A 68,944-nucleotide genomic window follows, 5' to 3' on the forward strand; every position below is an offset into this window, starting at 1 on the left:
CATTCAGTGGTGGGAGATGCTCCTCAATGGCTTTTTTCACACCTTTCGCCCTCTTGTCACTGTGTGAATGCCAGTTGAGCTCTGCCATTTCCACAGACCTTTATCTGGATGGCACAATGTACGCTTTGCGTGGGTGTCTTTTGTCCTCTGCCGGTTGAATGGCTCTTTTTGATTTGTCCTTACAATCTCTAGTGCAAAAGAGATGGCTTTTCTGCTTTGGAGCCTTCGCCAGAGTGGAAAAAGGCAACAGCCCACCAGGTGGGTCCACCGCACCTGCAACACCTCAAATAAAAGTTCTAAAAATCTAACTTGGAGTCAAGACTAAAGTCTTAATGACTTTGAAAAATTGAATCTGAGATTGAAACTCTATATAAAGTTAACCAAATATGGATTATGGAGTGAAAGAATAGTTAACTCATTTACTTACACTCATTTTATTAGAGGCAGGCCTTTATTTCTAGATAGCGCTCCAGTGGACAGAGATCATAACATTAGCACAGAATCAGTTCAGAATCAATCACCAAAAGAACCAGTTTGGTTCAGACGCGCTCTGTGTCAGCACCTCGGTTCTCGAATTGGTTGCGTCCGATAGAAACGGTTCTCGGTTCAGTGTACTGGTGATCCAAAACCGATGCAACCGGTTCTTGCCTCGAGAATGAGAAACGCTCCGGCAGTGGGTGTGTACGTTCGTTATCTGGCTCTGCTGCATAAATATATATATATATATATATATATAGAGAGAGAGAGAGAGAGAGAGAGAGAGAGAGAGAGAGAGGTGTTGTAAAGCTGATGTAAAAATTTAAAATAGATTAATAGATTTTTTACATATAAAAGCTTGATGACAACTGGCACAGGTCCGTGGCCTGATCCACAGAGCTCTGCAGTTGAGAAACACTTGAAACTGACAAGCAATCTTATGACATCTACAGGGCTGTTTTAGCACTTGCCTTCAGCTGTGCAACACCAAGAATGTACCACACAAGCGCCTGCATGTCAGGGTACATTAGGATCTACATCTTCATCATCTTTTGAAGCAATTCTGCCTCATGAAATTCTGCCTCACAATTCACGACTGAACTCAAAGATAAAAGAGAGTCGACCTGATGGAAGCGAGTGAACAAGCTTCATTTTTCCAGACCCAATTTAAGAAGGCAATGGTCTAACATTGCAACTTCCATGCTATTGTCTGCAGGAAAAGAGGCTTTTTAAAGAGGACCAGACAACAATCTTCTCTGGCCCCAGTGAGCAGCAGAGGACAGGATCAGACTTTATATAGACTGTAATTCTTCCTACTCCTTCCATCTCTTTTTTTCTTTTTGGACCAGATTCAACGGCACAAGGTCATTGCTCTTAGGCAGCTCCAAACCTGCTTTATTGTTTCCCCAGGTCACAGGGGGTGACATGTATCACAGCTATTATTCCTCTCTAACAAATGGCTGTCTGCCGTTTTGATGTATAGCTCCCTTTTTGAGCCGCTTCCATAATACCCTTGACAGATTTTTTCTTCTCTTTTTGTGACGATCCATCTTCTTTTTTCGCTTGCTTTTCTTTTCTGTCCGCTTCATTTTAAATCTGGAAGTTTTATGATGACATCATGATGGATAATTGTTTATCTGTTTCAGAGAGCGCCCGGAATGCACATTGATCTTGCGCCCAGATAATCTGTTTTGGACATGAAAACAATCTTGTTAGACGTCTCATTATTAATAAGTGTAGAGATGCTATTTTGTGGGCATTTTCCAGTACAGTCAGTACCGCAGAGATGTGTTGGCACATTTCTGAAGACTGAAAACTTGGCTTTCACTGGGCTACCATTGGGTAAAATGTTTCATTCTTTAAAGGGCTGTTTCAACTCTGGCTAGGATTTGAGACCAAATTGCTACCGTAAGGGACATTGTGTGGCAGGTTCTTTAATGAGCTCCTTGTGATGAGGTTGAGAGCGTCGTTGTAAGATTTTCGCCGCTGCTGGAGTTTTACATAAGAATTAGGGCTTTATCGCCAGCTGCACCGCAGGTAACAGGGGTTTCACAATGCTTACGTTGTGGGACAAACATTTGGAATCCTGCGCCGTCCATGCCAAGGTTGGGCCTCTCTGATGAAGCGCTCGGACGAGTTTGTTTAGCTCCCCGCGGCTAGCTTTCAGCTCATTACAGAAAGCCCAAAACCGTACCTCAGCCTGTGAAATATTTATGCAGGCTGTTGCATGGTTGTGCTTCACCGTGTGTGTGTGGGTTTTAATTAAACGGAACCAGTCACCCTTAGATGGGCCACTAGGATGGGCAGATCTACTAAAATGCTACAGACATACTTAGGGCACAGCTAACAATAGAGGAATACCACTGGCCTAGGGCGTGCGTTGCATCCTAGAAAAGCTCGAGATTAGGTTAGTGTACGACATATGGATGTTTAAATGTAAATACACTTGAACAACATCAGTCTTCAACTTCACCAGTCGAGGACCTCCATCTCAAAATATTTAAATATGCAAATGAGATTTAAGCACTTGTCGTAAGTTTTGAGAGCCGCCATCATTTACTCCATCCAGAGCGCTGCGTTTCCTCATTAGAAGCCATAGAACACCAATGTGTGGAGCTAACTATATAAATAAATGTAAAAGGAGCAACAAATGATTAAATATTTATTGCCACAATAATTGGCAAACATCTGAGACACTCAGCCTTGGAGAAGCACAAAATTTTACATTTCTAAACTATCATCGGGTGAATTTTCTTAAGTCACTGCACCTGGTTGACAAGTAAGAAGTAATAGAAATTCACATAGAACAGCTGTATTACCTGAGCTGAGAGCAAATCAGCAAAATGTGCTTATGTTGTATTCAGATTTGAATTACTTCGAATTGAATACAATAACTGAATTTCAATACAATAACAATTTATTTCCTGATGTAGCAAACAAGATGCAGAATTGCAAATTTGCAACTAAGGAAGACAAATGTACTGTAATTTTTCACTAGATAAAGCCAAGGCAAATTGCAAGTGTTGGTCAAAAAAAAAAAACATTTTGGAATGTTTTAAAATCAGTTTAAAGGTTTCTAGGTCTTATGAATAGAAAGAATGATAGATATATTGGGTTTCAATTGAATTTATATTTACACTCACAAATTTTGCACCGCTCTCAGTGCAATATGCATAGGTATAAAATACCAAACTTACTAGTTCCTTTGCCAAGATTATTGAAAAACATGACTTATACTATAGCCCATGCTCATATCCACATATTTAAAAACACTGAAATTCACCATATAGGATATAACATTTGTTTAGGGCAGGATGACCCTAAAGATGTTTGAAACTTCCACAGACTTTATCACCATTCGCTCCCTTCACTCCCGCTTTACAGTCCTCTAAGAATCTTTAATTCCATCTCCAGACAAAATATGAATACTATTATAAGATCTTCAGTGACACTTCCATCTAAATTATTGCTGTTAATTATTATTATTTTTTTATGATTTTTTATTTTATTTTTTTTATTTTTATATAGCAAGCCACGTAGCTGAAGGATCACTTTCAAGTGTGGATGATGAGTTTAAACGGTGTGTACCCGAAAGGGTCTGGTTTGAACCCAGGCTTCATTAAAATTCTCCTGACATCTGTCATGCTGCTCAGGGGCTGGACAGAGGGAAGGAGGCCAAAAAAGTGGCACTCTATTTCAAGTATGACTTTATTTACTCTATTAATACGTTTAACAAAATAATAACAAATCCACAAAAAAAAGCTAAATACACCAGATATTCAAAGCTAAATCAAGATAAAATTATTATACAGATCCTAAATTTGATTTGAAGTCAAAAGGATGCAAATTTTAACTTCGAATCCGAATGTAAGAAAGCTGAATTCAAATGGACTGAAAAACATACATATACATATATATATATATATATATATATATATATATATATATATATATATATACATATATATATATATATACACTCAGGTGTGTGTCAATCAAGTGTGTTTAAGCAAATTCACCCAAGGTTAACACTCTACACCACAATTCCAAACCCATAAAGGAGGGTAAATGGAGATCAGGAGTCAAGCGTTCACAAGCCTGCTAAATTATCTGCGGAAATCAACACAGTTCTCATTAATTACACAACAGGCCGTTCGTAATTTTCTCACTCCCTCTCCGCCACCTCCCCTGCCATGTGGCGTGATGAAGAGGCCCTCAGGATAAAGGTAGGATGTGTCTTTGCCTCTGACATTGCTGCCAAACAAGCTCTGATAATGTAGGAGAATGACACACATTCACCTTCAGCTCTTCTGATCTCGACGATGGGAGTGAGAGTCACACACATACACGAATGCAGGGATATTTGTTGCTTTCACCTTCATCCCAATAATTTTTAACGGTTAAAGGAAAACGATGCACCATGCACATAATTGTCTCGTGACCACCTGCCGATGCCCTCTCATTTCCCCACACTGCCTGTGACATTCCCATTGATGCTGCTTTATGCCTAAGGGAGTATGACACTTCATCCTTCTCATCTGAGAACTCTTTGTTAGACTTTCCCGCTCGAGAGAGAGAGAGAGAGAGAGAGGTACACTGGCAGGAAGTATGCAAATGCTAAGGAAGATTTATAGTGTAATCTCTGACTCTAAAGATTGATCTAACATTACCGCTGCAGCAATATAAAGTTGGCTTTTGTCTCGTTCTCCAGTGGAATACGTTGAAATAAGCCCGGAGACTATCCATTATTTCCCAGCAGAGGTGGATTACTCTTGGCCAGCCTCTGTTTGACATTTACAATATGCATTTTATTATTGGAACTGATCTGTGAATTAACGCTGGTATTGCAAGCCCTGCGCAAACCTTCACAATCGAGATGAGCATCCGCCCTTTCTGCATCTCCTCTGACCTTTCTGCACTGCATTATTTAACACACACAAAACCGGCACACCGGCACACAATGCTGGCAAATGGATTTGACAGTGACATATGGCACTGATTGGCTACCGTGCATAATTGACGACCTTAAAAATCACACAGCTCTGGTCCCAGCCCGGCCTCTCCTCTTGCATGGTTCTCACCCTGCTGAAAAGACCAGCATATCTGTTCACCGGCATATGTTGAGTTTTGGATGCCGTTACCCATGCTTCTTAAATAGGTGAACCGAGTGGTTGTCACTGTTTTTGTAATTCCCTCCTTAATACAAAGCAGAAAAAGGTTTAATAATAAAACAAATACTTTATATTTATTAATTTATCTGATACAAATGACACATGAATAGCCTACAATATTAGCAATTGTCAAAATTTATTTATTTATTTATTCTGCATTGTCTTAACTTTTAAGATAATTAACAAACAAATAATTACTAGTTTAAACTACTTTAAACTAAAACTAAATAAACTTTTCCTTACAGTAAGTCAACCTACACTATTCTTTTATCGTATACTTTAACTTTTTTATACAATTTATACAATTGTTTTTACTTTTGTCTAATTAAAAAAAACTAAATTAACTTTTTTTATTAGTAGACCTTTTATTGCTTCAACTGCATTTTTAATTATATGTGCGCACACATACACACATGCATATTTGCTTGTAACAATTCTAATATATATATATATATATACAAACACACATCTATCTATCTGTCTGTCTGTCTATCGTTATATATAATATTAATCAAAACTCTTCTAAGTGTTAGCTTTAAAATATTCCAAAATTAATGAATGAACAAAAAGTGATTGCAAGAGCAAATGGAAAGGAATACTTAAACTAAAATGAACTGATTTGACTTAATGATTTGAACCAATTAACTGACATGGCTTCTTAGGTCAATCAGTATCATGAGAAAAACCATGTTGGTTCTGACCACATTTTTCTGGTCCATCAGTAAATAAGTAGTCCAAATCCTTCAATCAGAGACTGCATATTGGAGATCAGTTTAATCTAAATTAAATTAGTACTCTGAGATTCTTCCAGTAGAGGTGGGAAAATGAGGAAAGGAGAGATTCGAAAGGGCCCATGTGGTCTAAAGCAGCAGTTTTGGCGATAAGATTTCACTTTTTAGTGCTGTAAGAAAAGCAATCAAATTCAAGGCAAGGCAGCACATTTAATGTTCACAATGAAAAAAGTGTCAAACGTTTCAGAAGTTGTTCAACCACTAAAACCGCATTTGAACTATCAACCAAAGATATCAGATATTTTTGCATGTGTATAAACAGCAAAATAAAAAAAAATAAAAAAGATCTTTCACATCTGATACAGCCTGTCATTCCAATAGGGATCCAATATGTAATCTAATATATCTCGCCATATGACATCTAAACACTTTTCCTCATAATTTGATCTTTGTGAGGCCTGTAATGAAATCATAAGGTTTATAAATGCGTTTAAAACATATAGATTCAATGAAAGAGATTACTAGTATACATATGTTTATGATGTATAGTTAGAAAATATTTCCACCACAGAATAATAAATTAGGTAATTGCAACTTTTTCTCTCACAATTCTGACTTTTTTTCTTACTGTTTTGAATTGCAAGATATAGACTCAGAATTGCGAGATGTTAACTCTCAGTTGCAAGACTGCAACTCTCAACTCTGAAAGAGTCCTATTTGTGAGATATAAACTCATTATTTGGAGAATAAAAGTCCTATTTGTGAGACATAAATTCGCAATTCTGAGAAGAAAGAAGTAAATGTTAACGTGGAATTTTTTTTTTGATGCGTTTCAAAATATTGGATTTGTGTAAAGTCTTGCAGCGTAGATGCAGAAATATTAGTTCCCAATGCAAATTCCCACCACTCAGGCAATTTGGTAATGAATTGTGAGCATAAAGTACAAGAAACTAATGTGATTGTTTACCTAATAAGCTTTCAAATGAATCCAGCACGCAAGCTGATGCAACAGAAGGCAAACTCTGCAGCTCAAATAGTCTCCTTATACCCTGTAATTCCAGTGCTCTTCACAGAAACTTTTGCTCCGCCTACAGCCATGATTAGTTTTCTGGGCTAACCAGCATGATCATAGTCCAGTCAGTTCCTCTCAAACATAACTCGTGCTCAAACATCAGGCTGATGTCATCAAAAGCAACATCTCAAGCAGAGAATACTCTATGAACATTTCGATCCATTGTAGCACATCAATTTTGAAATTCGAGTCCAGAAAAACAGAACACTGTTGAAATTTAATTTCCCAGCATGAAATGCTGTTCAAACGCTGAATGCTGTAATCCTGCAGTGGTGCAGTGTAAAATGAATATACGTAACTACCGGTAATACTTCTGGATATTCCCTTGACTCCTTCCTTGGTCCAGCACCATACAAAAAAATTTATAATAATAAATCATATGTATAAATTGTATAGCTTACTCTGTTTCTAAAACAGTTTTCATTTTTGGCTGATGTTACATTCAACACTTCAATGAATTATTTCATATATATATATATATATATATATATATATATATATTTGTGTGTGTACCCGTATATATATATATATATGTGTATGTATATACATGTATGTGTGTGTGTGTGTCTTGAATTGAAATCAGTATACTTTAAACAACAAGCTGTTAATGCGATTCATAGAATTAATGAATGCGCACAATTTACTGTGTATTTACAGATGTATCCGGGCAGTGGCTTTAATTTGAGTAATGAATGGATGAGGGCAGAAAGAGAAGAGGTGAATATAGAGATCAATGTTCTGCTTGGTATTCATTGCCCTCAGGACCTCAGCTCTCTGTCCTCGCCTGTGAAACCCCTCTGATAGTTATCCACAAAGTGTCACAGAGGACAAAAAAGAAGACATTTAATGATTAACAAGAGTATACACGAACAGCAAAGAAAATAAATGATAGCGGTGAAAAGGAGGACAATGAGTCGACATTAACAATCAGGTCCGCGGGTGACTAACGAGCGAGCCCCACAACATTTTAATTAGCAGCCTACTGGACGGCAGAGTGATTAATGAACACAATTTTATTTAAGCTTTGCTCTGAATTAATACCAAATTGACATTTAATGAAAATTACTTACCACCATCAGAATTAAAGTTGTTTTCAGCCTGGAAAACAACACCCTGCAAGGTAAACCACCTCACCACCATTAAAACGGGTAAAGAAATATACTAATGTGTGTTAACCATGACAAACGTTTCTGGCTGGTTCTTAATCACGTTAACTAGCTTTTTGTTATTACACCTATTTTTTTCTCCCTGCTAATGCATATGCATGAATTTTTTTTTTCTTTCTATTTTTTTTCTTTTAAGTATGTAAATGCCTAGTAAATACCCTGAATGAGAAAAAATCTGCATAATTTTGATTGACATTGCACACACTCTGTTGCACGTGGTTCATAGAGTAATCAAACATTGCAATTTCAGGGAGATAGAACAGACTAGATATTCAGATGGTATTTAGATATTCATGTCCTGCTTTTCGGTTTCATCTTGCGCTTATTATTCATACTAGAGACCGTTTGAAGATAAAACACTTGATTTGTCTCGGTGGGGGTCGTTGGAATCCCGCAGAACATGTGGGGTCTAGATATACCTCAACACACCTGGGCCACCTGTTGCTTCCACTGCAGTCTCAGGCAATTTTCCCTGCCGTTCTGAGTGTCCATGTGAAGTGATGCCTTATGTCCCATGCTTATAATGAATCAGTCCTAGCATATTATGAGAGTAAAGGCAGGCTAGAGGAAGCCCATGCTCTGGGGTTTTCTTCTAATCAGTAGCTTGATTACTCTTCCCAACTGTCCTTTATTATGATCATTTCAGTTTAAGCTGCTGTGTGCAATTTTTCTATGCTAAAATACTTTCTTCCATGCCACTCTAATATATAGAGACAACTATAAGTAAGCCATCCGTAGGTTGATTTCCCTGAAGAAAATCTAACACTGTTGCACTGTAGCTCTTACAAAACACTGCAGTTTGTTTGAGTGTCAACAAATCCAGCAACAAATTAACAAATGTCAACTTATGCACCTGATGCTTATGCAACTGATGCCTTTTATTTTATTCTCTGGTTCAACAACTGTCTAAAACATATATTGAAAATAAAATAAAATATATTCCAGGCTGCTTTTAAAAATATATATATTTTTATATTATACTTATATTATAAAAATGTTTTTGTTTGAAAAAATATAGTATAAAATATAGTATATGAAGCTTTTGTGTCTAATATAAAAGTTTACATGCATAATAAATTAATATATAACATATATAATAGTGTAATAAAATAGTATAGTACAATAGTATAGTATAGTATAGTATAGTATAGTATAGTATAGTGTGTGTGTGTGTGTGTGTGTGTGTGTGTGTGTGTGTGTGTGTGTGTGTGTAAAAGTAGCCTATTATAACAGAACAACATAAACGTTTTTTAAATCTAACTTTTACCTGGAACATAGGAAATAAATTATTTTAGCTGCCCTGAACAACCAATAAAATGCATGCACAGGATTGTGGGATATCATAGGTAGCAAATGATAAATCTATGCTGCCTTCAAACATCTCATTATGTAACTATTCAAATCTGACTTACATTGCTGTCTTCCTCCCTCTGAATCCTGTCTGATAAGGAGGTTCTTACCATTTCAGATAAATTCTCATTGTAAAATTTCTCCGAACTGTCCTGTCAGTGGTGCATTCAAAAAGCGTGAATATTTTAGTGTGGATTTAACCACTCTGTTTATGACCGTATTAGACCCATTACACACTGACGACAACACCAGGAGCAGCACTTAGCCCTCACATGTGCTTATCACCCCTCTCTCTGTAATCAATAGTGATCTGTGGGGCAGAATGGATGGAGGGAGAGGGCATCAGGAGATGGAAGCAACAAATAACCAGTGTTTATTCAGCTGCTGTTGTGTATGTGAGAGTGTGTGCATGTGATAAAGCCTCTCGAGATGCCCGTTGATGACTATGAGTGACCACAGGGTCATCCACACGCTCAGCTAAAGGATTGAAGGATTGTAAATGCTTATCATATTTGCTCTGGCGAACTCTATTTGTGAGACTGACTGACAATATTGCACATCAAGTACTGGCTAGCTCATTATTTGGTCTCACGCATTTTAGAAAAAATAAGACATAACATATAGGGGGAAATACATATATTACACAATAACATAAAGGGGGGAATATACATACAAGAAACTTCTTTCAAAAACATTAAAAATAGAAATGTTTCCAAACTTTTGGTCTTTAAATGTACATACACAATTTTATATATTCTCTTATATATTAGTTTCACATAAATATAGTGTATATTTTTTTATTATACTTTTGTTCAGTAAAGAAGCATTAAATCATAAGTGATAGTAAAGACATAACATTACTAAAGATTTCTATATATTATAAATGTTGTTTTGAAGTTTTTTTTTTTTTAAATGATCTTGAAAAAAAAGTATCACTATTTCCACAAAAATATTAAACAGCACAACAGTGTTCAACATTAATAATATAAAATGTTTCTTGAGCACCAAATTAGAGGATCACACTGTAAAAAGTTTAACTATTATTTACTCAATTTTATTGGTGAAACATTTTTACACTCAAAAAAATTGAGTAAATTTTAAAGCTGTGAAATCAATGAAATATACTGTATGAATTGAGTAAATGCAAGTAAAAAAATTAAGTAAATCTGAGTAACTGCATCTGGTACATTAAAAAATAAAATTGAGTAGAAATAATTGAACATTTAAAAACAATATTTGAGTAATATTAACTGTTTTTATTAACGAGTAATATTAACTTTTTATTTTCTCTAAACCTTTGTAAAATAGTACTCCACACAACCACCAGTATACATGACATTGGCCTTTACTGTCAATGAGTACAGCAATACAGCACATTTTACACTGTATACAATATTGCTTACATTTAAACTCATTTAACAAACATTTTATAAGTAAAAATTAAATATTTAAAAATTCAGGTAGCCTAATTCAAGTGTAATCAAATCAACCCAATATCCACCGGATCAGCGCTGGTCCTCGTGCCGGAGACGGACTCGCCTCTGCGGGTGAACTTTGAACTTCATACCACCATCCTGCGTTTCACTCACAGCCGATAAATACTGTGAGTGACTGACATAACCTGCCAATAAACAAACAGTGACAGTTCGGAGGACATTTTATCATCCAAATGATAATAATTATATTTATTATCATTAGGAATGAAGTCATGTGTTTATGCAAAGCGTTTCAATCATGCAAAAAGACAGGCGCGACTCTCGTTTAGGTGTCGAATTACGCCTCTGTATGTTGTTTTGCATTAAATATGATTTAAAGCACAGTAAAGATTTTATAGATAAAATAAAACATACACAAACCTGAATTTCACAGAGGAAATGCACCAAATCTGCGACGCTGAGAAGAGAGCTGTTGTCTGGAGACTGGAGAGTTCAAACTGCCCGCGCTCACTGACTTAACCAACCGTCGAGTTGTCGTCACGTCAGAGGGTGGGGGAGGGGTGCATTGTTTTAATTGAGTAAACTTACTCAAATTTTAAGAGTGTGTTAAATATATTAATAATATTGATTTGAATTAAGTAATATTTTTGTTTCTTGAAACAGATCAGTTTAATTCAACATTCTCAAATATTTTGATAGAAATTTCATAAATATATTAAGTATATTATAAAGAAATAATTGGTTAGTCAAATACTAAATAATTTTATTGAAAACAACTTAAATATATCTGTAAATTTTAGATAAAATGAACTGTTGGATTTTCTCAATTATTTTGGTATGTTTAACTCAAGCAATCAAGTACACGATATTCAGAGTTTTTATTAAGTTAATAAAGTAAAAAATTTCTGTAATATTTACTAAGCCACAGAATTATTTTTTACAGTGCATGTGGCACTGAATTGTAATGAGCCAGAGACGTTCGGATCCAAATGCAAATCTTGTGCAGTGGCGCTGGGCTGGCGGCCCTCTTGTGCAGAAGCTCAGGTACAGGGACCACCGAACGGATAGGAGCTGGATACCTTTGAGAAGTGACCTCCTCAACTGTAAAGGGAGAGCCACAAAACTGCAACACAAAGTCAATAAACTGTCCCAGGGTCCAGCTAGGGTCTTCTTCTGGTAAACTTAAGCTTATCTTAGCGTCAAGACCACTCCAGAAACAGTCCTTTACCAGATCCTCATCCCCAGGCAAAAGGTGACTATACTGAATGAATTCCTCCACAAAGAGCTCAATTGGTCGGCCATCTTGAAAAATGGAGCAAAGCACACTTACAGGGTTGAATGAACTTTTAGCTGGTTCCATACTTGGTCTGGTGTTCAATAAAGCTGCTGGATCCTGGTTAGTCGAAGTCTTCTGTAATGATGAGTCAGAGATGTTCGGATCCAAATGCAGCGCTTTATTAAAGAATGGTCAAACAGGCAGTAATCAGGAATGGAGTCAGGTGTGTCAGGGATAACCAGAGTCGAAACCAGAAACAAGCAGAGATCGGGGCAGGCAGCACAGAATCAGAGTCGGAGTAATCAGTCCAAAGATCAAACGCGGGAATGACAAACACAGGGAGAAACGCTCTGAAATGTTACACAGGCTGAACAAGACTTCGCAGTGAGTGAGAGTGACTGTGCTGCTTTTATGTGTGTGTAAATGAGGTGCAGGTGTGGCAAGGAAATTGGCTGATGAATGAGGTGCAGGTGTGGCAAGGTGATTGTGATGCAGTGACTCATGGGGAATGTAGTTCGGGTGTGGTGCAACAGTATGAGAGGTGCTAGTGTCCAAGTGACATCTGGTGGTTGATGGGTGGAATGGTCCTGAGTGGAGTGCCCTCTACTGAAGTTCATGGGCACTCCATCTAATGATCCATCCGACTCCATCTTTTTTTTTTTTTTTTTTTTTTGCTATGGCACGTGATCGGCTTGAAGCACGTTACCTGCTTGCTACCATTTATTTTTACTGGTTTTAATTCCAGTGTTTCCAAAAGTATGAATGAGCTCTACCATTACAAAATGTTACAGTTGGGTAATTTCACCAACCCCATTTAGGCTCCACATTATTCTTTTTATTCCTTAATAAAAACACAAACAAAGGCTTTAATTAATTCATAGTGAAGAGATGGAAAAAAGAGGCCAGCTGGGATGTTACCTACTCCCATAAAATATCCAGAGACCTGATGATTCAATGTTAGCATGTTGAATGTAGCTCTCTGCCTGCCTGTCAAACCGAAGCGCCTTCTTTTGAACCCCAATCTCTCAAATTGTATTAATCATGGGTGTCTTTCCTTCTTTTCACCGTTCATCATAGAAAGCATCACCAGTTTCACTTTTATTTGTGACAAAGCCATGCTAAGTTTTTTGCAATATGCCATTTAACAGTGAATCAAGCCACTATATGCAAAAATTCCCCCATCAGTAGTGGCCCTGGGGAGAGATGTTCCATGGAATAACAAATTAGCCATTGTAATAAGAGAACTCAATAATACCACAGACTAATTGCATACGACAGGCAATGCCCATTAATTCCCTCACTGTAGAATCTTTAGCTTCATTGATCGTGTCCTCCATCTGTTTAAATAAATGTGAATGGAAGCGGAGAAGCAATGGTGGCTAGGCATTAGCCTGTCCCTCGTCGCTAACCTGAGGCTAGTGTGGCCGCATACAAATCAACAGAAATGAGATAAAATGCTGTGTAACTGCCTGTGTTGAATTTGTGCTTTTACAGAGAGTAACTGCTGAATTATGCAATCCATGTCTGATCAATATGGGCAGTGTTTAAATGTGTTAATCATGGCTTGCGTATATGTACATCCATAAAATCTGATCCTTAATTAGAATCTGTGCCACTAACACAAGAGGAAAAAAAAAGTCAGAGTATAAAAAGAAATGCAACAGCCTCAGAGTAAATTAAGATCTTTTGTGGTGTTATACTGCCTGCCTTCAGACAACACCCTAACCAGTGATGTACCAAAAATCCTAACCACTGAACATCATACAGGTAAGTGACTGATTTGGAACACTCTACATAGGCAGCAACACTTCATGGCACATAAATAGGCTCAGTGATACAGCATTGCGTTAGCAGCGCAAAAGGTTGTGGGTTCAATTCCCAGGGAACACACACACTGGTAAAAAAAAATAAAAATAAATATAGCCTGAATGCACTGTAAATCGCTTTGGATAAAAGCATCTGCTAAATGCATAAATGTAAATATCAACAGAGTTTGATGATAGCATGTTGCTAATGCTAAAGGCATACAAATCACAGAAAGATTTAGTATAGAATAATATCAGTATTGAAATGTAATTAATAAGTAAATGATATTGAGATATCTACATGCAGCAACTCTTAATGACAGACAAATAGAGACACACCTGGCAATTGATTTCACAAGACATTGATGACAGCATATTGCTATACGCTAATGCCACAGAACTCTAATAGGCAATTTAGAGAAATACTGAGTAGAATAATTCAGATTTAATTGCACTAACTATTTTCCAATTGATACTTATCGGTAATAAAGGAAATATAATTATTAAGTGAATGATTCTGAGTGTACTTCATTGTCAAAAGCTCTACACTAATCACTAAAGAAGCTCCACATTAGAGATGACACAACTAATTTCAGTATAGTTTTATTGTTCATTAGAAACAAATTTCAGCTTTCGGCAGACAACAACTCTATGTGCCACAAATAATGTGCCATAAGAAAGTTTACAATTCAACAAATTCTGATGATAGCATGTTGCTATGCTAATGCCACAATACTCAAATAGGGATACAAATACACAACACGGAAACATATATAAGTATAACGTCTAACTTAGTACTTACTAAAATATAAGTTAAAATATACAACATTTTTGTTTGTTTATTTATTTATTAGTAGATATGTTTTTGGATATGTTGGAATTGTTTAAATTTTTTGTTTATTGAGGCGTGTTTTGTATGTCACTTTAACATTAATACAAATATATATTATTATTCTTTTTTTTTTATCAAATTAATTAATGACATTTAGTTAAGAACATTTATATTCAGCATTTCTCTGCTCTGGATAGCCCTGACCAAAATGAAATCTCATTGACCCAAAATCCTACTTAATACAGCTGTACATTAAACATCACATATCTTCTGACTGGCTGTGATTGTGTCACATCACATAAGAGTTTCACTTTCAGTGTAAGAGACAAATTGCTTGTCGCCTGAACAGTTGCATCATGCCTGGTTAGGACACGGTGCAAGTCTGCTGCATTTTGTTTACATAAGTGAGAAAGAGAGAGAGGGAGAGAAAGCAACACCTCTGACAGTAATTTATTTGGAGTGAGATCTGCCAGCGGCAGTAACGCCCCCCTCTGCATGCCTGGCATCTGTGCTGCCACCCAAAATGTCAGCACACAGAAGCGGGCACTCACGGGTCATTAGGGAAAGCTGTCACAGCCCACTGTCACCCTGTCTCTGCAGAGGGAAAGAGACAGAGAGAGCCACACTTGTTAGAGTGAGCGGCGTCCAAACACAGCCTCCTTCACCTCAACTATTCGTAATGGAAACAAACTCAGGGGAAGCTGCACCCACCAGACATACACCTGTCATAAAACATAAGGAGGTGAGCTCAAAGACAAACTGTTGCAAGGTTTTTTCTTCCCTACGGAGATCAGTGCAGATAATGTATACGTTTTATGATGATCTAGACAGGTAAGTGTAGTAAGGAAGAAACTAGATGGTGTGTTTTGCCTTAGCAGCCTTTTTGCATTCATTTAAGTACATTTATAATTAATATTTTCATGGTTCGTTCCTCAAGAAAATCTTTTATATTTCTGAATGAATCACAATTAATCATTACTATTGCAATCAAAATTCATTTTGCATTGTTCAACATCTTTATTCGTTGGCACAGTACTGTAAATGATGGGATTTTGGATAAAATAGTTTAATAATGAAACTATTTTTAATCTATCCTTTTCATTATTGTATTAATTAAAGATGTTAATAAATGAACATTTATTTTGCATCACCCCGCTAGCTTGGATTTACTTATTCAGTATCGCATTGCATTTTGGAATTATCTTCTTCAATTGGCCACATAACATTTTGGGTAAAATAATTTTCAGATCATTTTACTGACTCAGTCCTCTGAGTCACGTTCAGCAAAATGAACAAATCTTTTTTTTGAGTCATTTAGTTTATTTTATTGTTGATCACAGTACAAACTATTCAAAACTATAAAGCTATAAGAAACAGAAAAGATTAATTCATTACTTACCCGGGTCTTTAGCCTATGATTAGCTCACCTCACCTCTTATTCTTAAGTCTCTTTCCAGCTCAAACTGCATTTGTTAAGCTATGGGGCTGTCACATGATGAAAGAACGACTCAAAAAACCCAAAGACCCGAAAGAGGTGAACTTATTTCAGTACAGAACCCATAGAATGTTGCGCATGCACGAATGAACTAATCACTCCCCAAGACGACTCGTTCCGAGTCACATTAAAGATTCGTTCAAAATGAACGAATTGTTCAAGAACGACCCATCACTACTGTTAGGATTCAGTCTTCTTTAATTTGGCAAAAAGAAGGTACCTATAAGGAAGGGTAATGCTCACCTTTTGGAACAGGCTTCACATTGTGTGTATGCTTGTGATACTTTAAAATGTTGTATAAAGAGACTCTCTGGTTTTTGAACAGAGCTCATGTGTTTTTGCATGTGAAAGTGCAGATAAACATATACAGTACCTGCTGAATAGGTAGAAGGAACATCTGCAGAAAGCAAGCAAGAGAGAAAGACAGAACGCTATGGTGCCTGGTCTCCGACATGCGTGCTGACGGCCGATTTGTCGCTTCAAACGCAGAGGGCTGACCTGGGGGCGGAGACACACACAGCGCACAGTAAGACAGCAACTGAGTCTGAAAAGCTGTGACACTTCAAAGAGAAACTCACACACGCACGCACATACACCCACAAACAAGCTGTCATCTCCTGAGAAAAGATACACACCACGCAGACCTGTTTACTGTGTGTGAGAGAGGGAGATGAGCGTGCTATGCTTAGGGTGCAACGGAAATCAAACTCCATAAAATAAGCCAGATGAAACAGGAATTTATCTGTGGCCTAAAAACACCATCTTAAAAATTGCACATTCACAATGACTGCAAACCTGTTCATGCTTCAGTTTCAATTTACACTTCACTAAGCTACACCAACACAGTTCTTCCCAATTATATAGTGTACAACAAAACAGTTTGTGAGTAGCATAATATGTTAGAATTCATATTCATTAAACAGAAAAATACACAGATGAACAACTATTCTGGCAACATTCTTTCCCATAAGGCCACTGGAGAGGTGTACAACTGATGGTGGCAGGCCCCATGACAGTGACAAAATGGTGACAGATTACATTCCTACAGTACTACACACCATTTTACTATACAGAACATATTAACGGTAGTGAAGTAAAAAATGAAAAGAATTGAAAGACTACTTAGTATGTGATTTTGGATGCAGCCGTGCATTTTTTTAATTTTTCATTCAGTGCGGTTTGATCATACTAGAGATGTTTGCAAATTCTGTTATAATGGTACTCTGTGTGGTCGTCACCTGTGTAATAAAACGCACAACATATTAAAGTGTCTTTGGTGTTTCCATGTTTTCTACAAAAGAAAACGGCAATCGAGGGGTTATGACGTCACTGGCAAGTCCTTACTATATAACTAGTTAAAATTGCTTATTTCTCTAGATTTTAAACATTCTTCTAAACATTTGGGATAATGTAAGTACTGTACACAAGTCAGCAAAATATATAACAATGTTCTAGTGGTTTTTGGATATTCTAATAAAAAAAAAAATCTTACATATTGTGCCCTTAAGGACATTCATAATCAACATTTATCTTGCTTTGTTCAACATCTCAGATTGATTTGTTCACCACTGTATTGCGTTTTTGGATTATCTTCTTCATATAAAATTTTGGGTAAAATTGAACAAACTATTTTGAAAATAATTACAATAAATCACGTATTTTGCTATTGGGAATTTATTTATTAACTGTCATAGTGCATTGTGAGACTCTCTTTAATTTGGAATAAATAAGTAAATAAATAAATTAAAGGGCAAAAGTTGCATTATATGAAACATTGTTGTACTATAGATCAGTAGTTTTAGTACATAGTATGTTTGGCCTTTCAATGTTTTAATGTTATTTTTTTGTCTTTTTGACATTTTTTGGATAGAGATAGTTCATAATTGAGATCAGAAAAGATTAGAAGTCCAATCAGAACTTGAGTCACCCACATGAACGCCACAGCTAAACGCGTCATAGAATGTACAGTATAGTAACTGCTAGGCCATAGCTCCTACAAGAAATCAGTAATAAATATTTAACGGCTCTATTGAGCATCACATGTAACATTTAGACATGCTTCTTTGCATTTGACCCTGCTCTGTGTGTGTGTGTTCTGGTATATATGGTTTATGAGGATGCAAATGTGTATACTACAACGTAAACATGGTTGCCTGTGTCCCCAACCAAAAGGCTTAAAAAACATACTAAATGGTGTTTTATTAAAATAAAAAATTGTCAGTAGTTTTCTTTGAGAGTCAGGTTTAGGTGTAGGGTGATAGAAAATACAGTTTGTACAGTATAAAAACCTTTACACCAATGGGGAGTTCCTGTAAACCACATACATATGTAAGAATTTGTGTGTGTATGTGTGTATGTTCAGCGTTACCTCTGGGCTTACCTGTGACTCACTCTACTGCTGTAATCACACTGTTCGCTGCCCGCTGTCCGCTTTCTAAACTTGATTTCCAGATTGTGTGTTTGTGTGTGTGTGTGTGTGTGTGTGTGTTTCCTGGACTAATGTCAGCTGATTGATGGAGTTTCTTTGGGTTTAATTACACTGTAGGTAACTGACTATGCCTGTGCACTTCACTGAAGCAGAAAACTCAACTTGGTTAGTCCAGAAATTGGATTTCCGAAAAAAAAAACAATAACATCAAATGGGAGGTTCTCTAGACAATATCAGTGTCTTTTCTCTCCCCATAGTTCCGCAATGAAAACAGACTTGTAACATAATTACTATGATATAATGATCAATTCCCACCATAGAACAAAAGATGTGCTCAACTGAAAGGACAGAATCTATATTGTTGAGACAATAATTGTGATGTGTTCATCTTCCACATGATAAGAGAATGATGATAACAAGTTATCTACCCTTCCTCTATAGATTTAGATATCGATGACACCCAGACTCTATAAAACGACAAACAATGCATGTAAATGTATCGACTGACCAATACACCCTCTAAGTAGGTGTCAGTCATTACTTTGAGCAAAATAACCAGGACTGGAATTAAAAAAAAAAAAGAAAGTATGAAATTTAGTGAGCTTAACAACCGAGAAAGACTTGGAGAGTAAGATATATGTGAAGGTCAGTTCTGTGGAGAGGTTTAATAAAACAGGGCAAATTCTGCAGGGAATAAACGTTCAATTGAAGCACACATCTGCTGGACTGCAGGAGTTCTCTCATTTGTCAGCTTTCCTAAATCAATTTAATTTTCTTTGCCTATTTCCTCAGGTGAAAATTGCAGTGCTTTACGTACACAGTGTCCACAACATAAAGAGTTGTCAAAGATCAGCCTTTAACACAGCAGGCCTTTTTGCATATCTATCGCTGTAGGGGCCGGTGCTATGCTGGTTAAACTGGTATAATATACTGCATGGTAGGGAAAGAGCATTCAAATCAGTTTACTTTAAACCAATACACATAAAAGACGAACTAGAAGGAGCAAAGACAGTAACTAACTCTTAAACCCACCCTCTTAGTGCAGTTGCTAATTCTCTCAAGCTTTGCTCTGTTTTATTTTGTAACCAGTAAACCAGAGAGAAAATGTCCAGATTATCTCAGAAGTTATTGAATTATATGTGGTTCAAGGCCATCATCTTGGAAGAAAAGCAGGAACCTTGTCCCGAACCCTATAACATGAAAGGCCCAATAAATGCTTCTTAACACTCTCAAATGATGAGTTTATTCATTTTATTTATAGATAAATACATTTTAAAAAATATTTCGTTATGTATAAACCATGGTTTAAAAGTCTGTGAACACACTGAAAACGTTTACATTTGGTATTCAAAATGTAAAATTTGAAAAAAAAAGAAAGAAAAACAAATGTGAATTAAAGAAACTATAAACAAAAGTTATAATGTAAACTGGATCAGGTTTGACAGAAACATATGTTCTTGCAGCTTGAGTTTGTGTACTCCAGTTTTCATGCTGACAATATAATTTCTACCGAAAGGAAACCTATTACATTGGAAAAGTGCAAAATAGAAACAGTTATGTAAGATTTTGGATCCCACCATATATTGATGCTTGCCAAAATCGAGAATACTGTTATTGAGAAAATATCTGCTTGTATCACCCACCCCATGTCTCTCATTAGCTGTAGACAGTAAGTGGTGTTTAGTTCTTGTTCTGGGTGGGGTTTGTTGCAGATGTGTCTCTGTGGCAGAGCTGGACTTTCTGGAGTGCTGAGCCGTGCCAGTCTGCTGGCGTACGGTCCAATGCGGGGGAGCTGATGAGCTCTGCAGAAAGGAAACAGGCTTTTCCAGACAGCAGTACTATGGTGATCAGCTCAACTCCCACAGACCTTGTCCAGCTACAGCATTAGTCCGACCCGCCACCCTGTCATTATCTTATCTCTGCCTCTCTGCCATGCCATCCCTGACCCACCCGCTGTCTCTGGATTCTCTCTCGCACTTTCTTTGCTTGCCAAATCCATCATTCTGTATTCAGTTCTTCCTTCTTCCTTCTCTGCTTATAAAAATACTATGGCAGTACCACGCTGCATTTGTTGCCATGAAAACATTATTACCATATTCATATCTCAGAATAGTTATATCTGAATTGTGCCTCATTCAGAACTGAATTAGGAATGCCTTTTAATTCCTGTTCAGTTCCTGAATTATTATATAAAATGTTAACATCTTAAAAAACCTCCAACATATTATTGTTTCATTTAAATATTTTCAATATAAATAATTAAGCCAGAATGTAATAATCTAATTTAATCAGTATGTATCAATATTAAACATATTTTAAAACATATATTTATATAAAAATACATATATTTATTATTATTATTTATATTATTTTGGCAAAAAAAACAAAAATTTTTTTTCAAAATAATCATTTTTCATGTATCGTCTATACACACATATACAATTGATGATGCCTATTTATTTGTCAGAATAATCAAAATTATCAAATAGATTACAATTAAATTAAAATATATATCTATTGGGTGATTTTCTTTGAATTACAAATCAGTGACGTTCCAATTCAAATTCTCAGGAACTGAAAGGAGCCAGCTGTAACATTCAAATATTATCTATCTACGAAAAACATGGTAATAGTACTTTTCGTCAATCTTTTTTTCCCTTATCTTTCTCACGTTCACTTTCTTTATGGATCTACATTTCCTTGGGTCAGCAATAGAGACTATAAATGAATTCTGAAGCTGTGTCCAGCTGACTGGCTTTGCTGTGCACTGAGAGGTGTTGGGAAGGGGGGAGCTGCCAATACAAGTGACAGCCCTTAATGCTCACCCTGCCTGGTGTGCTTCATTATGTCCTAGCCGCTGGATCCAGACTTTCCACAGCACTCCAGCACTTCTCTCTTCTCTCACTTCTCTTCTCTCTCGCTCTCTCTCGTCACCTCCGTCCTCCCCCTGCCACCCGTGTCGAGACAGCCCCTGGCGCTGATGCATTTACCTCATTCGGTGGGTTTTACCCTGAGCAAAGACAGTCAGGCTGGATTTCTCAAGCTCCAATCAAACCCACGTTTCGTTGACAGCCCCCCCCCCCCACCCCTCAGCCAGTGGCATGTTTGGGGAGGTAAACTACTTGATGGAATTTAAAAGTATAAATGTGGATGTGAATTATCACACCTCTGCTAGGCTTGGGCTGCCACTTCAGCTGGCTTGTGATTTTCTGTGTCCCGGGGTGGGAGTGAGCAATGGGGTGTCCATTATTGATGACATCCATCAGGATGAAGGGGCATCTAGAGGGGGTTGGGGTGGGCAGGAGGGGCCTTCTGCCATATGACCGTACTGCCTGTTGTAGAAGAGCAGATTCATATGGCTCGTTTAGCACCAAGTAAATGCCCTTTGCACCAATCATCAATGAAAAGTGAACTCAAGTTGCAATGGATATACATATCAAATATTATTTGAAAACAACTTCAAAGAAATGGCAGTTGTTCTACAATTCTAAATGTTTAAGCAGCATTAAACCACATGATTGCTGATCAACGGTGGACTTTTTATTGGTGTGCTAGACGTAGTGGGCTACGGTTCATTGTGAGAACGTTCATTTAACCGGTTGGCGGAGTCATTAACAGTAGGCTGAAACTAGTGTGGCCTTAAAGTCTGTTTGAATGAGAGAATAGAATCCTTCTAGGCAACAAACACACACACACACACACACACACATATATATACACATAGGTGGCAGCCAGGGAACAAATGATGGAATGATAGATAGAGCGATAGATAGAACGATAGATAGATAGAACAATAGATAGATAGAACACTGTAGAATTACAGAACAATAGATAGATATAGATAAACAAGTGATATACAGAATGACACACTAGACAAAATAAAGATAGACAACGTAATATTAATGACATATTGTAAAATATGACTAGTAATTTTACATATTTTATTTATTTACTTTTATTTTCTATTATATTGTTGTCACTATTTTGAATACAGTATATGTTTGCTGAGCATGTTATCAGTCTATTGTGCACTGATTAATCAATGTATTTCAAATTGTGAATGATCAATGCTCGACATTTGTGATCACTTTCTCTTGGCCCCTCCTGCATCTTTTGGGAATCACGCTGAGTACACAGCACATACTCTCAATGATGTTTGATTTATCTTCATTTACACGACTGACAGCTGCTCATCCTTTTCAACTGTTACGCACACACAAGCACATCATGCGCGTCACAGCACGAGCAGAGACATAGCAGCATGATGCAAGAACACACACAAACACATACACACGCGCGCACACACTGACAGCGAATGATCATGTATAATTTTTATAAGTGAGTTGATGATCAACTAAAGCATTGTTTTCAGACTGAGCGGCAGGAGTCGGGTGGCGGCGGATATATGTTCACTGTCTCCAGGGTGATGGAGTGAGAGGGAGAGAGAGGGAGAGAGAGAGAGAGAGAGAGAGAGAGAGAGAGAGAGAGAGAGATTAGGGTGGTGAGGGTGTCAAGAAATCAATGGCAACACACTGAAAGATGCGGGCTGGAGGGTAATTATTGGTCATTCTGTGTCTTCAGCACAGGATAGCAGAAATTGTGACAGATAATTAGGAGGTGGTGACTTCAGAGTAAGAAAAGCACGTTCCCCACCGGCTACACGCTCAATGGACCGGATAAATAAATCAATGACATAAACAAAGCAGACATGCATGGAGTGCATATGCAGCGTTGAAATGTGGCCCGCACAGAATTGCAGGTGTGCTGAAAGTAAGGTCTTCTCTAATTTACATAGGAATACATGAAAAAAAAAACAGAGTTGTAGAGAGGCATGTATCCAACTGATCTTCACAATACACTTAGTTGGTCTTAGTTGATCTTAGGGAGATTTTATATATATATATATATATATATATATATATATATATTTTTTATGATGCTACATTTCATATAACTTCTACCTTATTTATTCTCAGGTTAGGTAAAGCAAGTCAGATCTGTCCCATCTCGTAAGCTTTTGAATTTTCATACTTACAAAATAGATCACAGAAAACTGTTCTGCTCAAGTCTAGAATTTTATGGCAGGCGAGCTTCTTAGTTATAATTTGTTATCATTTGTATATTTTTATTGTATATAGGGTAAATACTTTACAAACAATGCACTGATATAAAAATAGAAATAACAATTAAAGCACATAATTTGAAAGCTCCGAGGCATCAATGGCAATCAATTCCTCTTTGCACTTCAGTATCTTATAGACAGCAGGTGGATTCCAAAGTCTTGTGACGTCATGAGGTCTGGAAATTCCCTAAGAAGCTTCTTATAAAAAGCCTTCCACTTTCACATATTTCTCCTCTGGGACTTTCTTCTTTGATGCCTCCAGCGCTGGGTCTTCAACACTTGTATTATTATACGGTATTATACGCATTATACGGTAACGTCCTTTTTTAGCTCCTACTAATATAAGTTTCATCTCTAGCTATACTCTGATTAATATATGCTATAAACATTTTCTTAATAAGTGCTTAAAACAATAACCTTAAAAGTTAAAGTTGTAGTGCAGGTTTTTACTGTGATTTGTGATTTTAATTGGTGTGAAGAAGCACAAAGAAGGTAATGCCAAGAAATAATTGTTATATATTTATTTGTTTGTCGGCAAAAATGGCTGATTTGTTCTCATGTTAGCTGGCTAATATTAGCATTGCACAGCAACATTGTTACTATAGCTTTAATGGATGCTAATAACAAAAGTTGGCATGAAATAAAAATTCACCCTGCCCATTTTTTAAAGCATGTTATTGATCTTATTTTGAACAATTCATCCGGGCATGTCTTGCTCACATATATATTATATATACCTTTAATCAAAATTCAAGAACTCTTACCTTGATTTTCCATTGAAATTACAGAATTTTCTCTTTTGAAGTGTGCCGTATTTCCTTTATATTCTTTTGTACAGCACAATACAAAAGAAAAGGTCTGCCACTACCTCAGTTTCATTGTTACTAATCATAAGTACGCTTTTACTATTAGTAAAACAATTACACATCTTCAGTGTCCTTTTTCACAGTTAGGAAAAACAGGAGTTCCTTTTCAGGAACTCGAGCTGCGTCGAAACGCTTTTGGGGAACGTCCCTGACGAGACCGACTCTGAATATCGTGTGCAATCAGTCCATCGGAAAGGCGTGACGTCACAGGCAGGGTGACGTAGCGACCAGGAAGCTATAAAAGCACGTGCCGTGCAGCTGGCTTCAGCTTTCGAATCTGTCAGCAAGCGCTCTGTGTGTGCATGTCAAAAGTCTGTCCTGTTGGTCCTATTTATTGTTGTCTGTCCCTTAGCTTAAAAAGATCGCTAAAACAGCTCAATATGCCTAAGCAAAAGCAAAAGACCAAACATTTGAAGGGCGATTCCAAGCCACGATACAGATTGTGTGTTCCTCCATGCCCTTGCTACATTACGAGCGGGGATACACACAGGCTGTGCGTGGCTTGCCTGGGATCGAAGCACGCTGAGTCGGCTCTCGAGGGGGCCGACTGCCCGCATTGCGAACGTTTGCCAATGCGGACGCTTCGATCCCGGAGGGCTCTATTCGAGGAGGGAGCCTTCACCAGCGTTCCTCGCGGTGCTGGCCCCGCTTCTGCCGAGGCAGAGCGGCTGCTGCACTCGTGGGGTTCGCAGGTGGATCTGTCAGAAGGAATGGAGACGGGCCAGTCCTTATCTCCTTCCTCATCTGCGAGATCCGGCGCCCAAACCCTGGGTTCGGAAGCACGCTCGTCGGTTTCTTCCCCCCAGGGTGAGGGATCAGCTCTTCACCTCTCGTCCTCCGAGGAGGTCGATGTGGAGACTGTTGCTGGGGATTCGCCACCCCTGTCGCCCCAGTATGAGGAGCTTTTGGAGGTGGTCACGCGTACAGTAGATAAATTAAAAATCGACTGGCCTGCTGAGAAACAGACTGAGCCGCAGAGAAGCAAATTAGACGAACGCTTTCTGCGGCCGAAGCAACCACCTCCACGTCGGAGCCTTCCGTATTTTCCCGATCTCCATGATGAGTTATCGAGATCGTGGAATCACCCGTATTCGACCCGCCTCTTTGGCCCTGATTCACTATATTATGGCAACGTGATGGGGCTGGGAGAGCGTGGTTATAGAGCGATGCCACGGGTCGAACAGATGCTCGCGGGCTATCTGTCACCCGGTTCGGCCTCGTCTCTAAAGGCTCCGACATTGCCCACTAAGCCGCTTCGAGTTACATCATCGCTAGTGGGCAAAGGTTATGTGGCAGCAGGTCAGGCTGGGGCGTGCCTTCATACTATGGCAGTCCTGCAAGCTTATCAGGCTGACCTGCTGAGAGATGTCGATGAGGGGGAGGGGATTAAGTCTGAAGATATTGAAGAACTCAGAAAGACCGCTGATCTCTCCCTCCGCGCCAAGGAGACCGCTCGCGCAATTGGGCGGTCTATGGCAGCCTTAGTGGCCGCGGAGAGGCATTTGTGGCTGACCCTGTCAGAAATTAAAGAACGAGACAGGGTCTGCCTCCTGGACGCCCCGCTTCAAGCCTCGGGCCTGTTCGGCGACACAGTTAATACTGTCGTCGACAGGTTCCAGGAGGCACACAAGCAGGCGGCGGCGTTCCAGAGTTTCCTCCCTCGTCGCTCTCATGGTGCATCTGGGCGGGAGATGACCACGCCACATACCGGCTCCTCACACTGGGAAGCGCAAAAGCAGAGCGTCGCCACTCGTGCTCCCCCACGTCGGGACCGAGGGCAACGACGCTCTGAGTCGGGGGCTTCTAGGGCAAAAACCGATTTAAGATCTGTCATCGAAGCCCGGAAGTCCTCGACGAAAAGATCCTGACGCCAATATCCAGAGGGTAGCCCCTGCTGGGGTAGAGCGCGGTTCACCTCATTATACGGTGCCCGTCTCACCTCAGTACCCTCAGGAGGTCGGTCTGCCAACCCTGCCAGAGCTTCAGGGCGCAGCGGCCTCCAGCGAGCGCCACCCCCAGTTACTTCCGCCCGTGAGCGTAGCGGAGCTGGGATGCTCGCCGCCCCTTCGGGGGCCTCTTACACCAGAGGTCAGTCTCGAGAGACTGATTCCCTTAGTAGATTATTTAGCAGCGTGGAAGCTACTGCCAAATGTATCTCAATGGGTCCTGCGTACAATGGAAAGAGGCTATTGCATTCAGTTCGGTCATCCACCACCGAAGTTCAACGGGGTTACACCGACTGTGGTCGGCCCCCAGCAGGCTCTGGTTATGGAACAAGAAGTGAATACCCTATTAAGGAAGGAGGCCATCGAGGTGGTCCCTCCTCTAGACAGGGAATCCGGATTTTACAGCCGGTATTTCATAGTTCCAAAGAAGGATGGGGGGTTGCGTCCGATCTTAGACTTACGTCTCCTGAACCGCTCAGTTATGTCACTGAAGTTCAAGATGCTCACTGTCAACCAGGTTGTAGCTCAAATCAGATCCGAGGACTGGTTTGTCACAATAGATCTCAAAGACGCATACTTCCACATATCCATCCTTCCACAACACAGGAAGTTTCTGAAGTTCGCTTTCGGGGGCAAAGCTTATTAATATCGAGTACTTCCCTTTGGCCTCGCACTCTCACCCCGCACGTTCACGAAATGTATGGATGCAGCTCTGGTATCCCTCCGTATGCAGGGCATCCGCATTCTAAATTATATCGACGATTGGTTGATCCTAGCTCAATCAGAGCAGATGGCGGCTCGACATCGAGATGTCGTTCTCGCACACATGGGGGAGCTGGGTTTGAGACTAAACGCCAAGAAGAGTGTACTTTCTCCAGTTCAGAGAACCACCTATCTAGGCGTAGTGTGGAATTCGACCACGATGCAGGCACACTTGTCTCCTGCTCGGATCGAGTCGATCCTCACATCAGTTGAGAGAGTCAAAGAAGGCCAGTCACTCACTGTCAAACAATTCCAGAGATTGTTAGGGCTGATGGCAGCTGCGTCCAACGTGATACCTTTTGGCCTGCTGTACATGAGACCCCTACAGTGGTGGCTCAAGTCCAAGGGCTTTTCCCCGAGGGGAAATCCACTTCGAGTTATCAAGGTCACGCGGCGGTGCCTTCGTGCCTTAGACATGTGGAGGAAACCTTGGTTCTTGAATCAGGGCCCGGTGCTGGGAGTTCCTTGTCGCCGTGTAACGCTAGCGACAGATGCGTCCCTCACCGGTTGGGGTGCGGTCATGAGCGGCCACCCTGCCCGCGGTCTGTGGAGTGGTCGGCATCTAACATGGCACATCAATTGCCTAGAGATACTAGCGGTCTATCGAGCATTGTAATATTTCCTCCCAGACCTGAGAGGTCACCATGTGTTGGTGCGCACCGACAACACATCAGTGGTCTCTTATATCAATCACCAGGGGGGTCTGCGTTCGCGCCCCTTGTACAAGCTGGCACACCAGATCCTTCTGTGGTCCCAGGGCAAACTCCTCTCGATCAGAGCAGTGTATATTCCTGGGAGATTGAATGTGGGAGCAGACATACTGTCGAGACAGGGGCCGAGGCCCAGGGAATGGATGCTTCACCCCGAGGTGGTGAAGCAGATATGGAGAGTATTTGGCACAGCCCAGGTGGACCTCTTTGCGACTCAGGAGACATCGCAATGTCCCCTCTGGTTCTCTCTAGTTCATCCAGCTCCTCTGGGACTGGACGCTATGGTACAGACCTGGCCGAGGCTTCGTCTGTACGCTTTTCCCCCTATCGCTCTGCTCCCGGGAGTTCTGGCGAGAGTACGCCGGGACGGGGCCCGTCTACTACTAGTAGCCCCGTTCTGGCCGGGCCGAGTATGGTTCTCAGATCTAGTCTCGCTCCTCGACGGCTCTCCGTGGGAGATACCGATCAGGACAGACCTACTCTCACAGGCGCAGGGCACGATAATTCACCCTCGCCCGGAGTTGTGGAAGCTGTGGGTGTGGCCCCTGAGGGGGCACAGCTGTTAGCAGCTGGTCTCTCAACCGAGGTTGTTGAGACCCTACTCCAATCCAGAGCTCCCTCTACGAGGAAACTGTACACCCTGAAGTGGAAGCTCTTCACTTCATGGTACAGAGACCGCCAGCTTGACCCAGCAGACTGCCCAGTTGGTACAGTTCTGGAGTTTTTACAAGCCAGGCTCTCTGCGGGGTTATCCCACTCCACCTTAAAGGTTTACGTGGCGGCCATAGCTGCTTTCCATGTCCCTTTCAATGGTCAGTCAGTGGGTAGACACCCCCTAGTTACACGTTTCCTCCGCGGTGCGCTGAGGCTGAGACCTCCAGTACGATCCCGTGTTCCCCCCTGGGATTTGGTTGTGGTTCTAGAGGCTCTTTGTAAAGCTCCATTCGAGCCAATACAAGATATCTCAGATAGACATCTGAAACTTAAAACTGCCCTGTTACTGGCAATCACCTCACTAAAGAGAGTTGGAGATCTTCAGGCCCTTTCGGTGGCCCCTACTTAGACTTTGCCCCTGGTATGGCCAAAGCATTCTTATACCCTCGAGCGGGTTACGTTCCGAAGGTTCCCTCTGTTACACCACAACCTATCGTACTGCAGGCCTTCTGTCCTCCTCCATTTCGGGAGCCAGACCAAGAGAAGCTAAACTGTATGTGTCCAGTGCGAGCACTGGACGTATACGTCCACAGAGCTGCCCTGTGGAGAAAATCAGACCAATTGCTTGTTTGCTACGGTCCTTCTAACAAGGGTTCTCCTGCCACCAAGCAGACCCTTAGTCGTTGGATAGTCGAGGCTATCAACGTCTCCTATGAGTCCTCTGGTCTTCCCCCTCCTTTGGGGGCCAAGGCTCACTCTACTCGGGGTATGGCGGCCTCCAAGGCCTTCTCAGCAGGTGTGTCCCTCTTGGACATCTGCAACGCTGCGGGGTGGTCCACGCCCTCCACATTTGTCCGATTTTACCATCTTGACATGCGAGCCACGCCGGGCTCTTCTGTTCTCTCGTCTTAGCTGTGCTCTTTTGACTACACACTAGGCAGGGATTTGGAAGTCTGGCAGCGTGGGCACATCGTTCCCCAAAAGCGTTTCGACGCAGCTCGAGTTCCTGAAAAGGAACGTCTCAAGGTTACGTATGTAACCCTAGTTCCTTGAAGGAACCAGACGCTGCGTCGCAGAGCCATACTCCCGGCACCCCTGCCGGCGCTTGCTTCCCTACTCGAAGCTGAAGCCAGCTGCACGGCACGTGCTTTTATAGCTTCCTGGTCGCTACGTCACCCCGCCCGTGACGTCAGGCCTTTCCGATGGACTGATTGCACACGATATTCAGAGTCAGTCTCGTCAGGGACTTTCCCCAAAAGCATTTCGACGCAGCGTCTCGTTCCTTCAAGGAACTAGGGTTACATACGTAACCTTGAGACGTTTTTTCATAGTGGATCTAAAGGAAAAGCACAGAATAATTTAACCAGATAATTTAAGATAAAAGAGTTCAATCTAACTAGCACAGCTTGAGAGATACTGTGTTAGTACTGTAGCCCTTCATCCTCTGTCTCTGTCTTTTGCTCCCGTCCAACCTCTGATTCAGTCTCCCTCCTTTCCACCACCCTACCTTTAAATAATTTTGCTGTTGGCTTTTTCTATTTGCCTGGAATTATCAAGGAACAGTGTGGTTCTCTCCTGGGGGTCTGTTAGTGCAGCGCTGTAATAGTTTCTCTCTCTAATACGTGTGTGACTAGGCAGCTATGGACTCTAAAATATAATACAAATCTTTATCTAAAACCACTCAGGTACCCGTCTCGCGCCGGCTGCCCTGCTAGCTGCTAAACTCTCCTGCTCCATCATGCTAACGCTCCATGTCCAGTAATCTCTCTGCTTTTTATCTCTGAGTGTGAGGGGAGGCGGTTAGCTCGGTGCCCAGCATCCATCTTTTATTGACTTGGAGGCCACTTCAAATCAATTTGTCTCTCTCAGACTGTCTCGCTTAATCACTTGAAAGAGAAGTGGCATGTGTAAATATGAGAGACAGAGCGCTTCAGACATACCAAAGACCATTCAGCACTATTCCCAACACAATAGTCATGCAAACTACATTATTAAAAGGAAAACGTGCCCCGGTCAGATTCAGTTCTCTTGTGTAAAAATGTTGTTCAGGATTCAGAGGAAAGATCCGCATGTTGGGAAATGCGGTATGACCTCTATAAGATCTACCGCGACATCCTCCTTCACAGAGAGCAGAATTTACGAAGATGCACAGAGTGTCAATGATTATGTAAATCTGTCCAAGCAAGGGTATGCTGGTCTCGAGAGTGAAGCTAACCTGACTACAGTGTAGATCAAGTCTGTAAGGTAGAAAATATATGAGTTAAATATATATTGTTAACAGATCCACAGTATCCTATAGAGATGGAAAGTATCGAGAATACTTGTTCCTGTTTTCCTTTTGTTCTCTCTCTCTCTCTCTCTCTCTCTCTCTCTTTCTCTCTCTCTCTGATCTACTCTATTTTGCTTTACTCCCTGCTAGGAGACATGGACTTTCCAGGTTAAGGTGTTCATCAGTGTCCCCAAAAGTTTAGCGGAGATTGTCGACCAGCCTTTATGATTGTAGTTTCACCAGAATGGTCTTCCTGGTTGACCTTAGCAGCTAGCTGGTAATCTAGTCAACCACCTAAACAAGTGTAATGGAAGATAATAACTAGGCTTTACCAGTTAGAAATAATGTAACCCACCTACTGTGCTCACTTGAAGGGGTCATATGACGTTACTTAAAAGAACATTATTTTGTGTATTTGGTGTAATGCATATACATACACACACACACACACACACACACACACACATATATATATATATATATAATATGCATGTCATTGCATGTTATTGTAACTGTTTTCACTAAGAAAGTGGTTTATTAATCACAAAAATGGTGCTATGCAATGCTAATGATAGCAATCCTAAGGACTAAGTAGCAACATTGGAAAAAAAATTGTTGCTGGCCATGAAAAAGAATCATATCTGTCATACTTTATTACTGAATTATAAAACACATTTCTTCCTCATGTGTTTTTTTTATTATTATTTGCAGACCTCATAACTTGAACTAACAATTTTGAATCTATCCTTAAATATCGATTGTGGATATTTTAGGTCTGTCATGCACAAGTTATAATACTCTGGCAATGCCATTTACTGACAAATAATGACAGTGCCATTTACTGCGGTTTCAAAAGGCATGTATAAATATGCCTTTTGAAAACCGCAGTAAATGGCATTGAGTTATCTAAAATGAATAAAAAAAATGTGGTCATTAAAAAGAAGCTGAAATTATAAATAAATATATATTAGACAAATACTTTGAAAAAAATATGAAAATGTGTATGAAATGCTAATGTTAACACCAAGCATGAAATAAAAACAAATGATACAGAATTGTTTACTATATTTAACTAATATTATTAAAATATTTATATACTTAGGCACAATATTACTTAAGCTAAAACTAAAATGCAAACTGAAAATAAAATTGTATATAAATAACACTAAAATAAAACAACAGACAAATTAAATTTTACAAACAAAAAATCTTTTCGCAGGACAAAACATAAAACATAAGGGGCACGGGACAGCCTGGTGTTGAAAATCCTAACCAAAAATTAATGGGTGATTATTCCCGCCTGAAGATCACAGTAATACAATTGAGCACAATGCAATCAGCCTGTCTTTCTGCTGACATTGGAGACAAGCCCAACCTTTCCCCAACAGTTTTTATCCTGAATGCGCAAATCATCTTGACTTGTTTGGACTGCTATTTCATAGAAGATATCAAATTAGCCCAGTGGAATTTGACTTGGAAATGAAAGGGAAAGGAATAAATAACAACAGGAGTGATATTTCTTACGAGGTTTTTCTGATTGTTCCAATTTTGCATCAGGGAATGTGCAATGGGCGCTGGCTAACTCGTCAGCCTCCTATTCATGTTTGAAATGTGCTTTGCCTCATCTTCCCATTAGCAGGGGGTGTGGGCGGAGGAGAAGTCCTTCATTTTAACTTTGAAGATAATTAAACACATAATGGATATCACTGTCACCGAGAAACTCCATAGCTCGTTTATCGGAAGCAGTATTTTGTATGCTAGCCAAATTAAAAGGCTAGAAATGTGCTTGTTACTAATTCATTCGGCCATTTAAAGGATGGGGAGTGATGCGCTAGAGCGGGTGAGCCAATCTGTTAGGCAAAAAGTGCTGCATTTCTTCCCTGATTTATGAGCTCTTTTCTCTTTTTCCTTTCTGAATGGGCAAAGCAATTCCCTCTGTGCTTCGACTTGACGGAAAAAATCAGAGGTGCGTGTCTTATTCACTCTTGCTGTCTCTTTTTTCTTATATTAATGTAGGAGAGCTTCAGCTTCATAAAAGTTATCACTTACCATCTTGGTGATGCGATAATGAAAAAAAAATGGTGCTAAAGCTAGTGATATTTACACATTCTTCATATTTAGTTTAATTTGTACTATATAGAATTCAAAACATCTGCGAAATCCTCCCTCTGACGCTTCTCTGTACGGCATTTATGCTTCAATAATAAATTATGGTGTCCATTTTATAGCTTTTACCAGAACAGCATTTAGCCTGCTTCAGGTTGCGCATTAGCATGCCCCGTTTTTATTTACAAGTCAAATTTCTTTGCTGATTTGTTTTATGTGCTTCTGAACTTGACAGGACGGGCCTCCGGCATGGTAATGATCTCCATCATGGACTAGTAAAACTTTACTATCCCCATAACATGCCTTTCATCGGGAGTAAGATAGTGTTAAGCGCAGTGGTCTTAACAATGGAGTAAAAGCTTCACATTTGTCTGTTGATGTATGGCTTGCCTCCAACTCCTTTTTACTAGTACTCTAATTTAATGTGTTTTTTTTTTCAAATACCTAATACATAAGTACATATACAGAGGGCAAATAAATAAATGGACACTTAAGCCATTTTAAATGCATGACTCTTATTCATCTGAATAAATACTATATAACAAACCACAGATACAGTATAATGTATAAAATAATTTTACAACAATAGATAACCTTAACCCTAGATCTACTAAAAATTGCAAATTACAAATAAAAACTGAAGAATTGCAAAATGATAATGAAAATTAGACATATTTAACTGTCCAAAAGTGCCCAAATACCTAATAATAATAAAAAAAATAAAATAAAATAAAATAAAATAAAATAGAGAATGCTTCTTCATTCAAGGAACTGTTAAATTAAGTCTCTGGATAGGTGGTGCCACACCATCAACTACGAAATGGCCATTACATTGTCAAATGCCAGTGCATTATGCAGTTAGAGCAATGATGTTCTTATCATCACATATCAAAGAGAGCAATATGTCGTACTGCTAATGTCAGTCACTCCACTTGCCAATTACATGGTATGGTGGTTCACATGTGTGACTAATATAAATGCATAGTTCTTTGTAGAAGGATTTAAACACACAGATCACTCTCTTACACACAGAGCACAATTGTGTGCAGGTGTATCAATAACTGCTATTATGATGCTGCCTGTAATTATTCATAATTATCGTGACAAATTGTTATGCATGCATTTTTGCAGACTCCCTCTCCTTGTTGTCCTCTTAATTGCACATTGTTATTTGCCCTTGACTTCTTTCATAACTTCTGTGGTGGGGTGAAGATTGCCAGATGCCTTATTAGATCCATATGAAATCATCCACTCATACACACACACACACAACTTTTTTCACACTTTCAGTTATTTGGACTTGTACATTTTATTTATTCAGGTCATCAGAAAGCCTATCATATATATGCAGTACACATGCTGAGTATTACCTGTTAAATTCGTCCACACTTTTATGAGATTTTAACTTAACTGATGATTTATTGAGACATTTAATAATGTTATCAGGAGATAACAAGCAATGACATGTATATGAAACCCCTGTAAATGGGCGGTTAAGAAACAGACTTCTTCTATGTCCTTTATATGGAAGGGATTTAACATTTCTAATGGTGAGAAGCTTAGCATATCTAATTAATCAGTGTTTCAGCTCCTCGTCTCACAGAAACAGATCCTATATGGCCTTTTAGGCAAAAGGAGCAACATAATGGAAATGTAATCACATCAATCAACTTATTTTCTCTTTTCATTTCGACCCCGTTTTAACGGGATTTAAACCTTAATTTAAAAAAATTTCTAAATTTCTTATCCCTGACGCCCTTTACTACATTTTAACTCTCCAGTCACTGTAAAAGGTGAAAAAAGTGCATTACCTTAAAAACTCAGTTAAGACATCTGATGAGCAAAGAAATAGAAAGACAGGGTGGGATGAAGGGCTCATCCCTTTAAAATTGAAGTCCAGTGAACTCTATTCATCTTTTAAATCACTGCTGTGAACCATTATTTACTATTTGCTGTTGATGGTTAGAAACTGGTATTTAGAAATGGTCAACTTTACAGGAATAAATTTTGACAATTTTTTAAATATAGTTCTTGGTTACTGGAAATAAAACACAAATAAATTATTACAAACCTGATTCCAAAAAAGTTGAGACACTGTAAAATTTGTGAGTAAGAAAGGAATGTAATAATTTACAAATCTCATAAACTTATATTTTATTCACAATAGAATACAGAGAACATATCAGATGTTGAAAGTGAGACATTTTGAAATCTCATGCCAAATATTGGCTCATTTTGGATTTCATTCTACACATTCCAAAAAAGTTGGGAGAGGTAGCAATAAGAGGCCGGAAAAGTTAAATGTAAAATTAAGAAACAGCTAGAGGACCAATTTGCAACTTATTAGTTCAATTGGCAACATGACTGGTTATAAAAAGAGCCTCTCAGAGTGGCAGTAACTCAGAAGTCAAGATGGGCAGAGGATCACCAATTCCCCCAATGCTGCAGCGAAAAATAGTGGAGCAATATCAGAAAGGAGTTTCTCAGAAAAAAATTGCAAAGATTTTGAAGTTATCATTATCTACAGTGCATAATATCATCCAAAGATTCAGAGAATCTGGAACAATCTCTGTGTGTAGGGGTCAAGGCCGGAAAAACATAATGGATGCCCGTGATCTTTGGGCCCTTAGACAGCACTGCATAACATACAGGAATGCTACTGTTATGGAAATCACAACATAAGCTCAGGAATACTTCCAGAAAACATTGTTGGTGAACACAATCCGCCGTTGCCGGCTAATACTCTACAGGTCCAAAAAGAAGCCATAGCTAAACATGATCCAAAAGTGCAGGCGTTTTCTCTGGGTCAAGGCTCATTTAAAATGGACTGTGGCAAAGTGGAAAAGTGTTTTGTGGTCAGACGAATCAAAATTTTAATTTCTTTTTGGAAAACTGGGACGCCATGTCTTCCGGACTAAAGAGGACAAGGACAACCCAAGTTGTTATCAGCGCTCAGTTCAGAAACCTGCATCTCTGATGGTATGGGGTTGCATGAGTACGTGTGGCATGGGCAGCTTACACATCTGGAAAGGCACCATCAATGCTGAAAGGTATATCCAAGTTCTACTGTAGAACAACATATGCTCCCATCTTCCCTCTCTTTCAGGGAAGACCTTGCATTTTCTAACATGACAATGTCAGACCACATACTGCATCAATTACAACATCATGGCTGCGTCGAAGGAGGATCCGGGTACTGAAATAGCCAGCCTGCAGTCCAAATCTTTTACCCGTAGAAAACATTTGACGTGTCATAAAGAGGAAGATGCGACAAAGAAGACCTAAGACAGTTGAGCCTATATTAGACAAGAATGGTACAACATTCCTATTCCTAAACTTCAAAATCGTCCCAGTACTTTAGTACTGTACATTTAGTTCTGGAACTAAAGTGGTACTAAAGGCCCTATTGGTGACCATAAGAAATGTTTCTTAAGCAGAAAATTTGCATATTAGTATGATTTCTGAAGGATCATGTGACACTACTGAAAATTCTGTATAAATCGCATTGTAAAAATTTTAATAGACAAGAGTAATTTCAGTTAATAATAATAATTCACAATATTACGGTTTTCACTGTATTACTCAAATAAATAACCATAAACTTATTTCAGAAACTTTAAAATAGCCCAAATGTTTGAACAATATATTTACACACACACAATTCTGTCCTATTACTGTACATTATACAAATCTTAGCCACGCGCTACCTGTTGTTATATTTGTTTGTTTCGCTTGCGTTGATTTGGTTCGAATGCTGCAGCCGTAAGCGACACAAGCCTGCTGATCCATTCATCGACATGGAACATCCGAAAGGTAAATATTATTTCAGTAGTGTCATTTTTAATGTGGAAGAAAAGTTCTTAATTATGTTCTGCACGGATAAACCTATCAACTTCCCACAAAGCTTTCCTCGTCCTTTCCCTCCTGTCTGGCCATTTCTCTCTCCCTCTCTTTGCAGTCCCTCTCCTCTGCCCCTCCACGCCTGGAGGAGCAGGGAGATGCGAGCCTCAACATGTCTGACTGATTACTGTAATTCATACACTTTAATTAGCTGCACAAACCATTAGCCACAATTAGACTATTACAGAATGCTTTGTGGCAGAAGCAAGCCTGAGGAATACGTTTATCTGCTGGAGGGAGAAGATGGAGAGAGATACAATGGGGAGAGAAAGGAAGAGAGGGGGAGGACAAGCTTCCAGTGGAAATCACACAAGCATTAAAATATTAGACCGAGTACTGATGCATGGGTGCTAGCGAACTCAAAAGAGCTAATAATTTGAATGCCACCTTAAATGCAAACATTAAGGAGTTTGTAAAGTGAGCCTTTTTGTTATAGACAGTGGCTGTGTTCCAAAAAGCTAGCATGCTGCCTTGTTGTCTAGTAGAAAGACTATTGGTAAGGCAGCATTAGGCAACTTGGTGCAGCATAAACACAGAGGCCCTCACAGAGACTCAAATAAAAAATGCATTTCAATAGAGTGTGCTATTAGCATGTTGCTAAACTACTGCTGTTTAGATAACATTTAACATCAAAAAGTGCTGCCAAAAAAAATTTCAAAGTTAGTGTACATGCCCGTATCTATATATCAGTCTATCAGTTTATGTTTTGTGAAATTAAAAGTTGAAAGTGTGTAAGAAACAAATCCATCAAGGCGTTTTAACTTTAAACTGTCACTTGTGGCAAAATAAATCTCCATATCCATAATATTGCTTCTGCCATGAAAAAAAATCCTTCTTGTGTTGTCCTCTCATATCAAAAATCCACCCACATATTTGTTTAGAACCGGTTTGGACCATTTCACTTGTAAATTGTGCTTGTATATTTCTCAGACAAGATTACTTTTTCACTGCAGAAATCAACATTGTGGATAGAAGACTCATATTTTAGCTCAAAGCAATGGTTTGAAGATTAAATGTGCCTTAACCCTTGTGGATTGTTGAAAATTCACTACCCTATCGAGTTGTTCGGGATGAAAACATCCACTCAATTAAACTGCTGTAAAAATGTATCAGATTCATATTTTTTTTTTCAATTTTTCTTGCATAAATCTGTTAATCAACCTCAGTCCTGATCAAAACTACCAAATGTTTTTAAAAAATCCAAGATTTTAACTCTTTAATTGCCAAGTTCATAAATGATGTCACTGATTTGGGGGGAAAAAACACACAAAATGACTTATTTTCAATATAAAAGTAATTGTAGCTGGATTTTTTTTATTTTTTACTTTTTATAACAGTCTTGGGAATGTCAAAGTTTAGTAGCAACATTGGCTTTGATGCATTTTTAGTTTTTGTGCAACATTAAATTTACTTTTTTTCTCCCTAATTAGTTGTTGGTGGCTGTTTTTGCCCCATTGACTTCCATTATAACAACATTTTTTAATTGCAAAGCCATGACACCATGTAATAATGCATTCTTGATTGTTTGTGGTTTTCCCTTTTGGGAAGAGGTAAAATTTGTTAATTTTACAGTTGATCACTAGTTGGGACCATTAACCCTTTAGATAGGCCTGTGCAAAAAAAGGCTTAGTTTCTGGCTTGTATATGGAGTTATATGGAGTATAACAGCAAATTATAGTGTTTGTGTGTGTGTGTGTGAGATTCTTGATTGTTGGTGGTTTTCCCTGTTGGGAAGAGGTAACATTTGTTTTTTTACAGTTGATCACTAGGTGGGACCATTAACCCTTTAGATAGGCCTGTGCAAAAAAAAGCTTAGTTTCTGACTTGTATATGAAGCTATATGGAGTATAACAGCATATTATATTGAGTGTGTATGTGTGTGTGAGAAAGAGAGAGAGAGTGTGTGTGAGAGAGACCTTTGCGCACTTACCTTAATGTATTTCAGAAAATCACAATGTACACCTCAGCTCTTAGAACTACATGGAGTAAACAAAAGTGTATTTATGCACCTGCTGCCTTTTAATGGTGGTGAAAGTATATTCGGTTGTTAAGTGATGACGTAAGAAGCGCTGTTTCCGGGTCCAGGCCTCAACTCGCTTCACTTGAATATGACCTCAGCAGCCGTTTATGAGCACTGTTTATTCATATTGATAATTTAAGTTAAATGCTTTCAAACTTACGATATACACTACAGTCTCCGTGCTCACAGCGTCCCAAACACAAATAATTTTTAGATGTTTTTTTTATATTTATATTTTCATTGTCTGGCTATCTGGTACTTCGGTAAGGAGTTAAAGGTTAATATTATAACTTTTTCGCAAGTATTCTATCACATTGTGAGTATATATTAGCACCTTTTGTTGTTTTCTCGTGGTAACTGATAGAGCATTTGGACACGGGAGCGCTGCTACGTGACGTCAGACTTAACAAGCGAATAGACTAAACAAAAGCAAAGTACGTGGATTTAAACACTTGCATGCCATCGTGCTGGATATTTAATGGTGAGAAGAGCAGCAAGCAACACGAGAAAGGGCTTGACTTGTACCAAAGTTTTAGAAATTATTATGTAGCGTGACCCCTCCAGCGAGCTGCAGCTTATTTGAAGTTGGTATTGCATTTTGGTTCATAATACATTATGTTCATAAATTTGATGCAAAGTAGATTTTTTTTTACAGGATTTTAAGGTTTTAAACTGGCTTTACCATCAAGAAAAGAGGAGCATTTCACTTATAGGCCATCTGTACTTTTCACCATCAAAAGGAAGCAGGTGCATAAACACACTTCTTTTTTTATTGTTTACTCCATGTAGTTCTGAGAGCATGAGGTGCATATTTTGATATTTTCAAATACTGTACATCAAGGTAAGTGCACAAAGGTCTCTCTCACACCCTCTCTTTCTCTCTCTCTCTCTATCACACACACACACACACACACACTATAATTTGCTATTATACTCCATATAACTCCATACAAGCCAGAAACTAAGCCTTTTTTTGCACAGGCCTATCTAAAGGGTTAATGGTCCCACCAAGTGATCAACTGTAAAAAATAACAAATGTTACCTCTTCCCAACAGGGAAAACCACTAACAATCAAGAATCTCACACACACACAAACACTATAATTTGCTGTTATACTCCATATAACTCCATATACAAGCCAGAAACCAAGCCTTTTTTTGCACAGGGCTATTTAAAGGGTTAATGGTGATCAACTGTAAAAATACATTTTTTTACCTCTTCCCAAAAGTGAAAACCACAAACAATCAAGAATGCATGAGTATATGGTGTCATGGCTTTGCAATCAAAAAATGTCGTTATAATGGAAGTCAATGGGGCAAAAACAGCCACCAACAGCAAATTAGGGAGAAAAAAATTGAAATCTAATGCTGCACAAAAACTAACAATGCATCAAAGCCAATCTTGTTACTAATCTTTGACATGCCCAAGACTGTGATAAAAGGTAAAAAAAAATCCAGTCCACAATCACTTTTTATATTGAAAATATGTAATTTTGTGTGTTTTTTTTCCCAAATCAGTGACATCATTTATGAACTTGGTAATTAAAAAGTTAAAATCTTGGAATATTTTTTTTTAATTTGGTAGTTTTGATCAGGACTGAGGTTGATTAATAGATTTATGCAAAAAATAATTTATTTTAATTTATTAAAAAAATATTTATCTGATACATTTTTACAGCAGTTTAATTTAGTGGATGTTTTCATCCACGAACATCCCGAAAGGGTAGTGAATTTGCCCACAGAGTACCATTGAGTTTTTGAAAAATCTCAAAGCATTTTCCCAAAATATGGGTCAAAATAAGATGTCACCAAAAATCATTCCATTAGCTCAAACACAGAGAAAGTTGTGGCCAAAATAAGACTCAACTTTACCCCCTAGTGGACGAAAACGTCCCCAACAACGCATAAGGGTTAATGATGGATTTGTTTCTTAAAAACACACAGCTTTTCCTTCACAAACCATTGGTGAACTGGAATCATGTGGATCAATTGTGGATTAGTGTGATATTTTTATCAGCTGTTTGAACTCTCATTCTGACTGCCCCCATTCACTGTAGAGGATCCAATGGTGAGCAAGATATGTAATGCCAAATATCTGTTTTGATAAAGGAACTCAGCTACTCCTTAAATGGCCTGAGGGTGAGTTCATTTTCATTTTAGGGCGAGGACATTTCATTTTTGGCTAAACTGGGAATACTTTAGAAGAAACTAGTTTTCACAATAGCTTGTTCAATTTATACTGCCTGTCCCTTAACTCTGGAAGAAAAAAAAACTGAATTAAATTTATGTGCAGTATTAAAAAAATTCCCCTTGGTTCGCTCAAGATCTTTTCCTCTACCACTATCTCTGTGTCAGTGATGACGTTCTGTTATCCATCATGACCTATTTATGGCTCTGAGCTCATACATGAGAGGTTGTTTACAGTAGGGATAATGTTGGACCATGAAGGCTTTTATTCAGAAAGATATGAGGGGGAAGGGTTGAAGCGCTGGGCATTGCACCAGTGTCACTAATAAGCTTTGCCAAGCAGGAGAGAGGAACATTGAACGGACACAGCACTGCATTCAGAAATCTGAACCTGAGGCACATGCCCTAGTGCTCTTATAAATTTTAAAAACCGATCGAGACCTTTAAAGGGCAGGGCTTTGCCTGCTGTGGAGAGAAGCTTTTTCTCTGTTTCAGGCTTGTCAGATCTAGTGAACTCAGTCATCAAAAGTGCCACCATACGTCGCCTCCCCATGAAACTGTGAGTTTTCCCATATCCCAGTGGTCTTGCAGGTAAAAGAGTTACAGTAGGTGACCTTACTATTAGGAGAAAAGTCCAAGTAAGGTTATCCTTAATCACAGACTGTCAATTAAAGCCCCTAACTGTTATTTTGCTAACAGTCAGGCCATTTTTTTATATAAATTCTCTTTTAGCAAGACATTTTCACAGATGTTTTATCCGAAGTGAGTTACACTTTTGACAGAGGCAATTATTAATGAAAAGTTTGACTCACTTTCACTAATGTGCTCGTCGAAAATACCAGAATAAAAGAAGTACCTTATACACTACTTTTTACAAGCTCGGGGTCAGTACGATTTTTTTTTTTCTTTAAGAAATGAATACTTTTTTTCAGCAAGAATGTATAAATTTAGCAAAAGTGACTGCAAATACATTTATAAAGTTACAAATGATTTCCATTTCAAATATTCTGTTGTTGTGAACTTTCTTTTCATCAATAAATCCTGATTTTTCAAAGAAGTATTAATTTTCAACATTGATAATAATGAGAAATGTTCAAGCCCCAAATCAACATATTAAAATTATATTTGAAGGATCATGTGACACTGAAGACTGGAGTAATGGGTGCTGAAAATAATATTAGTAGTAGTATCAGTAGTAGTAGTAATATTTGAAAATATAATAAAAATTATTATTATTATTTATTATTATTATTTATATTCAAACAGAAGACAATTGTGATATTTCACAATATTTCTGTTTATTTCCTATGAACCTATATTGCTATTCCTATAGAAATATATTATATAGAAATAGATAGGTATTGTACAGATTGTTAGATCTCTCTAAAAACTTTGTATTTGTCTTGGTAAATAAAAATATTTGTGAATTAAAAAAATTCAATTCATTACACATTTTACTTCCTTACATTCAAACATGAACTGCAGTTTCACTTGTAGTAGCATTCATCTGTTTTCTAGTTCAATTCAAATTCAGAAATGAAAACATAAAATTATTTCTCCATTCAGTTCTGAATGCCATAACTTTAATACACCACATCTGCCTCGTGTTATTCACAAATAGCTCACACATGTATTTTCTATTATAATAAAAAAATATTTGAGATGGGATACTGACAGAACTTGACAAAACATTGTATAAAACTCTGATCCAGCTCAAACTTACTATACTTAATCTTTCATAACACAATGTGTGTGATGCCTACATACAAAAAGAGTATGATCTGAAACAGAAGTCTCAAGGAGGGTAGATTAAATATTTCAGCAAGACAGTTTTGGCCCTGGACTGAGTGATTTCAGTTTGTCATTACAGGCAGCACAATCTGTTGGTTGATAGTGTCTGTAACCATTAGCATCACAATGGGCTAGATGAGCTCCAGCCTTCACCTTTAGTGAAAACCCTGTCAGGCTGAACCGCAAAGCTGCGTGTGCTTCCTGAGGACCGTGTGCAATGTTACCGCAGGTTTGCTTGGCGGTTTTAGCTAAATGCTGACCCAGCAAGAGCTCCGGGAGATGCATCACATGTCCGGGTCTTTGTCAGCCAACCTTTTACCCTCGACACATCTACAAGGAGTGGAAGGAGGGGTCAGATTCTCCAATGCTCCATCAAACAAGCACTTCATTCCATCCACCCTGAAGGAAAGAGGTTTAATAACACAGCTAAAGGGTTGAAGCCCGCTATACAACGCAGCAGATTACATGAACGTAAAGATGCTGACGGACCAAAGAGCTGACACAGAGCCTGAGAAGATAAGTAATGTTATCTGTAAGTAAAGAGAAGTAAAGGATGCCAGGGAAAAGAAAAGAAGGGAATTACAAAAAATGCTTCTTGAGTAGTTTTGTAATCTGGTAGAAAAAGAAAACTTTGTAGCACCAGTTCTGGTTGTAGTAAGTTAACATACACAGAAGTGCTCCTGAAAACGGCTCTAAGCTAATGATCATTTGCACTCAGATGTGTAGAGGTCTATCCACAATAAAGATGTTTATTTGCACCCTGACTCCCTCCCCTTTTTGATCTTGAGTGATGCTAGGAGCCTCTGTATGCTGTAATGTGAAGTCATTTCTTTCTGAATGGCTGGTTGTTAGAGATCTTCTACGTTCAAAGCAGAGGCATCTGCAGCAGTTCTTTCTGGAACAACTTCAGTTGCTGAATGTGACTCCATCTTGCCCTGTTCTCAGTTGGCTACATTGCAATTGTCTGGTTCACTAGAGCCTGTCGCTGTGGACAGACACTCATGTGCATCTGGCTGATCTCCCCTACTGAAGCCAGCAGATCCTGCCCTCGGTTTATCTAAACTTATGAGACCATCCGCAGCTCCAGGGCAAAGCCTGGGCCTAGCACCCTAATCTGAGGCTTCTGGCTCGTTAATGCAGATGCCAAGGAAAGAAATGACCTACATTTGTCCAAATTAATTTAGATGCAGCACAAGGGTTTTTGTAGCTGCAAGACTGTAGATAGAGGTTCTTGCACAGTGGGTGCAAGAACCAGGGGCATACAAAACACTTTTTAAAAGGGAAGTTAACCATGTACCCTGTCTATCAAACAGTGGGACATGTTTTTCTGTGTTTATATGTTGTTTATACATGTTTCAACTATTATGCAAAGCTCATTGTCAGGGCTTTTAAAATAAAGGCTATTTAAAATATAAATTATTATTATTGATGATAAGATTTCATCCTAAGCAATATTAATGATATTAATATTAAAAGATGAATAATTTAAATTAATTAATTGACTGTTTACTACATTTGAAACTAACAAACATATTATTCTTGCTAACTTGTTTACGGTTTCAACTGTGGTCTCTTGCACTTAATCTTACCCTTAATCCCTTAATCATACATATTAATTGTGTTATTTATACATAAAAAGGATATATATACATAAATGCAAATCATTTAAAATAAGTACATTTACAATTAAATATTAAATAATTGCTTATAAATAAACAAATTATATATAGTATTAGATGTACTCTTCAAGGGAGTAAAATAATAATAATAATAAATCACAAGATAATGTGGCTCAAAACCATCATATTATTGGTTCATTTAAAGACTGCTTTATTGTTTCCAATTATGGCTACATTGTATCATACAAGTTAAAAGGTGCATTCTAAATAGTGTACTTATGCACTATTCTATGATGCTGTGTAGTCTAAATTGTGTGAGTAGTAGTGTGTTCACACTGAAAATTCCAAAAAGAAAAAGCGCACTTTAGATACCCGGATGATGCACTTACATAACAGAACAAATGAAGTGTGGTATGTGGGACCCTTCATGGACTCAACTGTCGCAGTTTTAATTATACAGTACGTGTTTGGAGGGGGATGGGCTGTCACACTCCAATTTTTAATGACAAAATAACCTTATATATAATTCATACACTACATGGTTGAGTACATACATTGTCTACAAGTGCATAGTGTACAGTGCATCATTTGGGATGCAGCTAATATTTCTTAGCTGAAAGTTTTCTCCCACTGCTCACAGTTTCACAAGTTTTTTCACAAGTTATTCAATTTTGTACCAACTAACATTATTCTGCTTCAGAATCCTCTCTGAAATTAAGTTGTTCATACAGTATGTGCTCGTTGTGAAGCGCATCGTGGTCAGCTCAACATTTGTTTGAGAGTCATAATTTGCAATGTTTACACTCTTTATCCACCCACCTACTGTCCCAGGAGGGTTGAGAACAAAAGTCAGGCATTTCATTAATTATATTTTAGCTCTGGGCACGGTCTCAAAATTCTCTGAGGAAATACCTTAATGGAACAACAGTGTGCCACCTGTATAATTTGATATTCAGCTCCAAACCTACAGCAAAGGCCCAGAAAGAACCGCGGTTTCCTACTTCCCGAGAGTGGCCCACAGGTGGCCTCAGGCAAGGACCGGCCACACATCCTCTCTGACCCCCTCTGGAGGTGACCTTGCAACATAACCTGCTGTGTAAAAAAAGCTTTATGGGACGCCAAGAGAGTGTATATCAGGGCTTCAAAAAGCCGCCCGGGGAATCATTTTTTTAAAAGCTGAGGTTTAGAGGGCTCTTTGAAACACAGAGATGGTGGAAAAGGTCTGCATTTTGCCTCGCAGCTAACAAGCCACCGCAGATTTAATGATGCTGTCACCTTAAAGAAAGTCAGCATTAAAAGAGGAACCACTCTGTGGGACTTCAGACTTAAGAGTATGAAAAAAAGGGCAGAGAAACATGCTTTAGACCTGAAAACAAAAAAATAATAACAAAACAAAAATCTGATGTCTTCCCAGCATGGCTATCACTTCCTTTATGAGCACTGAAGAAAACATTAACTTAGGAGCATCTTTTCTTTTTATTCTTTTCTAGACTGCACTTCGGCGGTCATTGAGAAGGGCAGATGTTACTAAGGGGAGGATAATTGGTCGTGAGCTGTCTGAAATGTGTAATTAGACAAGATGAGATACTCCCAATTTTTTCATCCCTCTCTTTCTCTCTTTTATCACCCCTCCATTTCCAGTTGGCAGCCTGAGCGCCTTAGTGTCAGCTTTGATCTCTGTTAAGGTTCTCTGAGCCCTTTCAGATAGGATCAGTTTGCTGTTACACACATCACTCTTGGCTCTCTCCCCTGGCTACTCGCTTGTTTGTGACAGGCGTACGTGCATACAAATAATTGTGGATCTCAGCTTCGCTGGATAAAAATAAGATGCACAGATGTGAAGTGCATCCTCCCTTCAATAAGAATAGAGCGAGCAGCTTACAAGAGAAAACTTTCACTGCACATATCGGAGATTTAGTCACATGGATAGAATTCGGATTCCCAGTGCTTCACAAACTAGTCATGAAGTCAACATGTCAGCCAAGCACACATACCCTTGCTATAAAAGCCTATAGTATTAAAAGTAATGAAAAGGTGAAAACGAGAAAAATTGTTGAAATGCGACTTAGGTACAGACTTCTTTCAAACACATTAAAAATATTACCCCAAACATCGCTGACATCACTATGTTGTAATGCAGTAATTACTGTAATAGTTCAGATATTCAGAAAACTCTTTTGTTTCCCATGATAATGAAAGTGCAATTTGAAAATAAATAAATGAATAAATAAAACCCACCCCACATACTATTTGGCTATATAACTTAGCCTGTCAAACATACTTGGCCTCGTGTTGATCCAAACATGTTTGACTTGATTTTTTCCTGAGGAATGCAAAAGAAGATATTTTGAAGAGCCTAAAGGGGTCTGAACAAGAATGGAAAACACAGACATTTTCTTTAATATATTATCATGTGTTCCACAGAAGAAGATTTGGTAAAACATGACGATGAGCAAACTGAGACCGAAATAACATTTTTGGGTGAACTTTTCTTTTAAACTCAAAACATAACATATGCTGGCCTTTTCAGCAGGTTTGAAAAAAAAATCTATGGTAATTTACTTTTTGGGAAAAGAATCAGAGTAGGGCAGATCCACATGAACATGTTGCCAATTTCCATTAAAGGCTGGCCTGAAGCAAGTTAGGACTTCCCTTGGTATCAGAAGTCACTGAGAAAATGATCTAAAAGGTCTAGTCAGATTTTAAACAGTTATGTAAAAGCACTGAGATGTTTTCAGGAAGCCATATATGGAGGACAGGACTAATGCCAAGGATTTTCTGGTTGGATGATGCCGGACTCAATGACAACTCTTTAAAACATTTCTTCTGTGTTTGTATGCACTCTATGAGGCATTTGTTGCAAACATGTGGTTTACAAATGCTATTTAAAGTCTAATGCTGATGGAATCCCAGCTTCTTCACTGTTTAACAAGCTTCTATTCACCTCGTGAATGTCTGAGAGAGAATGGCACCCAATAATGCAGTATACGCATGATTGGTGCCAAACGATGTTAAATGTTATGTAGCTTTGAAGAGTGTGGCCCTCCAGCATGGGTTCACATCAGCAAACACATTTTCCAACCGCCCAAAGTTGTCTGCTCTCTCTCCTTCATGGACACACTACTCCTGTCATTGCTCCCCACTTTTGCTCTCTCTCTCCCTCTCTCTCCCCCTGCGGCCTGCATCTCTACCTCTTCCCTTCCTCCATCTGTTTTCATGCTCAGCACAGTCAGGCCATGAGCTAGAACAAATCTATCTGCAAAACCAGACTATCAACTATTGAACAAACAGGCTATAATCTATTGCTTGACAGGTTTGATGCCAATATTAAAATGCATTCTCATTACTAGAAACATCAGATGAAAGGAGAGGTGAGAGGTCGGATGATTACAAGTCTTTGTGGTGCCAAGCGGTGAACTGAAACAAGGAGCTAGCTGTCAATCAAGCTTGTTTGCCATGCATTCTGGTCAGTTCATCATCTGCAGCCTTGACCTTATGCAAACCTGGAAGATGAAATCTATACATCTTGATGTGGAACAACTTATTGAGATGCAGAGAGCAAATGCGGTCTATCTAAAGAATGGCATCATTCAGCCTTATGCATATACATATCCATGCATTTTGAACATGAACAGAAAAAAAAAACTTTGTAAAAAATTAAGAAAAAAATAAAACAAAAAAGGTTGAATAAAAGTTGTATTTTTTTATTGCAAGTAAATATTATAAAGACAAAGATTCTCAATCTTTAATCAAAACGTTATGACCCTGATCTCAGAAACGTTTCGCTTTTTTTCTGATGTATGAAACGCTACACATCAGGGAAAATTATTAACCAAAAATAGTATAGCCATCCAATAGCAAACCAATAATGACCAACAGCCATCATTAATTATTTTTAAATTATTCTGATTTATTTAGAACTTTTTGTTTTAAAGCTTCGGCAGAAAATGTTGAGCCTTACAGTGAATCTCTCCACTATCAGAATAGGTTATGGGTTGATGCAAGGGTATTACTACTTAATTTTGGCCACATGCTGACAGTTTAGACCTGTAAAGATGTGTACAGGGTTTATAGTGTATGAACTACAAACCAGTTCAATCAAAGCATTTCACAATAAAATCCTCAGACCAAGTTATTTGGTCAACGGAGAGCTAGAAAAATTAAAGAAGTGTTACAGCAACAGTGTCCTCATAACTTGCCATGACATGGTATTACAAAAGACTACAGCAGAATGTTTCACTGTTTACGTAAAACCAAAGGTCCTATATTCTGAACTGTTTAACAACGTGTCTAAAATAATATTTCAAGTTATTTGGAATCAAATATATGGAGAGAATCCATGGCATGCTTTCAGTTTCCAGAGAAAATAATTTTAATATGTTCTTGTCAATTCATAAAAGAGTTAGACAGTGTTTACAACAATACACTGAGAATGGAAGCTTAGAAGACAATTAAAGAGTGTAAACAAAACCATGGAGAGCCAAAACTATCTTCGAAGCACTGTTTACATGATCTGACTTCTTCAAACCTCATCCAGTGCCTCTTCCCAAGGGCAAGCCTTCAAGGGTATAGCTCAAGAAGGTGTTATGCTCAACATGATGACTAGGGGCTGTTCTGTTTGAATGGAAGTCAATGGACTAGAGGAGATGCCTCAATGCACAAAATAAACTGTTTGTGCATGGAAACAGCTCATCACTTAATACACTGAATGCTTGGCTGCTAATCTTAAACATGGAAGGCATTACATATTTTCTTTGGAATGAGCTATATATAGAGCTTGCATAAAAATAAATAAATACATAAAAAACAGGATTTACTAAAGCACTACCCACTTATCTCCTGATGTAAAACTCTGACGGCTAATGTTAAGGTCGCTATTTGATTAGCTTAGAAAGTACACATTACTAACGGTTAACTAAAGGTTTACATCTCTTCCGTTGATTAGAATATCTATGTGTATCTACCAAAAACGCATAACCACACTTTTCTGTACCTCAAAAAGTGATTCTCAATGGGCTTTGCTGGCTTAGGATACTGTATATATTTTAACTGGATATTAAGTACTACAATTGTTCTTAATGATAATAATGATAATATTACAAATAATTTAAAAATAGAATAAATTCTACTATGATAACCAAACCAGCCTCTAAATGTGTGATTGTGATCAGTCTTTGATGTCATCAACAAAATATGGGAAGAGTTTTCTCTATGCATGATTATTAGTAAATAATAAAAGGCAGCTAACCATATATGTTGTTTGGGTTGCCAGATGAGAACCACTGATTTAATAAACTTTACATCACACATAAATATTATTTACTAAATAATTCATGTGAAAAAAAACACTTCATATTCCAACACTTATAATTCTGTCAGTTAGGGAACACTACTGCAATGAAATCTAAATGAAGTTGAGCTGCTCAACTCTACGTAAAACACGTTTGATGTTCTCAACTGATTATTCAGACTAACTGTTTATTTTAGCAATTCCTAGCAAGGTGAAGGATGGCTGAAACTCTATTTTGGCCAGCAGTCCGTAAAAAGCTATTGCGTCTGTTCTACTTGACCTGCCATCCGTGACGTGATACAAAGTGACTGATTGCCCCCTGATGCTGTGCCAACAGAGTCAGACATTTCAGATTTTCTCCTTTTACTGTTAAGTCAGTAGGGGAAAGGGAAGCTCAGAGGAGAGACAAAGCCACTGATGAACGGATTGACATTTCCTAATGTGATATTTGAGTCCAACCACACATACACAGACTTCCAGAGGGATATACAACAGTCACCACACTGACCGTCCATCTCGACTGCTACAGGTTAAGAGAGATAGATTCACCTCGGGTCAGATGGGAATGCATGTGCATCATGAACAACAGGCTCACGGACTGGAAAGGAAGAAAATGACTTTTCAACAGCAGTACCTCATTCATCTACTCTTGAATCTTTTCCATTCCGCGTTCCACCCCATCTTTCCACTCACAGCATCATGAATTGGCACCCTTCACCTCCTCCGTCTGATTCGCCTGAAAACACAAGATGCAAACAAGCTGTGAAAACCGGCGCATATTCTGTATGCCTTTTCGCTTACACTTGGTAAACACTTCTGTGTGTCCACGGAAATTAGAATAGATTTGAAAGGGCACAGTGATCCAGTTCTTTAAGCCCGGGACTACCTTTTGATATCGGACATACCGAGCATGCATACAAAATCATTGAAACTGCCGCAATGAGCAGGAAACAAGGAGTATCGGCCAAACAAGGTTTCACTTCCAATCATGCTTTGGCCTTTTAAAGCACCCTGTGGATCAATTCTTGCTTTCAATCCAAAGAGCCTATATTAAATAATTCATGTAAGATCAAATAGACATTTCAGGGAAAAAATAGTCAATCCCTTCACTCAAACAGGGTTTTGTGTCAGGATTTAAAATCACAGTATTTGATAGAATCTGTGTACAGTTAGCAAGTTAGCTTTAGCAGTTGCTGGTGTTATAACTGTTGTGACCTGAACATACTACACTACAAACTTAAACTACGTATGCATTATGTACTCTTTACGTACACTTCTTATTGTTGAAATCTTCAGTGTGAACACTCTACTCATATTTTTCATACTACAAAATGGCATAGAATAAATGTTGCGAAGTAAGCAAATCAATATACAGCTGAGTGTCTAACAGCCATCTTTTTGATAGTATCACGATGCTAACATAACTTTCTCTAATTATATTAACTTTTAACATAACATTTAATTACATACAACATTCTACAACATGATGTAACTACCCAGTCACAGTGGTTTCTTTAAAAAAATGTTGCAGATCTGTATATTGTGGAAACATGCTTGAGGGCAAATTCTCTCTAAATTGCTCACACTTCAAAATCGTTTGATCACCAAGGTCAGGCTGAAATCTTTACCTAAAATGTGTCAGATTAATCAGTCGACAGGAGAATTGGAAAAACAACAAGAAAAAAACAGCACCAGATTGGAAATTTGAGAAGACAAATAGCATCTGAACGATGCCATGCATTATTGTGTCATCTACATAGTCATCTAATGGCTGTTTCACATTAATAAAGCGGAGAACGTTATACTGTAACAGATGGTGAGACTACATCAGCGTCTCAGGAGCTATTTATTAAATGTGTTATTAATTATTTTCAACATGATGAGCTTTGTGGCTCCTTCTGGCCTGGGTGAAAGCAGGAGTGTGCCATTTGCTTTTATTCCAGTAAGATGGCTGCCCACCTTTGCTAGATGGAAGAAAGCCATCATCTAACTACATCCTATTTTTTAAAATAACTAACAATTAAACTCACCTTATTTAATAAACCCAAGCAGGCTATGAATATGTCTGTGATTAATCGCTATGCTTGACAAACCCGACACCTCACTTCGCAGTAAAGCTAACAATCTGTGATAGAACTCTTGCTTTCCAGCTGAGCCTTTTGCTGTGGTCTCAAGGCTATCACCCTTCATCCCATCCCAGTGGGACGCAGGTGCGAGCTTATAGAGGAGGACACGGCACGCACACCCACCTTTCCCCCAAGCCTCCTCTTCACTCCCTGCAGGCACTCTGTAGGCCTGGGATGCCAGCTGGAGGTGACAGTTTTCTCACCTGCCACAGGCAGCCCGCCACCTGCCAACACTCACCCCGTTACCATACACAGGTGGCGGAGGACAGCAGAGTCATGACTCCATGTTGCCCAGCCTGTCTCCACTCCTCCTGCCCTCCTCCCATAACCCCCACCCCTCTAGGTTCATGCTCCAGCACCCTCACTGCAAAACTATATCTCCTGCTAACACCTTGCACACTATCTCAGTCTCATTTGGTGATTTATAGAGGCCAGGCCTTTTTGCCTTTCAGCCTAGGCGTGGCACGTGTTGCCCCTGGGACAAATGAACACGATATTCATTTTTTTATTCGGTCAAAATGAGAGAGAAAAATGCGCTTCTTGATTTAACATGCCGGAGTAATGTCCATTATCTGCTGTGCTTGTAAAGGTACAGCAGTGTCCCAAAAACAAATTAAGAGGAAATGGTTCCAGCGCCTATGTGCATATCTATTAGCATGGTGGTACAATGCAAAATGTTACTGTCATGGTCTTATTCGTGTGAAAAAAGAAGGTCCTGTCCATTACTACTGTAAAATAGTTGTGGGCCTATATCTGAATGTTTTACAATACCATGTAAATAATAAATCAGGTACAAATTGTGCTGCCAAGTAACTTTGAATTAATTATCTCCCCCTATGTAGACATAAAAAATAAAATAAAAAGGTATACTAGGATGATTGAACAAATGAATAAATATATAGCTGCACAATGCCCATATAAATAGTGTGTGCTGGCATCATCCTATCACCCATGCTGGGATTTATTAATGGATTTATTGAGCAGGGAATGCCAGCTTTTCATACATTTATTGTGTTTGATGGAAACATCTGAAACGAGGTGACAACAAAAAGCAGTAAGCAGAGCTGGATAGCTAAGTGTGTGTCAGGGATGATTTTACAAGAACTCTTCTTTACAGTTGCAACCTAAATGCCTTTCATCACAGAGCTTTGAAATGTGAATTCAATAACCCACACTGATGGAATACAGTACTTAAAGTGAATGCTTTGATTTCCTGTTAATCCAATGAGACTATGACTACTGTACTATTTGAATTCAGTTCCAATATGCCATCTGTGTACAGTAGATGCTGACCCTGCTATCAGTTTGCTTTTAACAGATAAAGCTACAGACAACTAGAATCTTTTGCAGTGCATCGTGAAGCTGTAATATTTTTAAACAGGATTTGTGTTTTGTGTCCCCCCTCAATTCCCAATTTGTCAGTACGTTCTGACGTGACATTGAATGTGACCCACTGAAAGGGAATGAACTTACTATCCTAAGATGGTTCTAATGGTCGACAATAACCACTTTAGGCTTGTTTTATCAATTTTAATTTCAGAAGCATTATCAGATGTTAATATACAAATATGGCACTTTTATAGAATGCGATGCTTTCATCCACAGATATTACAGCAATGAATGTGTGCCAGGCTGTGACCTTAATAGATACAGATTTAGCATTTGCTTCTCTATCCCTCCCATAAATACAACACAATTTCTTGTGTTCATTTCCTTACTCCATACAGCAGCTCTTTCAAGTAAACACTGGTTTTGAAATATTCATGAATTACTAACAGATGTCTCTTGGCCTGGTTTACTGAGCATACTATGCTAAATAAGTAAATACAATATAAGCTGATTTACTCTGAGAGTTTCAACTCAAAGCAGTAGATCTCATTTGGTAGGCTAGTTCTGCTTCAAGCAGACCTCTTAGGGCTATCAGAAAACTTTTCCCTGTTTCTTTTTCCTCCATACAGGACTAATGCTAGCCTCCAGCCTGCTAATGTGCTGCTAGGGAGCAGTGAAGCACTTCCAAGCTCTCGACTATCCATGCCGTGCAACCATGCATATCAAAATCTGGCCTCCCAAATCAGCCAAGATTTCTGTTATTCCGAATGCCTCAGGGCCTCCAGTAATGTGCTTTGTGCACAAAATCATCTGCATCTGTTTATGGATACATCACATGCCTCTTGAATAATACCCATGGATTTTGATTGTTTTTTTATAATTATTTTTCTCTTATAGGCAGATTTGCAATATTACACAATCACTTCCCCACCTAAAACCCTGCCGTTCTGGTCATTACTATTTCTATTGATGGAAGTTTTGTCAATTTAGTACCTGGCATATCTAGCAGCATGGCGGCTGTTGTTGTGCAGCTCAAATGCCGGGCTCCAAGCCAAACTTTCCTCAAACATGACAGCTCATCCCCCAATGAGGACAGACTTACTGCTGCCATTCCACTTCTATTACCAGGAGAGTCACACTGCAGACATGGATGAAGATATGAAAACCATTTTACGGCAGATCGGGGCTAAACATGTGTGCCGTGGCCCACTGGCTGCCACGTTGCTCTTAAACCCGCAACCGAGCAAAGCATTCATGCATGTCAAGTCAGCAGTAATAGATGCTTGCAGTCTCAAAGGAACATGTCCTCATAGCTAAAAATAAATAAATAAATACAATTTGTGTGCACTGACTGGCAGATGCAGCCAACCAACTTCATTCTCAGACTACCAATGAAATGCTTTATTTTGTTCTCTTTTTAACTAATAAAAAATGTATCAATACCAAATATATTATTAGCAAATTATCTAAATGATACCACACACACACACAATTTTAAGCAGGGCTGTGAATCAAATAAAATTTTAAAACAAATCATCACAATGATTTACTATGTTAAATGTGAAACGGAGGATGAAGCGTACATAATTAGAATGAACAGAGTGCTAACCACAGGAAGCGGAAAAAAAAGAATGCTGCAATAAATATGCTATTTTCAAATTTTCAACAAAACTCTCAAATAGGTCGTAAAAGGTCTCAAATAGATCAAATAAAGGTATCATTTTTCCAAGCCCTAATTCTATTTTATTAGTATTATTATTTCAGAGTTTGTTTGTTTTTGTTTTTTACTTAAAAAAAGATTTTGACACCTGAATTTATAAAATAAATACCTAAATAAATCAATAAATACATTAACACCATTCATTTCCAGTTCCTCTACTGAACAGCAAAGATATGAAGCTGGTTGCCATCTTGATGTGGAACATTCTAGTGACCTCTGTGCTCCAAGCAAAAAGAAAAAGGACAGATGAAAAAAGTAAAAAAATGGTAAGGTTCTGAGAGAAGACTTTGAGAAAAAAAGTTAGAGACAAGGTCTGACTGAAAATGAAGCTTCGCATAAGAGAGGGAGTATGACAAATGGTGGAGGGCGTGAGAGAGAGAGAGAGGAGGAGGAGGACAAAGCGAGGAGGTCAGGAAGCAAAGAAACGAAGAAAATGAAAGGGAGATGGGCCAAGAAGACTGAGGGAAGGATAGTGAGTGCTAACGGCAAAAGGAAAAGTCAGACAAAGAGGCCGAGAGGGGTTTTGAGAAAACAGCGTGAGGCAAAGCAAGTAGAACTGGAGGGTCTTGTTGGGTAGTTCTCCCTCCCTGAAACACAGTCCTTCCCTGTTAACCCCCACACTCTTCTGCTTCACAGGTAATTAAATGGATTTCCTGTCTTGTACTCAGTGAGAGAACATGACCCAGCACTCTGCGAGAGCGTGTCGAAAGTCACTCCAGGGCTGCTTTTTGCGCCATCTGCATCCTTGTGTTCGAGCAAGGCCCTAAGCAAACAAGAGCTGTGCTGGGACTCGGAGGGCAGGGACGCATGCCTCAACACACTGGAGCCAAACAGGGAAGGAGCCACTGAGCTCTGGCCTTTATGGAAACTACCTGCCCTACTTCTGGGGAAGGACGGGAAGGAGGTCTGGTCTCAGGGTCTGCTGGTGAGACAGGGTTCTTTTTGGGTAGTTCTTGAGCAAAGAAGCGATCATCTGTGCCAAGTCTTAGACCAGTGCAATCCCATTTTTAAACAAATGACTCTTATTAACTGTTTCTTTACATGAATCATTGAAAAGACTCATGAATTCAGGAGTTGAGACCTGTTCACACTAAGGATGTTAACTATAATGATAAAGATTAGGGTTTATGCGTTATGGGTTTATATTGAACAGAACGTTATTGTCCATTGGTGTGGATGTTAATATAGCTTTTGAGATGAATGAGAATATTTCATGTGCTTGCAATTTCACAGTCCTAACAAGCTTACCATCAAGTAGCAATCTCAATCACTGCTCAGGTTCCTGTATTTATTAAGGGCCAGTTCCAAATGAGAGCCACTATATTGAAGAAAATGCAGATCAGTGGCTGATTGGCCTATGCTGAGAGAGGGGCTGTGTTGCCAGATTGTGGGTAAATAGACTTTGGAGGCTGCTGCAACACACACTTGGAATTTCTATGGGGGAACAAAATGTATGCAAATTAGGACCTTGACCCGAATCAAATCCCGACCTGTTCGTTAATTGCAAATTACAGACTGTGGCACCCCAATCAGTGGCCTTTTATCGTAAGATTCTTGACTCATTCTTCGCATACATTGGAAAATAAAAGAGAGGAACGTTCTGCCATCAAGCATGGAATTTGTTATTCATGATGGTGGTGATTAGAAAGGGTTTGGCCCTGGCTGGTGGTCTGAAATGTTGAAGCAGGGGTGGCAGAGATGTATGATACTGGCACCAACTGCAGAATAAAGATTTATGGAAAAAAATGAGAATTACAAAAGCATGAAGCGTCTAGTCAGGGATTACAGCAAGTGTATGGAGTGGGATTTGCTATCATCATCAGTCCAATAGGGGTCAAGGTTTGGCTGATTAGCATGGCCCAGTTAGCCTTTGCTAACTACACCATCTGGACCAAAAAGCATCTTTCCCCATTGGCAGTCAATCAAAACTAGCTGTGAAGCATTTTTGCAAGCAACATACAATTTATATTTCATTCTATTATAGAAGATGTTTTTCAGTGGCTTGGAGAATTTTTAAAATAATTAAAATGCACTCATACCACAGTTCAAAGGGATGCAAAAATATAAAAATTCTAGCTGAATGAACAGGAATTAAATCAGAATCAAAATGAGAGCCAGTGAATTGGAATCAATAAGAAAAGAATATTGAACACATAGTTCCTCAAATAGTTTTTACATTTATTCATGCTCATGTCATTTCAAACGTTTTTCCAAATTTTGATAGTCTTCAAAACACAAATTAAAATATTTTTTAAACGTGAGAGTTTCTATCCATCCATAGTAGCGAGAGGTTTCGGTCTTGACAACCAATACTTAGATCCAAAAATGTGTCAGGTGTCATAAAATAAATCCATATAATTCGGTTAAACTCAAGTCTTGTAAAAGATACAATCACTTTTTTTTAACTCTATTAAAAAACACAGATACATAAAGTGCATTGCATATGGTAAACGAGGAGGTTGAGCATGAGTAAATCATGACAGATTTTTCATTTTTGGGTGATATATCCCCTTAATTAAGAAAGAAAGAAAGAAAGAAAGAACCAATATGGTACTGATATTTGTGCATCCCTAACAGCTCAGCAAAGTCACATAAGTGACATGTTTGTGTGTGTTCTTGTGGTGCCATCAGCACTGGCATGACATTATTTTCCTTTGGTTAGAATGATTAGTCACATTTACATGAACAAAAATGGCATACTTCAAATCCCATACTTCCAGGACGTCCTTCTCCATATGAAAGGGAACATTAACAGATAGCTTTCTCCAGATACAACAGACATCCTTGATCCATCCCTGTCACTCTTCCACCAGCAACCTGATGTCACATTAAAGCATTAAAATCAGGAGAACACCACAATCTACTCTGTCACAAATATTACATGACAGGCTGCGAAGAGTCAGTTTGTTCAAATGCAAAATGTCTTGACACTGCTTATATATCCATCACTGCTTTATCAAGTGCCTGTAGGCCTTAACGAGGCACATTTTGATATTTTTGCCTTTGATACCACAGCTGTTTCTGCTTTTATGCATGTTCTAAACATTGTCTTTGTCACACCTCCCCCTTTCTCTCTTTCTCACTGCCTCTTTCAAATCTAACAGGATGTTTCTTAAATTATTTTCTTTTGAGGTTTCACATTAGAGAATGTTCCCTGTGGCACTGTTTTCCACAGACACTAAGAAAGCTTTCTTAAAATGGTGCACGAGTACACAGCTTCTAAGTTGTGCACCCAGCTAGCACCCAAGCACAAATTCCTAGTTGCACACACCTACACCCAGCTACTCGTACACAAACACACTATTGAGCTGTGAATGAAGTGATATTGTAACCTTAACCTATACAGCACTTCCCCTCTGTGAGTTCAGCCAATGAATTATCCTCTCAAGTAAATCCTGTTTAGAGGATAATCCTTTTCCCATCATCTGGACAGACACTTTCAGTAATGAAATGCCCTGAGGGTGTCCCTGTCACTCGCCTCTTTGCCCCACTCTGTCACATCTCCCATCAGAAGAAGGTGGAGATCTCCACACACTTTCAGACACACTTTCAGACACATATTACAGACACAGTGGCCCCACAGCCTTTTCTTATTGTATACTTTCACCATCTACTAACCCTACATCCTCCTTACTCATGGAGAAGAACAGGCCTTTCGATTTAAAGGGCAAGTACACCCCCCAAAATAAAATAAAAAATCTGCTGAAATGTCATCAATTATTAAACCCTGTGGCCCTGAAACTTTCAAAAAAAAAAAAAAAAAAAAAGCACTTTATCATAAAAAAATTAATAAATAAGGTGAACAGTGTCATACACACACTAAAATAATAAAACAAACATTAATACTTTTGTGTTACCAAAATTTAAGGTGTAACATAAAACCATAATTTGCATAAATAATAAGAAAAACACTAAGATAAAACGGGAATTCTATCAATGTCAGTTTACGCTGTAAATTATAAGATGCCTTATATGACTTAAGATGACTTGTCACTATGAACCAATTAACAAGTTTTTCTTTTAACATTCAAATTAATTACATTTAGCTTTAAAGTAATGCATATGACTTTTATATTATATTCTAAATATTATGAAGCCATTCAACAGCTTTGTGTGCTCAAAACCCCACCTAATTTTTTTTTTTTTTTTGGCTAAATATGTTTTACTCTTATACAGTCTATGGTTTCACTCTAAAATGTAACAATCTGAAAGTAATATTGGCTGTGAATGCTATCTTTAAAAAAGAAAAGTTAATTTTAAGAACAATTCACTGAAAGGTTATTTTTGGAATCCAAAATGGTTCTTTACTGGCATCGCTGTGAAAACCCACTTTTGGAACCATTCTTTCTTAAAGTGTAGATGCCCAACTGAATGCTTGGTTTGTGCAATCTGCTCTAGCGCCCAGTGTGACAGACTCAAATATATCATTGTGACAGTGTACTCAGGAAATGTGATCTGGAGAAGAGAGAGTAAATATTTCTCCAAATGTCTCGCCACAATGAAACAAGCTGTACTCTGACAATGGCAGAGTGACATTACGAGGCTTGCTGCAGGCAAAAGTGCCAAGTGGAGGCCTCTCTGTGTCTGTTTGTGGACTGGGGTGGCCACAGGGTGTCGGATCTGAGATTTGATGGCGTGATAAAAAGCCCAGGGTGAAGGCTGCTGCCACTTCAATCTTCCATAACATCATCTGGCCAATCGCTTTCCCGCTGCACTGAAAGCCTTTAAAGGCTTTACACAGCCTCAGATTTTCACTCCCACTGAGAGATCACTACATGCTCTTTTGTTCTAACATTATGTGTCTATATAACAATGTGCATATCTAGATCTACCTCTATAGATCTATCTCTATAGATAAATCTAAAATTGTACTTACTGTATATCTCTATATCTATTGTATTAAACCATGCATCATATTTTAGAAATATTTTTCATTGCTATAGTTCATGTTATCATAAGTAGTCAACTAACATTAACAAATGAAACCTCATTGTAAATTGTCGTCTATATTTGCTTCTATGAGGAGGTCTCAGAAATATTTAGCCACATTAAAAAAAAAGTTTTATATTTCTTTAATAATAAATACTACTTTTATGAATGTCTTGAATGTATAAAAATATTTATTTTATAATTTCTTTAAATATTTTGTTATAGAATGCAAAGATATGCATTCGATTGTATGTGTGTGGCGTAAGTATATGTATATATATATATATATATATATATATATATATGTATATATATATATATATATATATATATATATATATATATATACATATATACATATACATATACATATACATATACATATACATATATATATATACATATATACATATACATATATATATATATATATATACATATATACATATACATATATACATACATATATACATATACATATATACATACATATATACATATACATATATACATATACACATATACATATATACATATACATATATACATATATACATATATACATATACATATATACATATATATACATATATACATATACATATACATATACATATATACATATACATATACATATACATATATACATATACATATACATATACATATATACATATATATATATATATATATATATATATATATATATATATATATATATATATATATATATATATATATATATAAAACACATAAATATTTGTAAAATGTGTGTTTTTAGATATACATAGTAAATATACTAATTTAATATATAATATAATATTTCTAAATTGTCTGTAGTTGCAAAGGTCCTAGAGTCTCTAGTAAACACCCAACTTAAGGGCTTCTTGCTAAACCATAACATACTTAGCCCGGTACAATCAGGATTTAGGGCCAAGCATAGCACTATTACTGCAGCTGTCATGGTGCTTGATGACATCATCTGCGACCTTGACAATAAGATAAGCTGTGCTGCCCTGTTTATCGACTTGTCAAATGCCTTTGACACAGTCGATCACTGTATCCTGTTTAAGAGGCTCCGGGACATTGGCTTGGGCACTAAGGCAGTTGATTGGTTCAGAAACTATCTTGCCAACAGAACTCAAACTGTAGTTGTTGACGGGCATAGTTCTGCCCCACAGGGGGTCCGGCGAGGTGTCCCTCAAGGGTCTATTCTTGGTCCGGTCCTATTTACCATCTACATAAACACCATTGCTTCTGAAGCAGACAATGGCAAAATACACCTAAATGCAGACGACACAGTAATATATGGTTCTGCCCCCACCCTAGCTCAAGCTTATCAATCATTACAGCAGTCTTTTAATTTATTACAGGCCTCCTTCATTGAACTTAGACTGGTATTAAATGCTGGTAAAACTAAGGTGATGCAGTTCACAAATTCTCGCACAGTACCCTCATCAACCACCTTAGCCATCTCCACACTGGATGGGAAGTGTTGAAAATGTTTCATCTTATAAATATCTTGGTCTGTGGATTGATGAAAAGCTAACCTTCAAAGTTCATATTGATAAATTAGTGACAAAGCTGAGAGTAAAGCTTGGCTTTTATTTTAGGAATAAATCCTGTTTTACTCTCCAAGCTAGGAGGAAATTGATCAGTGCAACTTTCTTACCAGTCTCAAGACTATGGTGATGTTATTTACAGTATATGCATGCTGCCTCTACCACGCTGCACACACTTAACACGGTTCATTATTAATGCCAAGTCACGCATGCATCACTGTTGTCTTTATGAGGTGACTGGTTTTAGCTCTTTAGGTCTGCGTAGATGGTTCCACTGACATATTTTTATTTACAAAGCTATTACAGTGATTTACCCAGCTATCTTAACAATTTGTTGACCTGGAATCATTCCATTTACAATCTCCGCTCCGTTAACATTCTGGCTCTAAATACCCCACGTATAACAACTGAATTTGGTAAGACTGCTTTTAGTTATGCTGCTCCTTGGTGTTGGAATTTGCTCCAAAAAGTTTTGAAGCTTTCTGTTTTATTCCACTTGAACAATTTAAACAATCACTTAAACGTTCCAAATTTGAACAATGCACATGTTTTTAATAACCCTATTATGTCATTTTAAATGATTTAACATGTATTGTAAATCTGTTTTGTTTGTTGAGTCCATGTTTGTGATTCTGTGTAACTTGTGTAATTGTTGCCCCAGGGCTCCCTTGTAAAAGAGATTTGAATATCTCAATGGGACATCACCTGGTAAAATAAAAGGTAAATAAAAAAAATACACAGTACACACACATATATTGTGTAAACACAAACTTTTATTTTGTTTGCGATTAGTCACAATTAATCATTTGACAGTCATAATATAGATATAGAAAAACACTATAAATACTACTTTATAATATTTCATTATATAAATGCAAATACATTCATATTCACATTTTTGTGGCATATTTTGTGGTTTAATTATATAAAATTATATACATTTCTTATATTCTTTAGAAATGTACTAAATGTCACTTTTTCAATACACACACATAACCAAAGAAATGCACTAGGCAAACACATTCCTCTTTTTTTGCTATTTGGCTTTTGACACTGCTGTCTGCTAGCTTGGCATAACACAATTCAGCTAAGGCATCATAAGATAGTATCCACAATTTTAATCTGCTTCACAAAGTCAGGATAAATATCACGGCAGAGGATTTGCCTCCATGAGACAGTAACCTGTCAGGTAGCTTTGGTGTCCCCTAACCCTGGTCTACTGCTCAAACCAAACTCATCTCCCTCAGTGCCCCTAATTTCACTGGGTCAGGGGGGCCGATAGTGATGGGTGCCATCAGGTGGAGAGCTGAGACTATGGTGACGTACAGGATGTAAGGAAGAAGTGTAGTCAGAATCAGACACAAAGTTAGACTCCTAAAAAGAAAGCCAGCAAATATGAGAGCGAACAAGAACCATTTTGAGAAACAGAAACCTTGAGAAAGGAAGGAAATTAGAGAGTAGGATAGAAACAGACAGATAGAGTGGCTGTCAGGCCCTCTGGCTGCTTCCTGCTTTCTTATATTCTTCTCCTGGATTAGATAACTTTCATTCGTCGAGGTCCCTGGTGTCCTGAGCTTGGCAGCCAGCACTACTGTCTCACCTGTCATCTCTGCTAGTCAGTGCTCAGATCTTTCCTGATCAGCTAATGTCAGTCCAATAACCACCTAAAGCTCGCTCTCACCGTATGCTAATATCATAGGCTAAAATTAGTTCTACAGAATCGGCCCATGATTCACGTTTCAGCATAGACAGTATGAGGAGGAGACGGACCACACAGAAAAACTAGTGCAACGCTCAATATTGCAGCTGTAGGAATGGAAGCTCCACCTTTTAGTTAAAAGAATCAGCTTATTGATAGCATTTTCCTCCTAGAACTGCACTAGATTGGGGGGGGGGGGCTGTAGTCATATAAATAATAATATTAATACTTAATAATCATCATGCATATAGTTAGTATAAAGTATTATTCTGGAAACCAAGATACATATTTTTCAGGATTCTTTGATAAATATAAATTTATCCTTTATATCAAAAAAACTTGTAACATTATAAATGTCCTTACTGTCACATTTAATCAATGTAATGTGTCCTTGATTAATTATTACTTATCATATATTATGATGGAAATGTAGCTTTGTATCACAGGAATAAATGGTGAGCATAAAAGCCTTCAATCAATTATATTTATATATAAATTGTATATATCAATTGCAATTATTCCAAACTTTTGAATGGTAGTGTGTATGTTTATTTAGTCCTCTTTTTTTCAAGATGGTCACCATGAATCGATTAACAAGTTTAATTAACAAGTTTTTCTTTTTGGTGTATATAATTTCACTCTTGATTCAGTCAGTATTGTGGTTTGCTTTTATGATTTAAAAAATGACATGCCATTTTCCATTTAAGTTAGAAGACAAGCTAAGATTTTAGTTTTGGATATAAGGTTAGCAGTAATGGTGTCAGAGCAAGTGTTATGCTGATTGAAGGCAAGCAAAACCCAAAATTAAACGAGTTGCTTGGAGCAGTAATGCATGATAAAATAAATATCTTCGCTTTGTCTTTGGTATGCACTGTCACGGTTGGTAAACCGTGATCTCTGGGTTTTGCACTTTGTGGGTGAAGTCTGTGTGTTAAGCGTCAGCACTGATTAGTTTGTGGGCGTCTCCGTTAATTGTCATCAGCAACAGCTGTCACTCATTACTCATCCCTTTATATTGGCTTGTCTAGCGTCTTGTGTTTGTGAGAGCGTTGTTTCATGTTTGTGACCTATGCTTTGCTTTCTTGTGTGTTTCTGCGTTGGATGTCCGTGTCTCACCGGAACCCCGTCCACTCTACGCATACCACCACCAAGCAACACCACTTAAAAAAAAAAAAAAAGATAGTTTGCTCCATTAGTGCAAATTTGTTAACTGATTTGACAGATGGAAGTCATATAAATGGAAGATCCATCAAGTATGTTTTTCCTCATTGTACAAAGTAATCAGATGGGACTGTTGGAGGAATTTCCCCAGAGTGAGACTGTGCCCCCTAGTGGAAGAACACCTGCCCCGTTAATACAATATGGAGCATTTCTAAAAACAGATAACCATGTCTTCTGCCCTGTATACAGCTCACACACAGAGCAGCCCCTAAAACCTTCACTGAATCATTACGCCGGGTTTTATTTTTCTCAAAGCTGATGAGCTCAAAGTGTGCTGCAATGCTGATGGCCGTTAAATGCGTGCCATTGAACTTGGGTTGTCCTCGGGCCAAGCCCTGGGCTGCGTTGATGACAGTCTGCTGGGTAATTGCGAACACGACCATCACAAGGATATGTCTGCAGCAGTGATGATTACAGCAGCCACGTTGATGATGTCCTGAGTACTCCCCTCAACCAGTGGGAAGTAGGTCGCTATGGCAATCTCGGAACATTTGGTCTCTATGGCAATGTTTGAACTCCAGGGAGTCGGGCTAGAGTCTGGAAAGGCTCCTTTGTTAGACACGTTTGCTTGGGGAACATATTAGAGGTGTTTGATCACTGCGAGGTAATAATGTATTCTAGCTGATTATGTTTCCAAGTCCCCTCAGTACTTAACCTGTGAATGTATCTGCTCTTAATTAGCATGTGGCATTCCTGACGACAGCGGGCCTCTGTTTTGTGCTTTGATACTACAGACAGAATGACACCAAAGTCAAGGCCCCCTTTCCCTCCCAGCAGAATGCTAATCCTTGAGATTTGCTATATTTTCTTTTAATTGGCATCATTAGCAAAATAGTCGACCTGACATCCAGAAGGAAACAGTAATGCCAAAAATCATGGGAAAGAACAACACCCAGACCTTTAATTAGCTAAACAGCCATTTAAGATGAAAGAAAATCAAAGCTGGTCAGCTTCCATCCTGATCCGCAGCCTCACATCACACCATGGTTATTAACCCTTATGGCTGCTTGCAGACAGACAATATCAGCTGGTTAAAAGGTCTAATGGCTTTGTTTAATAATACAGCACAGTGTGGAATGAAAATTAAAGAACCTAAAATTTGCCTTTAGAGGATGCTATGGTGATATTAGAGTTAGATTTGGACCAAATTTCACTCTGTTGGTTTTTATGTTTCAATTTTTTCTCATAAAAAAAAAAAAAGATCTGGAAAACTAGTTTTAATTAATAGTATTTGCTAATGTAAGCAACACTGTTACTATTGGTCCTACTAGCTGTATAATTTAGAAATATATTTTGCCTTATTTTACAGTAAAAATATCTTGAGAATGTAATTTAGAAGCAAAATCTTTAAAGTTTTAGAAAATATACATTATTAATCTAAGTTTCTTATCCCATTGGCAAACTGGTTTGCTCAATACAATCTCATGTAAATACATAACTATTTTATGTTTAGGTGAACTAGTAATCTGTATGCTTTCAGTAGTATGTTTTATATAATCTTTTTACGATCTGACAGTTATATTTAGCTGTTGACCTTCATTTTTTGCATGATTCACATTGTATGAATTCACACAAAATAACCACCTCGTAAACTAGTAACATTTTCCTGTGAGATCAGGTTAGATGTAGGTAGGCTAAAACAAATATAAAACAAAACTTAAAATAAAAAAAAAAAACCTTATCTTATGCAAGTTCATTTCTCAGGTGATGATACTTTAAATAGTACAAATTAAGGATATCGATAATATTTTCCAAAGCATTAGACAGACAGATTTTACTCAACAGATGCTAAAACAGGTTTTAAAAAAATCCATCTAGAGCTCATTACAAAGACTTGATCTAGCAACACCCTAACAACCATTCACAAAACCTAATCAACTGCATCAAAATACTGTAGTGATCATCCAGAATACACTAGCAATGCCACTGAGTTTTAAGGCAAACTCCAACATCACTGCAAGCATACTAATATTTTCCAATGCAACAATCTAGTTTTCATCACCATTTATCTCAGTTACATCTCACAGTCCTTAAAATCTAAATATTAACAATATTAGGCCACAGCAAAACCTGACAAACATTTACCAACAGCACTATTCCAGCAGTTACCCAAAGAGTTGGATGTTCTAGGGATCAGCTAATGTTTTCATCTGCGGCATAATACAGCAATGATGACTGTAGTGATTTATACTGGCCAAATAACCTACTTCTCAGAGGAGCATACGCTGAGATCTCTCTGATATATGGGACTCTGGTGCCAGGGAGACAGGTAAGAAGGTGGCATAAGCCGATGCATGCAATTAGGGTCAACCGCCACTTCCTATTTCAAAATCAAACCCATTTAACCCCTTAAATAACAGCATCTATCAACTGTGATAGTTACATACAATGACTCAACAATCTGCACTGTGCTCTTTCCTATCCTTTATTATCTTAGAGCGGTTAGTTACTGATTGACTATGACATGTGGGTCATACGCTGTCATGGTCTATGCATATTGATGTTGTGGACTGTTATGGTTAAAAAAATAAAAATAAATAACAGAGGACGGAAGTCGAAAGAGGAAAGAAGTAGAGAGAGCAATACATGGGCTAGACAAGCCCAGGGCGGAATGAGTGGCCCACAAGCTGGGTGACAAGAAGCACAATGTCTCTGGATCCCTTTCTGAAGATCGTTAATGCTAAGCGTCTGTCAGGCCCTCCTGGCAAGGTTAGGAAAAGGCGGGTGCTATAAAATCTATCCTGCCACACTTTTACAAGTAACGTTTAGGAAGCGGCCGAGTCAATAACCTGGGGATTTAGGGAAAGAAGTTGAGAAGCCAGCATTTTAAAAGGTCAACGGAGTAGTATTTAATGATTTTCTTATTAGTGTTATTTTTGCAGACTTCTCATTTGGTATGCTGGTTATGTTATGTACAATATAACATATGACTCTGACAGGCAATGTCAAGCATGATGATTAGCTACACTAGCTGCTCTATATAAGCTGAGGTACTGCAGACTGTCACTGATCAAGAGGCAAAGGTTGAAGATTTTAATAGTAGAGAATTTAAAATAACAGCTTTTTAATGTTTTTGTGTATTTATTAGAATATTTCTGTGCTAAAAACATCTTGCTTGTTTACTCTAAAGGTTCTATGAAAATTGAAAAAAATGAAAGAAAAAAAAAGATACATAAAACTATAAAGTCTTAAATAGTACGGTAGGATTCAATCTTATAAACAATCTTTTAAAAATAGTTTTTGTTTTCTTTGTATTTATTTATTTTGCTAATTGAAATAAAGCAGAAATAAAATAAAATTTCATTAATTAATTCAGTTTCATTTCTTTAACTTGGAACCTTTACCAGAAATAAAAAAAGGAACTAAATGAAATTAATACATTTAAGTTCAAATACTAAAATTACTCAAACTACAAATGAAAGAAAAATAATTGAAATCTAAATAAATCGATTTTTAATTTAAATAAGTTAAATACACAATTAATAAAGCTAATTCACAAAATTAATAAATATGTAGATTACCTTGTAGCTTATGTTATGAAAGAAGAATCACAATTAATGTCTCTTGAATATATTAAATCTTTCTACAATGAGATGAATGAAGCTTGCTGTACAATTAGATTAGATTACAATTAGATATCTCAGTAACCTGACATATTTCTCCTTTACGGTCTCAAAAGAGACCTAAAAACTGTCTAACATTCTCAGATTTTGCCAATACCCAATACTGCATTTTATATTATATTAACTATGTTGCATGAACATTACAGCTCTGTGCTTAACAACTGTCTCATTTGTGGTTGTTTTTATAGAGCAGAAACATTGGCAACACCTAAATGATACCTAATTGAGAACTTCAATATTACTTAGCCATGTAGAAGCAAAAGAAAATAAATAAATAAATACAAATTCCTCAGCTTGAAACTAAACAAAACAGACATACATAGATAGCCAATAACTCAAGTTTGTCCTGAAAGCTCATGCTGTCCATAATTATGAAACCTCCCAGTTGATTCTGATCCACATCAATGATTTAACTAATTCATTTTATCTGTTAATATTTATGCATTAATAGATAATGATTCATTACTGAAATGTCAGAACTGAATGCATGAACATTTTGACAGCTACTCTTTGAAAATTCAGACAGTATGAGGAGAGGTTTCAGAGGAACACACTGCATAAGAATTTTGTAATTAACATGCTTTTCAAAGAACCTTCTAGCCTTCACCACCGCCTTGGTGCCCTGACGAATTTCTGTCTTTTCTTTCACCATTATTGCATCTAATAAAGCATTTATCTTCATGATTTCTGTGATGTATGGACTCTCAGATGGCTCATACTGTCATATGGGATCTACATATTGGGCTGTTTGGATTA

The 68,944-nt window shown here is 38.1% G+C and overlaps 1 long non-coding RNA gene across 1 annotated transcript; it reads right to left on the reverse strand.

The window, feature by feature from the left end:
- Positions 1–15,251: 15,251 nt before the first annotated feature.
- LOC132130944 (uncharacterized) lies at positions 15,252–50,716 on the reverse strand. Its single transcript, XR_009428815.1, has 3 exons — positions 50,614–50,716; positions 16,684–16,808; positions 15,252–15,409 (listed from the first exon to the last, which is right to left on the reverse strand). It is a non-coding gene; the product is annotated as an uncharacterized LOC132130944 (long non-coding RNA).
- Between the last annotated feature and the right edge of the window lie 18,228 nt (positions 50,717–68,944).

This window comes from Carassius carassius, chromosome 47 (genome assembly GCF_963082965.1).
Source record: "Carassius carassius chromosome 47, fCarCar2.1, whole genome shotgun sequence".
Taxonomy (NCBI): domain Eukaryota; kingdom Metazoa; phylum Chordata; class Actinopteri; order Cypriniformes; family Cyprinidae; genus Carassius; species Carassius carassius.